The 72,089-nt window shown below is 43.0% G+C and overlaps 3 protein-coding genes and 1 pseudogene across 4 annotated transcripts; 2 read left to right on the top strand and 2 right to left on the bottom strand.

The window, feature by feature from the left end:
- The first annotated feature begins 1,633 nt into the window (after positions 1 to 1,633).
- Positions 1,634 to 5,466, top strand: LOC136471894 (uncharacterized). Of its 2 annotated transcripts, none has more exons than XM_066469645.1 (5): positions 1,634 to 2,189; positions 2,886 to 3,000; positions 3,080 to 3,769; positions 4,341 to 4,419; positions 4,931 to 5,466. In XM_066469645.1, exons 1-5 carry the CDS (start codon positions 2,107 to 2,109, stop codon positions 4,951 to 4,953), a joined length of 990 nt encoding a protein of 329 aa, XP_066325742.1. In that variant the 5' UTR covers positions 1,634 to 2,106; the 3' UTR covers positions 4,954 to 5,466. The 2 variants fall into 2 exon arrangements, with proteins under 2 accessions (XP_066325742.1, XP_066325741.1); XM_066469644.1 differs by having other exon boundaries at positions 1,639 to 2,189; positions 4,341 to 4,512.
- A 4,960-nt stretch (positions 5,467 to 10,426) lies between these two features.
- Positions 10,427 to 40,983, bottom strand: LOC136468999 (cysteine-rich receptor-like protein kinase 15; annotated as a pseudogene).
- A 5,034-nt stretch (positions 40,984 to 46,017) lies between these two features.
- On the bottom strand, positions 46,018 to 48,346 carry LOC136469000 (cysteine-rich receptor-like protein kinase 34). The gene is made up of 6 exons (XM_066467365.1): positions 48,304 to 48,346; positions 47,726 to 47,862; positions 47,328 to 47,535; positions 46,991 to 47,228; positions 46,484 to 46,637; positions 46,018 to 46,389 (listed from the first exon to the last, which is right to left on the bottom strand). The coding sequence occupies exons 1-6, from the start codon at positions 48,344 to 48,346 to the stop codon at positions 46,018 to 46,020; spliced, it is 1,152 nt and encodes a 383-aa protein (XP_066323462.1).
- Positions 48,347 to 58,938: 10,592 nt separating this feature from the next.
- On the top strand, positions 58,939 to 60,613 carry LOC136471895 (uncharacterized). Its single transcript, XM_066469646.1, has 3 exons — positions 58,939 to 59,030; positions 60,307 to 60,398; positions 60,549 to 60,613. The coding sequence occupies exons 1-3, from the start codon at positions 58,939 to 58,941 to the stop codon at positions 60,611 to 60,613; spliced, it is 249 nt and encodes an 82-aa protein (XP_066325743.1).
- The last annotated feature ends 11,476 nt before the right edge of the window (positions 60,614 to 72,089 follow it).

Genomic DNA, 72,089 nt, shown 5'->3' on the forward strand with positions numbered 1-72,089 from the left:
CTTGTCTGATGCTTTTGTTGGAGATGATTATTCGTTGACACTATATTTAAACTCCGCGTGTGTGTGGTTTGAACAAATGACTTCCGCTACTTATATTCGAACTGGTTTTGTAATAACTATGTTGAAACTCTGATGTATCTGAGACTGTGAACTTTTATGTAATATGTGATGGTGACCGCTAAACTTATTACGATCTTGGCTAGAATGGAAGTTGGTTTGAAATCCGTCGTGATTTCACGGACTACCGGGTTATACGGGCTTAAGTTTGCTAAATCGTCTGCTTTGGCGGATGATTTTCTTACTTAATTTCGTATAATTGGTCGGTTCTGTTACAGCGAGAACGGAGGGCTTCCGCACCAGGGCCCGACGCTTCTTCTTGCGCTGGTGGCGCCGGTCGGTGTTGTCAGGCGGGGGGGGGGGGGGGGGGGCAGGGCGATCGGCGGAGTAGGAGCCAGCGGTAGGAGCAATGGAAGGGACGGACGCAGGAGGTTTATTGGGCTGGTCCGTAGGCCAAGGAAGAGACCTCCGAATGGGACAGACGCCCTGCACATAGCACTTCCGTTTGAGAAAAGGGTGGATGCCATCTTTCAAAGAATTTCTATACTCCTATCCAAATTTGATAATAGATAACATCTTTTTTAGCTATAAAACCTTTGCTGGTGTCGTATCGTTCATATCTTGGCTTGACTGTGACATTCGGTCCAGCTTAGAATAAGGCCCATAGTGGCCCATCTGCATATTATTGAGATATTGTAGAGGGTTTAGTTCTACCTTAATTGTTTAGGGTGAGCTAAACCAACATATACGAGTTCTAGAATTCATCCCACCATTTTGAGTTAATCTTTTTATGCGAAGCAAGAACGAAAGCGTAAGTAAGCTAAGTGAGTTCATCTCCAACCAACTTCTCGTACAGGATTATTAATTAATCTCCTGTTACACACATAATTCACTATTATTATAGGTCTTGTAATTCACGGTAACTGTTTTTTAAGCTGAGTGAGTTCATCTCCAATCAACTTCTCGTACCGGATTATTCACATAATTCATTATAGGTCTTGTAATTTATTTGATATAACATATGTATGATTGGTAGTCCTTTCTTAACTTCACAACAAGGATACACAATAACTGTTTTTTAAGCTGAGTTTTCATATGACTGTACATATATAATGCATGGACATATTTAAGACTCCTTCCATTCTAAACGGTAAGACGTTTTGGTTTTCTACGTACATTGTTTTTGTTATGCATTTGACATATACACTGTATCTAAGTGCATAACAAAAGCTATGAATCTAAAAAAACCAAAACGTTTTATAATTTAGAATAGAACTAGTAATAATTAATATAATCAAAATAAATTACTCAGCTGCGTGGAGAGAATAATAAAAGGAGACATGTCACATGGATTGTGCTGTGAATATACAATTATTTATGCTCCAACAAAATACCCATAAAATTGTGGAAGTAGAAAATTTCCGAGCTAAAAAATACTACTCCCTCCATTTCAAATTATAAGTCCTTTTAATTTTTTTGGTTTATCCATTCTGCTATATCTAGATATATATCAAAATTAATATACGAAAAAATCAAACCGAATCATAATTTGAAACGGAGCGAGTATATACGAAGTCACTTACAGCTTCTGCTGAAAATATGGTTGGGGCTGGTAGCGGTGGGGAAGAAAGAGGCTGACATCCTGATTCCTGAAGCCACCGGAACCAGAACGAGGAACCAGAACGAAACAGCACCAGCAGGGGGCGGCGATATAGCTAGGGAGTAGTTCACTTCCCCCTCCCTCTCTCCTCCCCTCCTACGCCAGCTCCTCCCCGTCGCGTAGCCCCTCCTACCGTCCTACGTCTCCCTCCTGTCCCCGCTTCCGCTTCCTCCCCGCTGAGCGGAAGCGCGCAAGCAATCGCTGCCTTTTCTTGGCGTGCGCAGCTCCTGGTCGGCAGCCCCCCGCGGGATCTCGCTCGCTGGCCTGGCCGCGCGACATTGAGGCGGGGCGCCTGGAGCTCGGAGCCACCGCACTTGGTGTTGGTGCCTTGGAGTCGGTCGGGTGTCTCGTTCCTGATTTGATCTGCAACTGCGGCGGCGGCGGCCGACATGGCGGCATCGGGAGGGCTCGAGCAGTGGCAGAAGGACGGGTTCTTCCAGGCGGCCGAGGAGGTGCAGGAGTCGGCGGACTTGTGAGTGCCTTCGTCATCTTGGCTTCGATTCGTTGCGCCCGGGGCTACAAAAGTTTGAACTTTATATATGCAAAAAATGTACCGCTTGGCGATTGTTTTTGCCGTGAATTGTGACTGTCCTTGTCCTTTTTTTGGAAGGTTGGGTTGCTGTTCCTTGACTGCTTTGTGGATTATTGATGTACTGTGTTTAAGATGGGATTCCGATCTGACCCGTGCTTGTTTGCGGTCCTTGCGGACTCCAGAACTCTAGACTCTTGAATTTTCTACTAATTTTATTAGTAATTACTGGGCTAGGTTGTCGATTGGGGTAAGATGAGATTTGGATGCTTCTTTGCGGCGCTCTGATTGGTGAACTGCTGGCTCTACCTATTTTGTCCGTTCTTTCCGTTCAGTTCAGATTGTGATGTCGTAAAAACTGGTTCTTTGGTGGCATCTCATATCTTATTGGGTTGATTTATGTTTTTGTTTTGTATTGTATGGCTGGGGCAATTAATGCTTTATTCTAATCAAGTAGAATACAACTTTGCTTCAGTTGACAATTCTATTTGTTAATTTCGCCATGTAATGCTGCTTGGGTTGTGACAATTAATAAGAACTCATGTTGAAACTGACATTTACAATTGCAAATAGTCAAATGCATTCAGGAACATATATTCTAATGCAATTTTCCTCGAATTTGACAATTTCTCCATGCAGGATGGAATCTGTCTATAGAACTTGGATACGAGAGCGATGTAATGGTTCTAGCTCGGAAGAGGTAGACGATTTGCAAAGGGAGCTTCAGACAGCTTTAGGGACTGCAAAATGGCAGGCATGCTTTTACATAAACCTTTATATACTAGTAGCTGACTTGTGGTCTTGTTAATTACTGCTAGTGATTGTCTGTGCAGTTGGAACAGTTTGAGAGGGCTGTAAGTTCAAGCAACGATAAGTATTCACTGGAAGAGGGTACAATGGCAAGGCGTCGGCAGTTTGTTGTAGCCATTGAGGATCAAATTTCTCGTGTAGAGAAAGACATAAGCGGTTCTTTAATGGACAATGGCAGACAAGGGCTCAATTGGGTGAAGTTAGATGATGAGGAGCGAGATGATCTGGTCGCTTTCCTTTCAGCACCTGCAGACTTCTATTCAGAAATGAAGAGCACAGACAGCAGTAACCATGTCCCATCTAGACAAAAAAATGTGCGAGTGGGCATGAACGATCAGAGTGATCCAGCTTTAATCATTAAAGACATATATGAAGTGCCACGCAGAGAAATTTCTACTGTTAAGAGTGATGTTTGTGGTCTAGCTGAGGAGTTACATGGCCTTAGAAGAAATTTGAGTGTAGGTAATGATCATTGGAAGATTGACATTGGTAACGAGATGGTTGATGATAGAAAATCGTCCCCAAACGCAACTGGGGTTCAGGCTGCAAGTCAGACTACTGCTTTATCAAGCATCCGGAGAAGCACAGAATCTTTAACAAGAGTGAGATGGTTTTGGAATAGCTTGTGGAAACCCAAGAGTGATGAAAATCGCTCATTAAGATACGATATGTCAAATAATCTTGACCTCAGGGTTCTATCCTTATTAACACAGGTATATCAATTTCCTCTGCTGCCCCACCCTATTCTAAATTTAAGATGTTTATATGTAATATGATCTTATCGAGAGCAACTTATTGGACATATGTGTGTGCAAACAATCCTTGGAGATGTTGACTCAATAGTGTAGCATCCCTAATGGCTGTATAATGAAATCAAACCTTCCTTTCTGTAATATGTAATGGATTTGAACCTACAAACTGTGAATCTGCATTCATGTCATATACCACTTACAGTATATAAACAATGATTGATGTTATGATATTTCTCAAGATCGTCATGGGAGGGAGAACTTCGATTTATTTTGGCAACTGTATGCCAATGCATATGAAATATTGCTACATCCTAAATCCTGAATGTTATTTGCTGGTTTACATTTTTATTGGGCTAAGCATGTGACATTGACTTTTATGCATAGCAAACATATTTTATTTCTTTTACTGCATGATCCATTTTATAAATATGCTCCTTTTGACTGGTCCACAAAGTTAATGACATCCAATTAAGTTTGTTGGTGTTATCACTTTAGCTAATTTCTGAATCCAGTGGTTCTTTATGTTTTACAGAGATTTAATGGGCTAGCCGAAAGAAGCAGAAATTATTTGACAAGTTGGAAGGAAAATTCCAGAATTTCTGGACGGACAGGTGGGCTTCATATACAAGGCCAACAACAGAACATTCAATTTGGTCGTTCTATTCGGATCACCCTCTTACTGGTGTTGAGCATCTTTTTGATTGGTCAGTGCCAAACTTATCTAGCATGAATTTGTTTTTTTTTATCATAAGTAGTTTATAGCATAACTTCTTGTATATCCATGCTTTTGGGGTGGCTTTGTTTTGCTATTTTCCTCTGTTTGGTACTTCCTATAAGACGTTTTGGCTTTTCTAGATACATAGCTTTTGATATGCGTCTAGATATACACTGTGTCTAGACTCTAGATAGATAGTAAGAGCAATGTGTTTAGAAAAACCAAAACGTCTATAATTTAAAACGGAGGGAGTATCAATTAACATAGGCTCAAAAAAGCTACGATCATGTTGCACATATTGATATACAGTGTTATGGAGTATATTGATATTGTCAAGTGCAACAGATATAGGTTGAAATCAGTGTTCTGTTTTGTCAATACTAATAATCGCATTATGTGTTTTGCAGTACCATTTCTCGTCTCAGCATGACAAGGCATGTATTGTTTCACTTGTGAAGGAAAGGAACATTGGGACAACTAATCATGGTCCTGCTCATACTAGAAATCATGATTGGTGTTATTCTAAGTCAGCAAATGCAGCAAACCAACCATGTCATTTACATGTGTGGCTGCATATATGACAGGAAAAGAAGCAGATGGTGAAGGTTTCGATTGTCCAATGCATGATTGCATATCATAAACTCCTCACCGGCGCATAACCATGCTAAGATTTATCAGAGTTATGATCCATTTGTGATAGGTTGTGATGGCTGGTTGCTGCCAAATGGAGGTGGCTCTGCTCATTTCCCCTCTCTATATCCCATGAATGCAATTGTAAAAAGTTGTAGAGCTGATAGGAAAAGGCAAACAGCAAATATTTAAAAGATGAGTGAAATGATTTGTGGAAGTGCCGAGAATCTCAGTGAAATGAACTATGGAAGGATCTGAATACGGTTATTGATAATAATACATTAATATGGCATTTGTCAAACCGTTGGACGCACGTATGGTTCTCTGTTCACAGCTGTTTTATTGATCCAGGTTTCTACACTTGTCCTCGCTTTATGGGAATTTTTTTTTAATTTTAACACTTTTTGAAAATTAATTTTAAATCTAATATTGCCGATTTTTTTTAAAACTAACATTTTTAGCCGCGCCTATTGCCCTGGCGCGGCCAAATGCCTGTGCCGCGCCATGCATAGTGGCGCGGCAGGGGGTTGACGTGGCGGCCACCGGAATCGCTGGCCGATGATGTGGCAGGCTCTGCTGCGCCACCGATTTTGGCGTGGTAGTGCCGCGCCTTGATCCGTGGCACGGCAGAGCCGACTAAAACCCCGCGGCCAGTCCTGCCTGAGCAGCAAGCACGTCTGGCCGCCGCGCCCGCCGCTCGTCCGGCGGTATCTAGACGGTTTAATTGGAATGCATCGCGCTGATAGTGAGAGTTATTCTAAGTATTGCTTGACGTAAAATCAATAGTGGATTTGTTTCTATCTTTTGTTAAATTTTTTTCACGACCGAATAGAGAATTTGATAAGCCAATGATATTTTTTCCATCTTTCATAATACGGTTAACCACCACGTTAACTAATCGATTACGAAAAATTGGATTGGATTGAAACGAATATTTTTAAGAGAACTTATTTATTTGGCTTTTTGGTCCCATATTGTAGGATCGGCAGCGACGTAACCATGGACCCCGGCTTCCTCGACCCCTCGCGCAAGACGTCGGCCACCGGCGTCGAGATACCCCGGGACTGCCGGTTTCCGAACTAGTTGCTACTTAATCTCGTATGCAGTGATACCGCGACGCGTTGAAACGAATATGAAGCAAATAAATGAAGTCCGTGCGCAAGTTGACAAGCTGCCACATAACATTTTTATTGGTTTGACATAAGTTCGACATAACATAACCAACTTAGCCTGCAAGTTTTGGACGCCAATAATAATTCGACCTAACAAACTAAGACCCAGGAGTGTAAGGATCCATCGGTCGCCTCTGTCTCTTTGGATTTGTTGGCAACACATTGGGAGTGTATCCAACGTCGGTGTGGTCGCGTCGCCGGTGCGTACGACTCGTACCCTGCAAGTATATGATATGCATGATTACTTAGAATTATTTATGATTGTTAGTTAATGTAGCCTACGTATTTAAAGAAACTATCTTTGTTAGTACTTGTGAGGCTCCTTAGGTACCAAGCGGGGCACCACCTAGCTGAGACATGCCGATCGTTGTCGTCGTCCTTGGTTGCAGGGTCCTTCCCAACGCTATGATATGGTGGTGTACGCACCGCGGAAGTGGCACCTGTCACCGGCTGAGAAGAGCCGACTGGTGTCCTCAAAGAGGCTGAAGACGTGCCACCCGACCGCGCCGGGAGCGGTGGTTCCTCATAAGGAGTGTCCATACAGCTCAGCTTTTGAGCTAGCTTCCTGCAGGTCTTCTTCACCTTCTGCATAAATAGACGTTAAAGTTAGTGCATTTCCCAAACGCATATACACTAAAGAAACAATTTTGGAATGGACTAGTTTATGTTTACCTCCACAAAAGCCTAGAGAACGTCTGGCCCCTGTCCTCTAGACTCGTGAAGCCGGAACGCTGCTTCGTTGAACAGCCTCGACAATTGTGTCGCCTGAGTACAGAAACGTGGTTGAACAGTTTTAGTATACATACTTAATACTAAATGGATAACAAATTGTAACATTCAAGTATCTTACCACTTATCTTTGTAGCGGGGCTCTCTGTAGCTGTGTGTCCTCTCTAGTGGCAACGTCGTACACATCTTCGATCACAACTTCCTCCGAGACCTCGTCAATCGCCTCCTTAGTGTACGGGGGCTTGATATGTGTCCTCGTAGACCTGTGAAGCCAACGCAGGTACTCGTCGAAGGTGTGCTGATCGTGTGGAGGACCCGCATGGACCGGCTGCCGTTCCCTGGTCTCCCACAAGTGGATGTGCGCGTTGTGTGTTACACGTCAATCCTTAGTCTTGTACCTCTTTCTGTGGTCATACCTACAACAAAACGATGTTAGTTGTACCACACACATCTCTAAATTGTAGCTCTGTTATTAATCGATAACTCACCCGTGCAATCCTTGGTTAGTGGAGTAAAGCGGTGGTGGGCAGTCTTTTCATTCTTCCAAACTGTCTGCAGACCCTGATGAGCAAGTGAATCTCGACCATGTGGAAGAAAATAAGAGGGACGTTGCAGCGATACTCCTCTGACTCGTCCCTAGTGACAGGACTGAGATAGTACTGGAGCTCCGGAGCATCCCAAGGACACCAATGCACCTGAACATTTCGTAATTGAGTTAGGTTGTGATATAGTATAGATCGAACAAGACACATGTATGATAGTAAAGAGAGCGTAACCTGGTGCTGTGTCAGGACGTCGAGACCGTCTGTGTACTCCCTGTACTTGCGCCTCGCATTCCCTCTAACTAACTCTGATTCTGTCCAGATAAACAGAGAGAGTGTATCCTGGCCGTTCCATTGCTACATTGAACACGATAATGAATTAGCCATTAATAAACTCATCATATGTAACAATATCGAAGAATATAATGAACCAAAGTACTTACCGGTAAACCAGTATTAAGGGGCCTCCCAATGGGCCATCGTTCCCAACACCAAATCTGGAGTAGGTACGAGCAACCCCTAAGGTTCGCGTACCCTGAGGTGCGACGGCAGGCAACACATAGCTGTCGATACGTCCATGCCAGAACTGCGCTGCCCCAGCTGTACGTCGCTATGTTCTCCCACGACTGGCGTAGTATGTCAAGGAAGATCCAGCTGATGGTGTTGCCCAAGGCATCTGGGAAGAGGAAAGCACCAAGAAAGTGTCAGAGCCACACTCGAGCGAACCTGTCTATCTGAGCCTCCTCAGCCTGTGGATCCAAGTAATCAAAGTGCTCCGTGATCTAGGACGACGAAACACCGGAAGTTTTCTTGAAATTTACCAAACAAAATGAAACCCGATGGCTGCAGGAAAGCAATGCAAGTGTTAAATAGGCTTAAATTTCTCACTTATTTTTCTTGGAAGCCTCGTCATCCGGTGGAAAAAAGCCAGTAAACTGAGCCACTAGCTCCCTCCAGTGATCGTTGTCAACTATCCCAGTCACTGGAAGTCCCCTAATGAAAGGTCCTTGTTTGGTTTTGGTAATTGAGTGACAACCTAGGTGGACTAATTGTGTTTATGTGAGATACACAGGTGATTAGTCCACAGGTACATGTGTATGAACAACATATGCCATGGAGGTGAAAATGGCTTGGAGATGTTGCAAAGCTCACACATGTGATGATGAAGGAGCTTAAATGCACATGAGACATGACATTGAGTCATGTGATCAAGGTGGAGAAGATCAAGACAAGACTTGGCTTGATGGACCGGTTGCAAGCGTGAAGGGCAAGTCGAAGGCTATGGAGTGATGGACCGCGTGGCGGTGAAGCTTGAGCAAGACTTGGCGCCGATGGACGAGGGCAACATTGAAGAGCAAGTAGAGTCAAGATCGATGAACCAATATGATCATGTGATGATATGAAGTGGATCATATCATTGTTGATCGTGTTGGTGCATGTGTTGCATCGACATTGAAGGAGATGGAATGGAATGCGCAAGGCAAAGGTATAACCTAGGGCATTTCATTTCACCGGTCATAGGTGTGTAGAGAAGTTTATGACCGGGTTTAGGATAGATGGCCGTACTATCAAGAGGGGCAAACTTGTTTGCATATCGGTCATCTAGTGCCACTCGAGTGATTTAACTTTGCATTGTCGCTAGGATCGAGTGGCGTGGCAAGTTGAGTGGCTAACATCCTTTGGGAAATGATTGTGAAAAGCTAACACACATATACATGGTGGTGTACACTTGGTGGTGTTGGCACATTTACAAAGGAGGTGGTGTACACTTGATAGCGATCATTCAATTGTGTGAGTGAGTGATTCTAGTGCAATTACATCATGAGGTTGCATCGAGTGGCACTAGGCGATCGAGTTGCAAGCCGATGGTGCTTGTTACTCTTGGAGGTTGCCACCTCCTAGATGGCTTGGTGGTGGTCTCTGTCGAAGCGCGCAAGAAGCTTGTGCGACGCTCTAGAGAAGTGCTTATGAGGGGCATTGTGCTCGCCCCGCGGGAGCCACGAAGAGCAACTCTAGTAAAGCGTGTCATTGAGCTACCCTCACTTAAGGGGTAGGTTCTTGCGGCGCCCGACGTGCGGGCTTAGCGGGTGATGCTAATTAGCCGCCGAACCACCAAGTGAGCGGTCGACACAACAGGGACTAGCGTGTTGGCAAACACGTGAACCTCGGGAGAAAAATCATCGTGTCAACCTTGTTCTTCCTATTGGTTTGTATCCCCATTACACAAGCTTGCAATTACTTTTATACATATTAAGCTTGTGTAGTTGCTCTTGTAATTAGATAGCTTGTGTAGCTTGCTAATTACCTTCTTGCTTGTGTAGCATAGAAGTAGCTCTCTTGCGTGGCTAATTTGGTTTTAGTAACCTTGTTAGTCACATTGCTTAGTTTGTGTAGCTAAGTATTTGCGCTCTCTAATTAGGCATTGGTTGCCTTGTTATTGAGCATTGCTAGTGAGCATCGTTAGCTTTGTGCTTTTGCTTACTAGCATGTGTAGGAGCTCTCTTGTTGCTTAAAGTACTAGTAGCATAGGTTTGTGTAACCTTGCTCCTAGAATTGTTTAGGAGAGCTCTAACTAGCCCAGCACCTTTGTTGCATAATTGTTATCTTTGCAAGGTGCTAGTGAACATATATAGTGGAGTATAGTCTTGACTAGACCGATAGTTTTAATTCCGCATTTGTATCGGTTAGCCGACGCGATTAATTTTAGAAAAGACTATTCACCCCCTCTAGTCGCCATCTCGACCCTTCACCCAACCGAAGACCAAAAATAGCCTTCACATCCTGCATGGTCAAAGTCATCTCGCCACAAGGTAGGCGGAACGTGTGGGTCTCAGGCCTCCACCTGTTATAAGAATAGAACGACTATTAGTTGCCTCAAATTTGTTACAAGAAAGTTTACGTACAAAGAATGCACTTGCACCTGTCTACAGCTGCAGTAAGTAGTGTTGGGTTAAGGGACGAAAGACCATGGTTGACAACACATATGTACGGCGCGTAACGCTCGTCCCACTGATGCGCCCTAGTGTGCGTGCGGGGCCTCAAAGTAGGCAAGGCCACCTCTGCGTCGTTTTCACTCAAGATGTGTGCTCGGTGCTGGTCATCGTACTCCACCTCAAGAATGGGGTACAACGGATGCTGCGTGGATGGAGCCATCCTATTACAAATTGATAAACAAAGCGTTAGAGTATTCAAATTAACATTATGTAGCATTGCAAAATTTGAACTACTTGTTATGCAATACGAACACAATATGAAAGCATATGTATATATTCAAAGTAACATTAACAGACATATCACGCACTAGTAACATAAACAACTTCACTAAAAATATAAGCATTTGACAAAACTTCATGAAGTCATCAAAATTGACGTATCACACATTAGTAAGTACTGACATTTGTAAACTAGTATGTATACCTAAAATCCCTGACTAAATAACTAACTATAAACTAAATAATAAATACCTAGTCAATCCCTAAACCCAAATTCCTAGCTATACTAGAACACACAACCTCAAACCTAAAAACTACCTACGTAAATCACAAACAAATTCACTAACCTAACTATCCTAAATCAGTAACTATCCTAAATTTGACAAACTATCATAAATCAACAACAATCATAAAACCCTAACTATCCTAAATTACTAACTATCATAAATCACTAATTATCCTAAATCACTAATTATCCTAAAATAATAATAATCAAAATAACATGAAATCGAGAGGGAGGTACCTTAAGAGCGGGCGGCCTTGACGCTCCGGCGTTCGTGGCGCAGCCGGCGCGGGTGCTGCGCGGCAGCGGGGCGCGTGCGGCTGGCAGCGGGAGGGCGGGCAGGGGTGAGGGCGGGCGGACGGGCTCGCTCGCGATATTTATTTAGCCCAGCCGCGCCATGCTCCGTGGCGCGGCACTGCCGCGCCAAGATCGGTGGCGCGGCAGAGCCTGCCACGTCATCGGCCAGCGATTCCGGTGGCCGCCACGTCAGCCCCCTGCCGCGCCGCTATGCATGACGCGGCATAGGCATTTGGCCGCGCCAGGGCAATAAGCGTGACCAAAAGTGTTAGTTTTTTTTAAAAAAACCCTGCAATGTTAGATTTAAAATTAGTTTTCAAAGAGTGTTAAAATAAAAAAATCCTTTATGGCATGCTTGCCCTTGCCCTTGCCCATGAAGTAATCTTGGTTCGACACTTCTACTTACTTTAACATCCCATCCATGAGATTAATTATAGGCTGAAGCTGAAGCTCCAGCTTGTGCTCACATATCTACCTCGGCTGAAGCTCTGAGATGGACACATCGTTCTCCGAAACTGTGGCCATTCACTACGGGATACTGTGTATTATTGGGGACCACCTAATTGTCATCCATTGTCGTTAAGAAAAGAAAAAATGGTGCCCTCATTTCATTCTTTCATCAATTTGCGTCCTCATTCACCTGGCACTGAGCCTTATCTAACATTACTTTATTACATGGCAATGCAAGTAAACTTTTCTCCCATCCCTTCTATTTCATACTAAAAACTCCAGTTGAAAAGGGGATACCATAATTCACTAGGTTATGGTTTGAAAGACTAGGACCAAGACGAAGCATAGGGAAGATAGAAATGTTAGTTTGGTGTGCTGAAAGTACGAGCACGCAAGCAATCCCCAAAGGTCCGTGGACGCCGAGCGCTCAGTCCGAGCAGCAGAAACGGCGGCCAGTGCAGGCAACGGGGGCCGTCCCGCACGGATCCATCCATTTCCATTCCATCGCATCACGGCACCACCAGACGGAGGGGAGAGGTGGGCAACAGGGCAGGTACCTGGCGTCGACGGGAGCAGGCAGGGGTCCCTTGTCGCCACCGGTGCGGCGGGAGCACGTACAGAAGGGGAGGCCACGGTCAGGGGAGGGGAGAGAGTGCTCGCCGTCGCCGCTGCTGCTGGGGCCCACCCCACCCCACCTCGCGGGAACGGGAGCGAAGGAGGGAGCACGGGGCGGCGTCGGCGGAGGGGATCGTCATCCGGTGCGCCGGTGCCGCTGTCTCTCTCTCCGTCTCTCTCTCTCTCCGTCTCTCCGGTGGCGGCGGCTGTGGGGGACCGCCCGGTGGCGGCGGTGGTGGAGGGGAGGAGGCGGCCGCGGCGGTGGAGAGGAGTGTGCGGTGTGTGTGTGAAAGTAGAAAACGATTTGAGGGAGAAACAGCTTGTTGAATGCTTCTGTTTACCGAGTGCCTAGATGTACGGCACTCGGTAAACTCAAGCACCGCAGCCCTGGTACATGTTTACCGAGTGCCCAGATCTACGGCACTCGGTAAACATAAGCATGGCAGCCCACTGTGGCAGGCAGGTGGGCCGTGGCTAACCTTTACCGAGTGTTTGAGGTCACACTCGGTAAAAGTATCCATTATTTCATGCAAAACAAAAAATAAAAAATGCCAATTTAATCCTAAAATTCACCAAACTTTCACATGAACTATTTCATGTCATCTATTTACTATCTAAAAAATTCCAAGTTCAAATCATAATGTTGAATTTCACTCTTAATAGAAATCCTACTCGTCATTGTGAATGTTTAGCGTCTCTTTGGGAGATGTACCGGTTCGACAGCGACGAATGTAAAAATACTTCCAAAACGTTATGAAATTTTTTCTATAACATAGATGTATGCTTCAATGTTAATTCTTCCAATCTTGTGATTTATCGAGTTCAATTTTAATTATTACAATTAAATTCACACGATATGTTCCTAATTTTCATAAAGAATGAAAATTTTGTGAAATATAGTAAATAAATCGAAATAAACACCATATTTTGGAATGGAGTACTAAATATCATATGTGGATAGAGGAAAAAGAATGAAGAGAAAAACAAAAAATTTGGTTGAATTTTACCGAGTGTTGGGCCAATACACTCGGTAAAAGATAGTGTTTACCGAGTGTATTGGCCCAACACTCGGTAAAATTTTCATGTTTGCCGAGTGTATGATCATAACACTCGGTAAACATGTCATGCCTTGACGCCGTTTGGGCACGGTTGCTATCGTAGGTGACGTGGCACGTCAATACCGAGTGACCGTTTTTACCGAGTGCACCCCTTCGGTAAACTTGTAGTTTTACCGAGTGTCTGAATATACCGAGTGTGCTGACTCGGTAAAGAGGTTGACTACCGGGTGTTTATGTTTTCCGAGTGTTGGCACTCGGTAAGTACTTTTTTCCGAGTGCCCCGACTTTTGACACTCGGTAATTGTCGGGGCACTCGGTAACTACACAGTCTCCGGTAGTGATTGACGGCTGTTGATCAGAGCTCCATGCGCCGGTTCCGGGGCGATCTGAGACAGTGCTGAATTCAGAGCTGAAGATTAAGGCCGGCCTGGACGGGGCTCGCCTGTCTTCAGGTGTGGTTGTCGGATTGCTTAGCATAAGCACCACTGTGGAGGCATCCGGCCGCTTCACCGGGTTCTCCTGGACGCAAAGGAGCCCGACCTCTATGCAGGTGAGGACCTCGAACTCTGGGTACCCTGACTCGGCCAGCAATGGGTCCACCACATCCGCTGTGGAACCAGTCCTCCACTTGTCCCAGACCTGCACATGCACTAATATATGGTCGGTTAATCCCCTTCCCATGAGGATGGGGGGATTTCATCATTTCAAAGTCCAAACAGACCAAAGCCCATATTCTATTGAGAAATCTTTCTTCATGACAATTTTCCAAAGAACATGATGCACTTACGTGGCTCAACATAGGCTCTGTTCGCTTGATCTTATAAGCCAGAATCAGCCATACTTTTTCAGCCATAGAATAGTATTTTCCTCTCACAACAAATCAGCTCCATAAATCAGCCACAACAGCAATAAGTCCTGCGCCGAACAGAGCTATAACACCGAAGCTGAACATGTCTGACTTGGAGGAGAGATGCCCCCAGTAAGCATACTCTGGGGCCATGTACCCGCTGTATACATCAACAACTTGCAATCAAGATTAGCCATTAATGTCAGAGAGTAAACCGGCTCGTGGGCCTGCCGACCCAGGCTCCCTACAGTGCCTATATGTACACTCTGATATTCATTGAGTAATACATGAGTGTTCTACAATTCATACGTTCTCAATTAACAATTAGGACTTTAGGAGCAATCAAGGGTAGTGTATTGACTGACTAGTGACTATACTTACAGGGTTCCAACAGGTCGTCTTGTTATATCTCTGGATTGGTCTCCGCCGAAAGCCCTGGCGATTCCAAAATCCGAAATTTTGGGGTTCATGTCCGCGTCAAGCAATAAGTTGCTCGGCTTTAGATCTCTGTGGATGACCTTCAAACGGGACTCCTCGTGGAGATAGAGAAGTCCCCGTGCAATACCGTTGATGATGGCAAACCTCCTGCTCCAATCTAGCTGCTGCCGTTTCACTGGGTCTTTACTTACAAAACAAGAACATATTAAACACAGTATATATAGAGTATCAATTCAGGTTAGTTCAGTTATTTTGATTTTAACAGTATTTCGATGGACACCGTAAAGGAAGGTGTCTAGACTTCTGTTGGGCATGTACTCGTAGATCAGCAGCTTCTCTTCTTGCAGGGAAACACCCAGCAGCCGCACCAGGTTCCTGTGCTCCAGCTTGGTAGCCAGCACAATCTCGTTCTTCAGCTTGTGGAATCCCTGTGAGGAATTCTGTGAAAGCCTCTTCACAGCTACCTCTTCCCCGTCTTGTAATGTACCCTGCACGAGGCAAAGCACCTGCTATTACCATTTTCGATAATCACTGGTATATATTATATTGTGCTTTTTAATTATTTAATTGTTGTAGACACTTTACACCGCCAATTCAAGATAATATATACTCCCTCCGTTCCAATTTATAAGTCATTTTGCCTTTCTTAGATGCACAACTTATTACGTATATAGACATATTGTATATTTAGGTTTATAGTGAAAGCTATGTATATAGAAAAGCCAAAATAACTTATAGTTTACGATAGAGGGTGGTAATTCTCATGACTGTATGTGTATATATGGAAGAAAATGTACCTTGAACACTTCTCCAAAGCCTCCCTCTCCGAGTTTGTTTTGTTCCGAGAAATTGTTTGTAAGTTTCAAAAAGAAGAAGAAATTGTTTAACTACTACAAAAAGCATTTTTAGGGCGGCTAGTAAGCCTTTGTAGGGGCGGTTTAGCCCGCCGCCTCTACCGAACCGTCTCTACAAATCATGCATTTGTAGGGGCGGTTCCCAGGCCGTCCCTACAAATCTATTTGTAGAGGCGGCGGGCGGTTCCTAGGCCGCCCCTACAAATCTATTTGTAGGGACGGCTTGTATTACCAGCCGCCCCTATAAATACCTGTTTGTAGGGGCGGTTCAATCTAGAACCGCACCTACAGTACGTTTTTCCGAAAAAAAATTCAAACTTACAATTCAAAATCGCGTTGCCGAACGTCCTGCGACCAACGTTCCGAACCGCGTTCGCGTTGCCGAACGCCCCACGACCAACGTCCCGAACCGCGTTCGCGTTGCCGAACGCCCCGTGACCAGCGTTCGCGTTGCCGAACGCCCTGCGACCAACGTTCCGAACCGCGTTCGCGTTGCCGGACGCCCCGCGACCGCGACTACAAGCACAAGAGTATTATATAAACTACAATTACAAGTCCAATTCACAAGAATATATACAATCCATCATTAAATATACAAATTCCATACACATTGTTATCAACGTCATAGAGCTAACCTTTCAGTCTCACGAAGGTGTTGGTACTGAGGATTTCTACCTAAGTCAGACTCCTCGGTCATGGTAGGCGCCTCTGACGTGTACAATCTGGTCCAATATGAAGTTGCAAAGGTCGCCGATGAGCTCTAAGAGTTGGTCATCCTTGTATGGGTCTCTTTTCATCCATTTCTCTTCTTTCCACTACAAGAGAACAAGTTTCGGTTTAGTATTTCATACCATGTACGAAATTTTTATACTACATGTGAAGATGTTCAAACTTACCCTTAAGGGGTGTCTCCTGTAGGCACTGGTGTTACTCATTATAGAACATATATAGTATCCATAATGTACATTCCTAGGCTTCTGCTTGGGGCACTGTTTGTTTTGCATATGAAAATGTTAAGTAATGCTTTTGACAGCCATGTAATAGAGTACTGAAGAAGTAAGTTACACTTACCGCACATAGTGTTTTTATATCCCACTTTTCCTTCCTTGCTGGATCATGCCTTCCATGATGATTAGTGACATAGAGCCTAAATGCCCTTTTCGAATTATTTTAGCAAATACAACTTGTTAGTATCCAAAAGTGAACGTTACAAGTATGTATACAAACATATAAGCTAATGAGGATTGTCGATATGTATACGTCTTGAGAATCGATATGAAGTCTTTGTATGTCACCGGGTCCCTATCTATTGAATCAAAGACCCATGCCATGCTCCTCCCGACATCGACGGCTATACAAATCTAGTGGTTGTTGCATGGATTTAATCATAGAACTAGATAAGCTTTTTTTGCATCGAATAAAATATATCGAACAAAGCTTTAAGTATAGAGTTAAACTTACTCGAAGTTGTATGGTAGCCATATAGTAGAGTGCTGTTGGAGATTTTTGAAAGCTAGGGCAATGTATGCCGCAACCTTAAGGGACTCTTCCCTTAGTTTCGCCGTACGGATGCGCTCTTTCTCCCAAAGAGTCTTTGTAGCAGCTAGCTCTTTGGCATCCAGTGTCCACCGTTTAGGGTAATTAAAATTTATTTGGGCTATAGCTTGAGGGTCTAGATACCCAACTTTCATACTTGGCATTTGTTTGACAATGTGCACTTACATTCTACAAATCACGGCTTGGGTTAGTTACAACAAAATTCAAAGATTACATTCATATCATATCGGGAGGACAAGGACTTATAGGCACCACGTGCGAATTAGATTCATCTCCATTTCTCCCAGGTGAAAGCATGTGTGCATGCCATCGAAGTCAAAGACAATTTTCTCGGCTGGGCTTCCAAATGTGCCGGTGGGGAAGCATGCTTGTATGAGATCTATGCTCGTTGGGAGAACACGCAAGTACCAATCATGAAACCTTCTCATTCCAAGTGGTAGGCGCTGGATGTCCCGGTTTGGTAGGAAGGGCTTGCCTCTTTCATATGTTTTTGGGCAATCCTTTGACCATTCGATGATATCAACATTTGGATACTGCTTTGCAATTTGGTGGAGTTTGCTAGTGACGTCCTCCTCAGAACCCCGTGATGGGACTTTTTAACTTGGTTCTCTGGCTTGAACTGGTCATGGAAAAACCACTTGGACACCGACGAGACGTCTTTGATCAAAACATAAACTGGCCTTATGGTGATTGGATGCTTCTTTCGAAGTTCTCATTCAGGCACATCCTCATCTTCTTATGCATCAGCTTCTTCAGGAGGCACTCGTTGTTCATGTATCGGCTGTGCTTATTGAGAAGACTATGGTATCTCATGATGCACTTGCTCGGTACGAGCTGGAGAAGGTTGTGGCATCTCATCAGGCACATGCTCGCTAGGAGGCGGGGAAGAATGTGACATCTTAGGAATGTGGTGGTCACAAGACGGTGAAAATATCTCCCCGGCCTCAACAACTCGCTCCAAATTTGGGAGAGGGGGAGGCGGCGAAGAAGCAGTCAATATAATGTCCTATTTGTGCCAGAGGATGAACTGCCCCATAACATCTCCGAGTAACACCAGCTCCTCAGGAGTTGCGTAGTCTATCCTCCACTGCATGAACTCGGGCTTCACTGTATGCACCTCGACCCTAGTGTAGTCCGATGGTATCTTATTATTGTGGTGTAAGCCACCAGGAGGATGTGCCACACCCGTTCCCACCTCCATCACAGTGTCCTACCGGCCACTGAGAAACACCAAGGTGTAACTAGTTGGTTCCCATATGCGATCGATGGGGGTTATGGCTGTAGTGGAACCTTGGCTGCTAGGAACTTTCAGAGGGCTGCCAACTAATGCTAGTTCTCCCAGCGACGTCACTAATATCCATGGCTCCGTAGACAGTCCTTGCTCCTCCAGCACCTTCACAACTAGAGCTTTCACTTGGAGCTCAAGACTAGTCTCCCGGTCTCTGCCATGTTTCTTGTACATGTGCCTATCCTCTTCGAATCCTTGCTTCTAGGTGATCCTTTTCTCTAGCCCCCTAGTGTGGCCTGTGTGCTCCTTGTTTCCCAAGCCAAGGCCAAGCTCGTCCCTCTCTCTAGAAGGATTGAATGAGCCCTTCTCCTTGTCTTCAGCACATTTCAGTATCCTTGATACGACCTCTTGGGTCTTCGGCTTATCAAACTTAAGATTACCACCGGATGATTCTGTACTCCTTGCATATATCCAATTCCTTGAGCGTACCTTTAAATTCATCACATCGATATTCTCAGCAGCTGCGGCCTCTTTGTCCATCTTCCTAAACTGCTCTTCCTTGGCATAGTAGCCACCGGGCCCTAGATGATGGTGATGTTTGTTCCTCTTCGCTAGCTCGGTGTTATGGGCATTGAGCTCCAATGCCTTCGGTGAAGTCTTCTGAGCCACGAGCTCCTCCCATTGACTAGGAGTTATTTTGTCGAACTCGTTGAAGAGAGTTAACCCCTTTTGGATATACTTCATGTTGAGCTCCGACCTCCAATGTCGGAATGACTCTCCCATCATCCTGAAAGCATTTTTTACTAGTTCGTGCTTACCCTCCGAAAATCTAAAATTAAGCTTCAGCTGTCTATCCCATAGTTCATTCTTTTTGTTCTCTGGTACCTCTTTCCAGTTAGGGATTGCTAGGTTCAATTTATCTCTTACTAGGGCTCCGATCGCATTACGGAATCATCCTCTTAATTCCTTCAGCTCAAGGATCTCCCCTGCTGGTCCAACCTCCATTATCACATAGCATGCCTTATCTGAATATAGATTTCCTTTTCTATCCCCTCGTTTTCTCTTAGGCTTGGTAGTCATGGTTGTGTCTTAAAGTTGTGGAGTAGAGGCATCGTGATCCGTCTCTATGGCTGTTGCCTCTGCTCTCCTTTCCTCTACTTCGTCTTGTCCAGCGAGATGTCGCGAACGTCGATGTTGTCTTTTCCAAGATTTAGGAGGGACCTGTATATACGATAGGTTAAAGTGTTAGCAGAGGTAACACAGCCAAAGCTTTAGCAAAATTTACAAGATAAGGCTTTTTCCCTACCTCCTCGTTTGGGTCAAAATCCTTGTCCAAATCTTCCTCCGTTGGCCTCCTTCTGGCTTCATGTGGGAAAGGATCCTCAGGACTTACATATCCCTCTTCTGAGTCCTCCTCATCATCATCCTCTTCTTCTTTGCCTTCAGTAGCCTCTCCTGCTATTCCTTCTACTCCCCCTTCCTCCTCGTCACACAACTCCTAAGTAAGCATTACTTTTAGATCCTTTTCTACCTTTTTATCGAACTGCTCCTAAGTAAGTTGGTCCTCTAGTGCTTGCTCCTCATAGGTTGGCTGCTCATCATGCTTAGGGCATTGGGCTGCACTATCTGGTGTCCACGACATTATTTCACGCTTTGTTCTAATAGATGCAAGAAAGTGTGCTTTAGGTATGCGAGAAGGTATAAGAAATAAAAAAGGTCTATAAACCAAAGTAGTCCTATAAAACAACAATATATAAAAAAACGAGAAGTAGCAGTAGTAGAGGCCTCAGAAACATGTCAATCATTATCTGATCTTGAACTTGGAGCATCAAGGCATCATAACAGAGAAGAGAGGAGAAGGTAATGTAGGGGCGACTGCTAATGATGTCAAGTTCCTCACAAGTTCTTGATCATTAGCTCATATTCCATATAATGTATGGACTTAGACAATTTCATCATCGGCAAAACAAAGGAGAGGAGAGGAGAGGGGAGATTTGGCAAAAAAAAGCAACAGCTGCTTAACAAACATAGAGAGGAAAAGGTGTAAAAACAAGCAGCTACTGCTTCCCAAACATAGAGGATAGGAAAATTAGCCAAAAAAACAGTTGACTCCTACCACATGGTTGGAAGACCCCTACAGATCAAAATCTGGTAACTTAGATAGCCAGCTAGTAGTAGTAGGAGAGTAGCTAGCAGCAAGTAGAGTAGCTAGCAGCCAGCTAATACCAGTAGTAGTTTCTAAGAGTATAGGGAAGAGGGCAGAGCAGCAGTCAACACTAGAGTAGTATAGAGTAGTAGTAGAATAGCAGTAGGATAGTAGTATAGAAGTAGCAGCCAGCAGTGTAGTTAAGAGCAGCAGCCAATGTGTTCTAGGAAATAAAGCCATTAATAAGAACAATGTGATAGAATACAAGCATCAGTAGTTCAAGAGCCATCTAAGTTTCATGCTGGAATTAATAATACAGCAAGCAAGCAACTTCTTAGTAATACAGCTCGAGCATAGAAATTCTTAATAATACAGCAACAAGCAACTTCTCTCTTAATAATACAGCATCATGCAATGATCATTTACACAAATAAGCACACAAGCTGATGACTGCATTGCCCACTATTTCACTGCCATATCTAAACAAGCTCAAGTAACAATGCACATATCTAAAAGTAGTGGGCATTTCTAAAAACAGTGAGCCTTCTTGCAAGTTACACTAACTAACTCAAGTTGCACTAACTGACAGTTTAAATGAGCAATGGAGACCACAAAGATGACAAAAGACATACATGAGGGAGCAAGCATTACTTGAAAGAAGAAAAAGATTGATACACAAAGCAGATATGAAATTTGGGGTAGAGGACTTGAGGCCAAAAAGAAAAATTAAGATTGGCACATTATATAATTTTTGCTGAAAGCCCACGGTCTTAGAGTTTTATTTGTTACAAACTACATCGTCAGGCTCAGCATTGGTTCACTGAACGAACTGAATCCAATTCGAAACGCCGGTTTCAGTGGCCAACATCGGTAGGGCTCGCGCGCCGCGTGGTGGCCAGCAACGGCCGCGCATCACCGACACCCTGCCTAGCGCGGCCAAGGTGGGCCAACACGCACTACATCACCGCCAGCACCTGCCCACACTCAGCCGCGCATGCCATTTTCTTTTCTCGGCTTCCTTCTTCGCCCACAGCAGCAGCCGCCTCAGCACCGAGCGCCGCCGTCGCCATTGCCGATGCCAGCTTGCCCTCGCCGCTTCTCCACCACCGCAGCTGCTCCACCAGCACCCCCGTGACTCGCCACATCCACCCATGCTCACTGACCATGCTCGGTAAGCCCCAACACCATGCACGAGCTCGCCGGAGCATCACCACCGCGCCCGTCACCGTGGCTACAGCACATCCCTCCACCATTGACCGTGCAATCTTGTGCACTAGGTTCGCCTGAGTCCGTAGAAGCTCGTCCGTGCTTTAGATTGCTTCACTGTGGTCTCCACCGGCATAGCGCCGCCGTCCTGCTCCTTCGAGCCACCATGGTCGCCGCCGTCGTCGCTAGCGCCGATGAGAGGCCCAACCAAGTAGCTCAATCGATGCGCTAGGTCATGGGGGTCATGATGTGTAGATGGCACCGCTGGCGAACTCACCGGTGACGAGCTCTAGCCGCGCAAGCATCGTACAGTGCCACCGCTCTATTTTGTTTCTCTGACAAGTGGGGTCACTGGTTCGCGGGTCCCACCGGTCAGCGGCAGTAGAGAGTAGGATAGTTCATTTGATTCAAGATTTCATGCTGTTTTGTAATATTTATATCTCTAGTTGTGTAGCTTCAAAAATTGTGAAATAAATTTGGTAGTGTTCCTTAGGAAGTATAGTATTTAGGAAAAATATAATCTTGACACTTGCAGTAGATTTTTTGGAAGATTTAAATTGAAACTTGAAATGTGTTTTTGAATGCATGCAAACTTGTTTATTTTATATCTAGAATTCTTGTGCTCCAAAAATTATGAAATTTTTGTGGTAAGCTATCCTTGACATGTATGAGCTTTGGAAAAAATTTGAGGACAGTGCATGTGTAGATTTTTAGTTATAGATTTTTCATTTATAAATAGGTAATCTTTGTATGAATTTTTATTAATTATTTATGAATCCAATATTCATGAAATTTGTTGGAGGTTATCCTAGTACCATATGGATGATAATAAAAATAGGAAATCTGTTGCTTGACACTTTTCACTAGGGTTTTCTATTTTTGCTATTGTAAGCCTTTCTGTCTTGTAATTTTTATATAGAATGTTCTACTTGGTAAAATGGTATGAAACTTTTACAGTAGTCTTTTGGTAGCATTAGAAAGGTACTGTAAATTTTTGAGAATTTATGATGCATATATAGTATATGTTTATTATTTAACCTAAGTAGCTAAATAAAATAATAAAGGCATATAAATAAACACTTTGGGCTTTACCATTATGTTTTCTTGAGTGTATTTGGTATGCTTGCACTGTTGGTAGACTTTTTGTTGTAAAAATTTGAATACTTATATGAAGTAGAAGTATTATTGCTTTATAATTCGATTATAGCGGATTTAGGACAGATTCTATGGTTTGATGTGTTGCATGGTAAAAATGGTGTTTTCTGTAAAAATGGTTAATAACAAAGTTATAGAAAACTTCTTCATGTATCTTGTGTTAAAATTTCAGAGCAATAGGCCAAAGGATTTAGGAGTTATGGCTGTTCAAAGTTGGTGTTTCCGAATTGCTTGCTCTCTGGAATTTCTGGACAGCACTGAGTTGCTTGTCTGTTTTGGTTAAGATAAATTATGAATGAGCTTTTGATGATTAAATAAGAGTTGTAGGTAATTTTATAAGATTTCCATAAAGTCTAAGATCACCAGATTTGGATAAGTAGAACTATATTTATGAGTAAAATAAGTAGCTGTTGTTTTGTAGTGTGGTACATGAACTGCTGAAGTGTTTGATTGAATCATTAAGAAGAGATATGCACCTACTCAGTAAAAACACGATACACTTGTTATTACTTCAGCACCATGATGTTAAGAATACATACAAGAATGCATTCGTCACATATCATTATATTATACTTGTCATGCATACATTCGCAATACCTTAGGCCATATTCATGCATCTAGGATCGGAGGAAAGAATAACATTGCTGGAGTTCGACGAAGTAGAGGAAGGGGACCAGCCGGAGAATCCTCAAGCCACAGCTCCCGAAGGCGAGGAGTAGAACCCTGAAGAGCTTCCAGAGTGCCCTGATCACCGCCCCACGTCCTTTCTAAAAGGCAAGCCCCGGAGCATTTTAAGTCACCCAGTATTTTACAAATGATTACTTAAGTACTTATGATTGATGCATTAGGTTATAAGAGTTGAATGAAATCACTTGATGCATATAAATCCCTTGTCCAGATATATACACCGTTAATCTGGTGTAGGTCGAGGATCGAACATATGCTTAGCCATGCTTAGACCGGTAGAAGTCGGGTGATTTCCTGTCACCTGCGAGATGTAGGTGGATACCGGAGCATGGTTTGCTATATTTGCTATCGTGGAACAGAACCATGGGGTGATGGAAATCAAGGCTGAGCGGAGTCTATGCGTAGGCTGACTCATGTGATTCCGTCTGTGCCGGTTAAGGACCGTACCATTGTTGGAACTTCTGACAAGATTGAACGCATGCCTATCACTAGCTGGCCAGATAACTCATTCTGACCACGAAGCCGAGTAGCTCAACTCAGGCCGGGCCCCGTTCTGTTGTGCGCTCCTTGTAGGGAACCAAACTAAGCCCAAGGGCAGGGTAGTCCTAAACGTCCTGGCATTTGGTGTTCCCGACTGTGCGGCGCGGTACGAACCCACGAAATATGTACCTGAGTTGTACCAAAGGTGACCTAAGGCGACTAATGATTTGGTCTGCCTGGGTTTGTGTTAGGAATAAATTCCCAGCTGGTTGAAATCGATTTGAATCGCCGTCTCTCCCGGATAGTGAGAAACTTGGCTAGCTCCAGCATCATAGTAACTATGTTATGGAACATGATGGTTCAAATGAATATGGAATTACAATACCGGCTATGATTACTATTGTATGCTTTTACAATGATATACTACATGTCTGACACAGGATAGTTGCTAATTTAGAGATGGATAGTTATAATTAACTTGATAATGGAGCTATAATTATATAACTGAGTTAATCGCTTTTAGGCAAAATGTTGTTAAGCTATCTCCACTTATACAACCTTGCATGATCCTTGAAGTCATTTTATTTCTAGTTTATGACGGGTAAGTCTAGCTGAGTACCTTCTCATACTTAGGGTTTTATTTCCCATTGTTGCAGATGGCACTGTGTATCATGGTTATTGCAAGAGTTGCTTCTATCCTGCTGTGGATGAGGAGTAAGCCTTGGGCAGGCTTCTTTATTAATCCCTCTATTTGCTTTTGTGGACTGTGATCCTATTTCGGCACTATATTAAACTATGTTGGAAACTTTACTTTCAAACTTAATTTGCTTCCGCTATTGATTATCAAACTTGGTTTGTAATAACTTGGTTTCATACTCTGGTGATGAAAATGTATCTGTGAACTTTATGTAATATGTGACATGTATGTTGAATCATGTACGATCTTGGTTTGTTGTAAATCGTTTATCGAGACCCATCGTGGTACTCGACGGACTACCGGGTTTATATGGGTTCAAGTATGACAGTGCGACCGCTTGCGGGCTACCATTGTACTTGTACTCTTATAAATTGGACGGTTCTACGACAGCTGGTATCAGAGCAAGATTCAATGTTAATTATCACATGTGTATTTAAAACAAAAGTTTTTGTTTTCCAAAAACCCTTCTCTAGCAACTAATAGCTATATAAGTAGGTATTTGAAATCTAAAGTGTGCCAATGATCACTTTTCTTATGCCCAAATTAAGGACTATTAGGTGGCTATTTAAGTACTAACATGGGGGTTTTTACTTCATCATCCATACGGCGTGCTATTGTATGGATGCCATTCACTTGAATGGTAATGTGTGGATCAAATGCCTCTACGCTAAGGTAAGATGATGAGTGGCATGACCGCAAGATGTGAGCATGCGGTCGGGGAGAGTTAGCTTTGGTACGGCTATGTATGCATGCTTGCATGTGTATGTGGTGCGTATTTAATTGTGGGTTTAAACTGTTATCGGGTAGCTTTGATACGGAAGTATATGTATGGGTATACATATATGGAAGTATTTAGATTTACATTATGCATATTTACTTATGGGTTTGGGGCTGAAATGAAATTTTTATGCAGGTACACTAACAGCAAAATGTGTAGCTCGACTAGTTACCCTATATATGAGAGAATGTATGTATGCCACCGTGTCTATAGTTAGAAACAAAATTTTCCTAAGTTTGTGAGGACGTACAGAATGAGCATGCATCATGATAATTACCATTCACATAATTACATTGTTCCTCCCCTTATAAATTTCTTACTCAGTTATGTGACTCTTATCCATTATGGCCTTGTCTCATAAAGTGTACATGTTGATGGTACAGATGGCAGCACCAGTTGGATGTGAGAATTTCCTGATGGTTTTTGGAACACCTACCCTATTGTGGAGAGTTCTGCACTTTGCGGGGTACCAGGAACCGCCCCTTTATCATTGGATTGAAGAGTACTTGGAAGGACAACCATGGTACGAGGTGCGGCTCACTATACCAGCCCGCACACAACCGCTCTTCTGGCAGGAGTGGAAGGCAGAATCAGAAGGGAAGACTCCTTGGGAGGCTGCCCAAGTTGTGGCCTTTGAGGTTTTGAGGCAAATTTGCCAGCAGCATAGAGATGCACTTACTGGCAGTGCAACGAGTATGTTTCCTTGGGTGGATCTGTCCACCACAAATTGGGAACAGCATAATCAAAATGCATTGATCAGAGATTGGGATGAGCGAGCAAATAGCTCTAGTCCCTCCATGAGTGCAATGTTTGCGGTGATGAAGATGTTTTGTGCATGCCAGGACACCCAGGATTTCTGGTAGGAATCATACACCACCTGCATGGACAAACTCATAAGAGCTAAAGCCACGCAGCATAAGCTCAAGAAGTGTGTGCGCAAGTAAAAGAAAGCCGCAAGTAAAGCTCGATGGGAATCTGACCAAGCCTATGCAGCTTTGGGCACTCTACATGCCCAATTGGAGCAAGTGGATCAGCAAAGGGCAACAGCTCAAGAAGCTAGAGCTAATGATCAAGCAGTACTTGCAGGACTACGGGAGTAGTTGGAGACCGCCCGTGCAGAGGTGTCCATAGCTAGACATCAGCGTGATGCAGTAGAAAACCGTGTCGCTACAATAAGGATAGAGCGAGATAGGCACCACGACATGAGTAACACCTAGGACCATGCCGAAAGGGGTCTACGTTAGCAGCTTGCACATGCCCAACTTCAAGTAATGAACCTTTAGTATGAAGTGCACTATTTGAACAACCAACTAAACCCAGTCCTGGATAGGGAAGAAGATGGTCCAAATATGGAAGAAGATGATGATGAGGATGAGGAAGAGGAAGAGGTGGAGCCTGAGGAAGGAGATGATCCTATCTCTGACCTCGATAGTGATCATGACAAGGATTAGATCACGTAGTACTTAGTAGAAGTACTTAATGTATCATCGCTGGTTATGTAATGGACCTATAGTTTGAGTTTGGTGTTGGTGATTTGAACTATCATGTAATATTGTTATTTGCACGACTATCGCACGTTTGGTTTAACACCTATGCAAATTTCAGTTGATTTATCGGAGCTCATGATTTGAATATTAACGTGCTATGAGTCCAATAAGCAATCAAATTGGTGGTGTCATGTTGCGAGAATGAATTGTTATGCCTCCATTTTTATTGTGAATTTGAGAATTGTCTCCAGTAATTTCAGTTTGGCATGATTATAATTCATCTACAATCTTGTGGCATCAACCAATAATCGCTTATTGTTGCAACTTCGTAGATGACGTGCACCCGTATAGGAGCTAGTAGCAGCCAGGATGGCAATGGTGATGACTTACCACCACCACCACCGCCGTCTGCTCAGGAGTTCTTTGCCCAATTCTTAGGGAGCCAAAGGACAATGGAAGAAGCTCTACGCCTCATCGCGTAGAACACCACTCATGGCCACCCGCAGCAACAAGGGGCCGAGCCAAATCAGCATAGTACATTCAAGGAATTTTTAAATACAAAGCCTCCTATCTTTAAGGTAGCAGAGGAACCACTACAGGCTGACGAGTGGCTCAACACCATTGAGCAGAAGTTTTGTCTGCTAAGGGTCACTGAGCATCTAAAAGCTGAGTATGCTTCTCACCAGCTGCAAGGACCAGCAGGGATCTGGTGGGCACATTTCTTGTCATCTCTACCTACTAATGCGCGAGTCACATGGGAGCAGTTCAAGTTGGCTTTTCGGGGACATCATATTCCCTCGGGCCTAATGCGCATGAAAGCGGCTGAATTTATGAGGCTCACTTAGGGAACGAAGACCCTCACAGAATATATGCACGCATTCAACAATCTGTCTAGGTATGCTCTAGGTTTTGTGGATACCGAGGAGAAGAAGATAGAGAGCTTCAAGCGGGGTCTAGGCACTAAACTGATGAAGACCATGGCCAATTCCAAGTGCACTACTTACAACGAGTTTATCAGCGATGCTCTGACCCAGGAAAACCACAATAACATGCATGCGGCTGCTAAGGGTCGCAAGAGGGCATTCAAGGCAGGTGCCTTTGGATCTTCACAGTCCAGAGTGCCTATCATAGCTAGGCCACAATTCCATCCACCTGCACCCAAGTTTAGGCCTCCACCACCTAAAGCTCAGAACAGCAGACCTCAAAAACCATTCTGTAAGGCATTCACTATTGCCTTACCAAAAGGAAATGGCAGTCAAGGGAGCTCCACAGGACTTAGGAGTAACCAACCCTTTTTCAACTACAACCAAGTGGGGCATTGGTCCAAGGAATGCCCCCACCCCAAGAAGAATGGCAATCCGAATCAGAACAATCAGAGGCAGGAGAACACAAGGGCATGTCCAGGGTACGTGCATTATACCGCTATGGAGGAAGTGCCCGCTGGAGAAGTTGTCATGGCTGGTATGTTTCTTATCAACAAGCATCCCGCTGTTGTTTTATTTGATTTGGGATCTTCTCATTCATTTATGAGTCAAGCATTTGCATCTAGACATGATCAGGAAATAATTGAAGTAAGCAAAGGGGGTTATAATATAAGTTCAGTAGGGGCTACTATTTCTACAAATAAGATAGTCAAAAATGTGCTCATCTCTATACAAGGGAGGGAGTATACAACGGATTTGATAATATTGCCCGAGTTATCGATAAGTGTAATATTATGCATGAATTGGATGAAGGATCATGATGTTCTCATTGATATGAGCACTCGCACTATTATGTTGAGAGAACCCAAGGGAGGGAATGCTTTTCTAGTACCACTCTCCCACAATTTTGAACTCCAACATTTAGCTTGTGCTTTCCAAACCACCACCCTTTGTGATATCCTCGTGGTTTGTGAGTTTCCAGATGTATTTCTAGAGGAATTACCAGGCTTACCACCTGATAGGGATATGGAATTTAAGATTGAGTTAGTGCCAGGTACGGCACCCATCTCAAGAAGGCCCTATAGAATGCCACCAAATGAGTTAGCAGAACTTAAGATTCAGTTATAGGATCTGTTTGACAAGGGTCTTATCCAACCTAGATCATCTCCGTGGGGATGTCCAGCATTATTTGTGAAAAAAAGGATAAGTCACTGAGAATGTCTGTAGATTACAGACCACTCAATGCTGTGACCATCAAGAACAAATACACGTTGCCCCGCATCAACATTTTGTTTGATTAGCTAGCAAAGGCAAAGATATTCTCCAAAATTGACTTGAGATCAGGCTATCATTAGATAAAGATCAGGCTAGAGGACATACCTAAAACTGCTTTCTCTACTAGGTATGGCTTATATGAGTATTTGGTTATGTCTTTCGGACTAACAAATACTCCTGCCTACTTTATGTACCTGATGAATTCGGTATTCATGCCCGAGCTTGACAAGTTCGTGGTCGTGTTTATCGATGATATATTGATTTATTCAGAAAATGAGTCAGATCATGAAGAGCATGTGAGGATTGTTTTATCCAGACTAAGGGAGCATAAGCTATATGCGAAATTTAGCAAATGTGAATTTTGGTTGAGCAAAGTACCTTTCCTAGGTCACATCTTATCAAGAGATGGAATATCTATAGACCCATCAAAAGTACAAGAGGTCATGGATTGGAAAGCCCCGACTTCGGTTCATGAAGTTTGGAGTTTTCTAGGGTTAGCAGGATATTATCGTCGTTTTATTCTAGATTTCTCAAAGATAGCTAAGCCCATGACCAGACTACTTCAGAAAGATGAGAAGTACAAATGGACACCAGAATGTGAAGCAACTTTTCACACCCTCAGAACTCTATTAACTACAGCGCCTGTCTTAGCACAACTCGACATTGAGAAGCCTTTTGATGTATTTTGTGATGCATCAGGTATAGGTTTGGGGTGTGTACTTATGCAAGAAGGAAGAGTTATTGCATATGCTTCTCGACAATTGAGAAAACATGAAGTCAACTACCCTACACATGATTTAGAACTATCAGCAGTTGTTCATGCATTAAAGATATGGAGACATTATTTGTTGGGCAATGTATGTCATATATATACTGACCACAAAAGTCTCAAATATATCTTTACCCATCCAGAGCTGAACATGAGGCAGCGAAGATGGTTAGAATTGATTAAGGACTATAATTTAGAAGTGCACTACCATCCAGGAAAAGCTAATGTAGTAGCAGATGCACTCAGTTGAAAGTCTCATTGCAACACTATGGAAGCATTATTGGAAGATGGATTCAACTTGTTACACCCTGCTGTACTGCACAACATCACAATCAGTTGTACACTTGAGAGCAAAATCATAGAGCTACAGCAAACAAATGTAGGTATAAGTCACATCGAGAGAAAAATGCAAGGGCAAGAAACCAAGCATTTCAGATTGGACGAAAGTGGTGTGTTATGGTTTGAGGATCGACTCGTGGTACCAAAGGACCATGAGCTTAGAAATCAAATTTTAGATGAAGCTAATTCGTCCAAATTGTCTATCCATCTAGGTTGTAGTAAGATGTACCAAGATTTGAAAACCCATTTTTGGTGGACTAAGATGAAGAAAGAGATTGCAACCTATGTTGCTAGGTGCGATAACTGCAGTAGAGTAAAAGCCATTCATATGAAATCGGTTGGATTACTTCAGCCATTGCCTATTCTAGGTTGGAAATGGGAAGAAATCAGTATGGACTTTATCACCGGTCTTCCAACGACACCGTAAGGTCACGAGTCAATATGGGTTATTGTGGATCATCTCACCAAATCAGCACATTTTGTACCGATTCACACAACCTATCACGTGGGGAAGTACGCTGAACTGTATTTTTCTCAGATCGTGAGACTACATGTAGTACCTAGGACCATAATCTTAGATCAAGGACCACAGTTCATAGCTTGTTTCTGGGAGCATTTACACCAGGCTTTGGGAACCAAGCTAATCAGAAGTTCAGCATACCATCCGCAAACTTCCGGACAGACCGAGCGAGTGAACCAAATCTTAGAAGATTTGCTAAGAGCTTGTGTTATATCTTCAAAAGGTTCATAGAAGAAATGGTTACCTTTAGCTGAATTCTCCTACAATAACAGTTATCAAGCAAGTATCAAGATGGCTCCATTTGAAGCTTTGTACGGTAGAAAATGTCGAACTCCATTAAATTGGATTGAGCCCGGTGAGAGGAGATACTTTGGTATTGACTTTGTTAATGAAGCTGAAGAGCAAGTGCGTGTTATCCAACATCATATGAAAGCAACTCAATCGAGACAAAAGAGTTATGCTGATAAAAGAAGAAGACCACTGACTTTTGAAGTGGGTGACTATGTATACTTGAAGGTATCACCCATGAAAGGGGTGAAGAGATTTGGAATGAGAAAGAAGCTTTCGCCTAGATATGTAGGGCCATACAAGATTCTGGAATGAAAGGGGAATGTTGCTTATAAGTTACAACTTTCACTAGAGATGAGTGCAGTATTTGATGTCTTCCATGTTTCTCAGTTGAAGAAATGTCTTCGTGTACCGGAAGAAGCTATCGCACCCACCAACGTACAGCTTCAATCGGATTTGACCTATGAAGAAAAGCCAATCCGAGTATTAGAAGAGATGGACAAAGTAACATGGAGTAAGATTATTAAGTTCTATAAGGTGGTGTGGAACAATCACAGTGAACAAGATGCTACGTGGGAACGAGAGGATTATTTATGAGAGGTTTATCCCGCCTTTTTCCAAGAATGGTAGGTCTTGCAAATCTTGGGACGAGATTTTTATAAGGAGGAGGGGCTGTAACACCCTAGGTGTTAGCCTTGCATAACTTGACTTGCATAGCATGAGCATGAGCATGACCATCAAGCATTCATATATAAGCATTTACACTTGAAACATTCGATTGAAACATATGCAACATTTCTTATTATTTCATGTTTTCATGTGTATATGCATATGATCATGAGTGTAAACATGTAATGGATTAATATGGGTTACAAAAACATATTAGCAACACTTAAGTTAGCAAAGGGAACATGGTTCATGAATGTCACCTTTCATGATCAAGCACTTAAGTAATGTTACATGTGTTGACCTGGATAGCCTTATGAGTGACCAATGCATGAAATGATTGGGTGACTTTGCAATTAGCTTAAACATGTTTAGAGTATCATTGTGAACAACTTTGATATTCATGGTTAGGGGTAAATAGGTCATTAAGCCCTAGTTTGAAGGTATACCATCATTTGAATGTAACATGTTTGACCAAGTTTGAACTATGTGCTAGAGACCTTGCATGGAGGTGGTCACTAAAGCAAAGTTGTAGTGTTTGGCAAGAGGAACAACTTTTATTTTTGGGTCATTGACTAGTTTAGCTCTTAACATGCTTGAATTTGGCTCACAAAAATCAGCAAAACAACATTTTCAACACTCAACAATTTTTCTAAGTCATTTGGAACTGACAGGCTAACAAACCGACTTTGGGGATGATGTAACTCGGTTTTGGTTGTGAATTAGCACATGATTCTTTAATAAGAATTGGAGCTGGTACATTAGGCTTCAACTTTGGTGTAGGAAATTTTTGCTAAAAGCCCATGGTCTTGGAGTTTTCTTCGTTACAAACTACATCGTCAGGCTCAGCATTGGTTCACTGAACGAACTGAATCCAATTCGAAACGCTGGTTTCAGTGGCCGACATCGGTAGGGCTTGCGCGCCGCGTGGTGGCCAGTAATGGCCGCGCATCACCGGCGCCTTGCCCAGCGTGGCCAAGGCGGGCCAACGTGCACTACATCATCGCCAGCACCCGCCCGCACTCAGCCGCGCACGCCATTTGCTTTTCTCGGCTTCCTTCTTCGCCCGCAGCAGCAGCTGCCTCAGCACCGAGCGCTGCCGTCGCCATTGCCGACGCTAGCTCACCCTCGCCGCTTCTCCACCATCGTAGCTGCTCCACCAGCACCCCCATAACTCGCCGCATCCACCCGTGCTCGTTGACCACGCTCGGTAAGCACCAACACCGCGAACGAGCTCGTCGGAGCATCACCGCCGCGCCTGTCACCGTGGCTGGAGCACCTCCCTCCACCATTGGCCATGCAATCTTGTGCGCTAGGTTCGCCTGAGTCCGTAGAATCTCGTTCGCATTTTAGATTGCTTTGCCATGGTCTCCACCGGTGTAGCGCCGCCATCCCGCTCCTCCAAGCCACCATGGTCGCCGCCGCCGTCGCTAGTGCCGACGTGAGGCCCAACCAAGTAGCTCAATCGATGCGCTAGGTCATGGGGGTCATGACGTGTAGATGGCACCGCCGATGAACTCACCGGCAATGAGCTCTGGCCGCGCAAGCATCGTACAGTGCCACCGCTCTGTTTCGTTTCGCTGACAAGTGGGGTCACTGGTTCGCGGGTCCCACCGGTCAGCGGCAGTAGAGAGTAGGATAGTTCATTTGATTCAAGATTTCATGCTGTTTGTAATATTTATATTTCTAGTTGTGTAGCTTCAAAAATTGTGAAATAAATTTGGTAGTGTTCCTTAGGAAGTATACTATTTAGGAAAAATATAATCTTGACACTTGCAGTAGAATTTTTGGAAGATTTAAATTGAAACTTGAAATATGTTTTTGAATGCATGCAAACTTGTTTATTTTATATCTAGAGTTCCTATACTCCAAAAATTATGAAATTTTTGTGGTAAACTATTCTTGACATATTTGAGCTCTGGTAAAAATTTGAGGATCAGTGCATGTATAGATTTGTAGTTATAGATATTTCTTTTATAAATAGGTAATCCTTGTATGAATTTTTATAAATTATTTATGAATCCAATATTCATGAAATTTGTTGGAGGTTATCCTAGTACCATATGGATGATAAGAAAAATAGGAAATCTTTTGCTTGACACTTTTCACTAGGGTTTTCTATTTTTGCTATTGTAAGCCTTTTTGTCTTGTCATTCTTATATAGAATGTTCTACTCGGTAAAATGGAATAAAACTTTTACAGTAGTCTTTTGGTAGCATTAGAAAGGCACTGTAAAGTTTTTAGAATTTCTGATGCATATTTAGTATATGTTTATTATTTAACCTAAGTAGTTAAATAAAATAATAAAGGCATATAAATAAACACTTTGGGCTTTACCATTATGTTTTCTTAAGTGTATTTGGTATGCTTGCACTGTTGGTAGACTTTGTGTTGTAAAAACTTGAATACTTATATGAAGTAGAAGTATTGTTGCTTTATAATTCGATTTGAGCAGATTTAGGACAAATTCTATAGTTTGATGTGTTGCATGGTAAAAATTGTGTTTGCTATAAAAATGGTTAATAACAAAGTTGTAGAAAACTTCTTCATGTATCTTGTGTTAAAATTTCAGAGCAATAGGCCAAAGGGTTTAGGAGTTATGGCTGTTCAAAGTTGGTGTTTCCGAATTGCTTGCTCTGTGGAATTTCTGGACAGCACTGAGTTGCTTGTCTGTTTTGGTTAAGATAAATTGTGAATTAGCTTTTGATGATTAAATAAGAGTTGTAGGCAATTTTATAAGATTTCCATAAAGTCCAAGATCACCACATTTGGATAAGTAGAACTATATTTATGAGTAAAATAAGTAGCTGTTGTTTTGTAGTGTGGTACATGAACTGCTGAAGTGTTTGATTGAATCATTAAGAAGAGATATGCACCTACTCAGTAAAAACACGATACACTTGTTATTACTTCAGCACCATGATGTTAAGAATACATACAAGAATGCATTCGTCACATATCATTATATTATACTTGTCATGCATACATTCGCAATACCTTATGCCATATTCATGCATCTAGGATCGGAGGAAGGAATAACGTTGCTGGAGTTCGACGAAGTAAAGGAAGGAGACCAGCCGGAGAATCCTCAAGCTGCAGCTCCCGAAGACGAGGAGCAGAACTCTGAAGAGCTTCCGGAGTGCCCTGATCACCGCCCCATGTCCTTTCTGAAAGGCAAGCCCCAGAGCATTTTAAGTCTCCCAGTATTTTACAAATGATTACCTAAGTACTTATGATTGATGCATTAGGTTATAAGAGTTGAATGGAACCACTTGATGCATATAAATCCCTTATCCAGATATATACTCCGTTAACCCTGTGTAGGTCCAAGATCGAACATATGCTTAGCCATGCTTAGACCGGTAGAAGTCGGGTGATTTCCTGTCACCTGCGAGATGTAGGTGGATACCGGAGCACGATTGGCTATATTTTCTATCGTGGAACAGAACCATGGGGTGATGGAAATCAAGGCCGGGCGGAGTCTATGCGTAGGCTAACTCATGTGTTTCTGTCTCTGCCGGTTAAGGACCGTACCGTTGTTGGAACTTCTGACAAGATTGAACGCATGTCTATCACTTAGCTGGCTAGATAACTCATTCCGACCGTGAAGCCGAGTAGCTCAACTCAGGCCGGGCCTTGTTCTGTTGTGTGCTTCTTGTAGGGAACCAAACTAAGCCCAAGGGCAGGGTAGTCCTGAACGTCCTAGCATTTGGTGTTCCCAACTGTGCGGCGTGGTACGAACCCACAAAATGCGTACCTGAGTTGTACCAAAGGTGACCTAAGGCGACTAATGATCTGGTCTGCCTGGGTTTGTGTTAGGAATAAATTCCTAGCTGGTTGAAATCGATTTGAATCGCTGTCTCTCCCGGATAGTGAGAAACTTGGCTAGCTCCAGCATCGTAGTAACTGTGTTATGGAACATGATGGTTCAAATGAATATGGAATTACAATACCGGCTATGATTACTACTGTATGCTTTTAAAATGATATACTACATGTCTGGCACAGGATAGTTGCTAATTTAGAGATGGATAGTTATAATTAACTTGATAACGGAGCTATAATTGTATAACTGAGTTAATCGCTTTTGGGCAAAATGTTGTTAAGCTATCTCCACTTATACAGCCTTGCATGATCCTTGAAGTCATTTTATTTCTGGTTTATGTTGGGTAAGTCTAGCTGAGTACCTTCTCGTACTCAGGGTTTTATTTCTCATTATTGCAGATGGCACTGTGTATCATGGTTATTGCAAGAGTTGCTTCTATCCCGCTGTGGATGAGAAGTAAGCCTTGGGCAGGCTTCTTTATTAATCACTCAATTTGCTTTTGTGGACTGTGATCCTATTTTGGCATTGTATTAAACTATGTTGGAAACTTTACTTTCAAACTTAATTTGCTTCCGCTTTTGATTATCAAACTTGGTTTGTAATAACTTGGTTTCGTACTCTGGTGATGAAAATGTATCTGTGAACTTTATATAATATATGACATGTATGTTGAATCATGTACGATCTTGGTTGTTGTAAATCGTTTATCGAGACCCGTCGTGGTACTCGAAGGACTACCGGGTTTATATGGGTTCAAGTATGACAGTGCGACCGCTTGTGGGCTGCCATTGTACTTGTACTCTTATAAATTAGACGGTTCTACGACACTTTGCATCGTTGCCTAATGGAGTGTCCTCTAGGGGCTGAGATTCTTGTACCACCTTTTTTGTACCCTTCTTATTCCTCTTTTTCCCCGTGGAGGCTTCATCCCCACCGTAAAGGTCATTGTTCTTGTATTGGCTAGCCCCACACTAGAGACATTTATCCAGTGACTTAAACATTTTGCCACGAAAAAGTATACAGTGGTTGGTGCATCTATGGATTTTTTCAACCCCTATTGTCAATGGACTTATGGCCTTCTTCGCTTGGTATGTGTTGGCAGGAACTGAGTTTGGTTGTGGCAGCACCTATGACAGGAGATGCAATAGATCATTGAAACTACAGTCTGACCGGCCATACTTAGCCTTCAGGATGAGCATCTCAAGCACAAAACGTAGCAATGTCTAATGTGTCGGACAACCCTTTTCAATACCATACATAGTCTCCTTCGATGCTTTTGTCACCCTTTCCAAATTTTCTAGACCTTTTGGGCTATTTAGTAAAATCTCTAGTCCATGGGCTCGAATCATGTCCTCCAAATCATCTTCATCATCGACACGTGCTCCACCATCATTATTGGCACCACCTTCGTCGTTACCATCCTAACCACCAGCATCACCACCTTGTTCATTGCCAAACTCAAAATCCATTCGTGCATCAAGCTCTGCTGAATATTGGGACATGGATTCTATGGTTTCGTCATCGTATTCGTCCTCATCCTCGTCGTTAACAATAACCGTTTCACCATGATGAATCCACACTGTGTAGTCCTCAACAAATCCTCATATATTCAAATATGATATGATGATAGTCACATCTTTTCATGCCATACGGTTCTTGCAATCTTTACATGGGCTAATAATTGTATCCTTATTCTCTTTCAATGTCGTTGCATGCTTCTTTACGGCTTCAATAAATTTATCCACCTCTTCACGGAAACCTGCCTTGAACCTTAACGAACCATACATCCAAGAGTTTCTGTACTCTATCTTTTACAACAATAACAAAACAAACATTAAAGGACTACTTATTCAGATATATATATAAATGAAACAAATTAATAATTATTTGAGAATAATTGTATATACTTCGGATATATATGAATATAAATCTAATATAATTACATGAAGCATACAAACACACCATGGTAGAGGAAAATTAATTAATGGCCCATTTATCCATAAATAATTAAAATACATATTTATTGATTACAATAAACAATTTCAAAGACAACAATTAGCAACAATTATACTTTACCCAATATCTTTCATACAAACCCTAGTCCAATTTCATCAAACATAAATTTATAAAAACAAAATTAATAAAAAAAACCAAACCCTAGATCTAGATCCACATGCACATGAAACATCTATAAAACTAACTAATTGTTCACTAAAATCAAGAAACATGGACCAAATAAGGGTATGATCTTGTTCCCCTCCCTAATTTACCCTAGTACATTTAAAACTTGGGTCTAATTTGCTTCATAAGTAGCTCAAGCACCATAGAAGAGAGAGAAAAACAAAACTCTAATTACTCACTAACCAACCATTAAAACTTTAAAAAAAAGTGTGGAATAACATTTTCTTACCTTATACAACCTCTCCATCAAAGGATTTAAGACTAAAACCTTCCCCCCTTAGTAGAGTAATATTTGGGAGGTGTCCAAGACCTCCTCACCTTTCTTTCATGGGTTGGAGTGAGTGACCCGAGAAGAAAGAAGGTGCTGCAGCTATTTTATATATGGGTCATTTGTAGGGGCGGCTGGTGATTGAGCCGCCCCTACAAATCGGAGTTATATATACGGGGGCATTTATAGGGGCGGCTCAATCACCAGCCGCTCCTACAAATAGCAACTCCAGAGACGGCGGGTGATTGAGCCGCCCCTACAAATCAGACCCCATTTGTAGGGGCGGCTCGTATCACCAGCCTCCCCTGCTGTTTCATTTGTAGGGGCGGCTGGTGTCTGGGCACCGAGCACGCCGCTAGGGGCGGCTCCATCAACAGCCGCCTCTACAAAAAAATTCGAACCATTGCTAAAAATCATTTTTTACGTAGTGTTTGTTGCAGCTCTTACCACCACTAGATTGAGTTGCTCGGGCTCAACGTATCCGATATCGTCCTGGTTGCTATTACTGTTGTCTGTTACAAAAGGCAGCATATATGCATATCCATGAGGAAGAGGTGGACTTAAAATATGGTGTAACCGTGTAAAGCTGACATTATTGTTGAGTGGAATCTAGTCAGCTCCTTTTAAAATCAAGCATATCTCAATCAACTATGGGACTATGGACTCTGGTTTGGGAATATCCTTGGAGACCTCGACTTCGAATCAGATCGCATGGTAAACGCACAGCGATACATAGATTCGTAGTACTAGTTTGGGCTGTACATAGGCGTAAGAGTGAAATGCAGCCATATATGAAGTTATCTGCATGTGTCGTCAAGGTCTCTAAAGTCTCAAAATGCATTTCTAGATCCTAAAGTTAGTTCGGGTCTCATCCAAGTCTAAACTTTATATTATTTTTTTGACCAGTTCAATGACCATGAATGACAAATTTCATAACTATGAATTTGTAGATCTCATCGAGCACTATAATTTTTATATATAAAGTATATTTATCCGTCACCATACATGAGATATATGATTTTTCTAAGACAACATGCTCTAGTACAAGATTAATATGCTGCTAAAATTATATATATATATATATTTTAAAACATACCAGATTAATTTTCATATACAAGATTAATATGCTGCTAAAATTTTCATATACAAAGAATGGACTTGAACAGGCAACGTGAAGATCAAGTGATCAACACCTCAAGCAAGGACATGGAGCTTTTAAACTTAGTTTCGAATTAAAACTTAACTTTGGATGTCCTTTGTTAAGAAACTTCGGATTTCACCTAAACATGTATACTGATAAATTACACTATAAAAGCTATTTTCTGAACCATGAATTTAGATAAGTTTTTTTCTAGATTTTTAGTTCCTTTGAAGGCTAAATAGGTTAACTTAAGAATCAAATACAATATTACGAGGAGAATTTTAAGTAAAAACCTACAAGTGGTATGATGTGAGATACAAAGTAAAATGAGTCGTGGTTATGTTCTAGCGTCTACTTAAAAATTTTGTATAATTTTAAAGATACATAAGTACTTTTAATTTGTGACGTACTCCCACTGATTGCCTTCAGGGGTGAAGCCAACTCTAAATTCACGGCGGTGCACAACAAAGGAGACATATATTAATCTGGTAGCAATACATAGTGAAAATTTATCTAGTAAGTGGTAATTTTTTTCTTACCCAGATGCATGGGCACAAGGCAAGATCAACGTGGCTTCGCCCCTGATCGCCTTGTTATTCCAATAACATCTAACTTCTTAATTGCAAGCTATCCACATGGCCACGTCATCTCTAAATTTCATTCCAAATTCTTCATGATTTTCGTAGCATTCCATGGGATATCTTCTCATTAAAATTAATTTTAGTCGATTGATTTAGGAATTGTGTAGAGATCATATCCTATCCGATGAAAATTGTAGAAGTGAAGACATTCAGAAGCTCACCCTGCCTTTCTCCGGCGAAGATGGACGGAGGTGCCGCTAGAGGCGGCGGCGCATCGAGGGCCAGATCGTAGTAAGGGTATATCTCCATGCGCAGGTAGCAGTTGTAGCCGAGCACCACCCCGCCCTGGTTACCGTAGCAGAAGCGTGACAGCTGCCTTATCGAGTCCTGCAAGCACCGGTCGCACTCCGCTGCCGTCCTGTCCCTCATGCACTGCAATGGCTCGTACATGGTGCCGTTACGGGCAGCGCTGTCATACACGGCCTCTCCTGTCGCGAACATCAGCCCGGAGCCGTTGACGACGCGCGCTGTGAGTCTACTCATGAGCGCGTTGTAGGTTTCCTCGAAGGCGTCCTTGTCGGAGACCTCCCCGGTGTTGTGGTCCACCCACCGGAACGCATCCTCGTCGCTGGTCGACGTGTTGGTGTCGGCGTAGCTGATGAAGGACATCATCGGCGCCGGATATGTCACCGTGGAGCCGTCGTCGTACCAGATGGCGTTGCGGCGGCTGCTGTTGCAGCCGCTCCTCTGGAGTCTGGATGCCCAGCGCGGCGCTCCGGAGGTACCTGGAGCAGTCGGGCGGCGCGGTGTCGCCGCGGTAGATGCCTCGGACGAAGGCGCGGTCGGTGCCGTTGCCGCTGGCGAGGGAAGCGAAGCCTGTGGGCGCCGCGGCCGACGGGAGCACGTCCAGTAGCGCGACGACGTTGGACCAGAACGTGCTGTTGAAAGAGGAGGACGACGACGGCGAGGGAGCTGGAGCTGGAGCTGCTGGAGAAGGCACCATCGACGATTTGCACTGCACCAACGTCCAATTGCTGTCCATGGATGTTACGACGGTGCAGAGGCTCGCCACTATGGCAAAGAGGATCATCAGGCACTGGCTATGGCGGTGGACGACGGATCTAGACGACGGCATTGGTTGTACTCTGAGCTAGGACGACCAAGTAGCTAGCTATCTGCCTGTGTAGCAATGCAAGTTAACAACAGGGACGAGAGGTGGTTATGGCGAGACGAATGTGTACTATGAGCCTCGCTCTCATCGCATCTCCACTAGGAGTCTTGGATGCATGATTGCTGTGGGGGCGCCGGGCGGTAGTGGAAACTGTACCGGCATTTGGCAAAGACTTGACCGACGTGATAGCACAGCAAGCTACTGCACAGAAACGTAAATGCAATTAAAAGAAGTATGCATATGCATAGAACTAGGCACGGGACACGCGACACTCACAATACCATAGTTTTCATGAACATTAATTATAATACCACCTAAGCATTTTATTGATGTGGCAAAATAATTATTGAAGAAAGAGAAAATTAAAGAAAACCGTTTCTAAACAAGAAACCACGTCTTCACTCGAATCAATAACGAAGAAACTGCACGATCCTGCATTGGGAAGAAGAGACCTAGTTTCCACTCTTCTTCCCTGGACCCGGTGCGCTCGCCTCCCAACTCCCAGCGCAGCAGCTCCTCCTTGGCGGCTATGAGCTCCTGTCGTGCTGACGCTACCACCCCATCACGCTGCAGGACCGTGCCGCCACTACCGTCTTCAGCCACTAATCTTTTCTTCAGGCTCTAACTTCGTAGGGACGGCTGACTGGGCACTCCTTAGAAACCTAACCAAGCTCCACCTTCTGTTACCCATTCAGATTTTTTTTCCAAAATTTGAATGTAAAGCAAGCATAAGCACATGTCGTACTCAGCAATATAGCATGTGGGGTGTATGAGAGCTCAAAAGGCTAGACATGGTTGAACTACGGTAAGTATTTTTAGTAGACCAAGTTTTAAAGTTAAAACCTGAGTTGCTAAGTTATGCTTAAGCTCCAATTCCCACATGATCATAAGCAAAGGCAATATTATAATAATGATTAATCATGAGCAACAACATCATAGAGTAATAATAATAACCAACTATTCTGTAAGTTTCTTAAGCCACTCGTAACTGTGAGCACGGCTGATATGTTAGTTTTAATAACACTCTGTAGAGGTCGTATAATATTTCCCATGAGTCGTGATTTCCATATGTGAGGTGATCAGCCTCTTTATCCACTTCCAAGGTGAGTATGCATGGTTTCACTACGAGCTTTTCCAAAGTTCCCTCTAACAAGTTAATTAGTAGTGTATGTTTAAAGTACATACTTGATCGACGACTATAGTAGAATGCATTAAGTATTTGTGTTTGTGGATACATGTATGTAAATATAATTATATATGATGTATATTTGTTATGCTGTTATAATTTGGCTATGATGTCTATTTATATTTGAACGTGATCAAGTTTAATAATAATACGACGGAAAGCATTTGATTTTTTTAAATATTTGTACATGTGGTTTATGGTATTTAGCCTCCTCTAGAAATCAATTAATAGAGGCGGCTTCGTTGCATAAATCACTGTAACACCCTAAAATTTGCATTTTTAAAATAGTTAAATTTGATTTATTTATGCAATTATGTGTGCATTAAAATATAGGAAAATAATATTTTTTATGAAATTAAAATCAATCATAAGGATAGATACATGTTGATGCACTCATGCTGCAGTATTTTATTTAATATGTTGAGTGGTTTTGATTTAAACTCAAAAAGATTCAAAAATCATTTGAAAATAAATTTGAAAATTTGATTTGGAAAAAGAAAAGAAAATTCTTTTCCCTCCGCCTCCCTTCCTCATTTTCGGCGAACTGACCCATTTTCCCCGTCGGCCCGCTCGCCTCCCTTCCTTCCCCTTTTTCCCTTTCTCTTCTTGGGCCGGCCCACTCGGGCAGGCAACCGCCGCGCCCTCCCCTCCTTCTCTCCCCGCTGACTGCCTAGGCCCGCTTGTCGGCGCCGTCGCCCACCTCCCGCGTCTCGCGCGGTCATGGCGCAACCGCCGCCCGCGCCCACCTCGCATCGTGGGAGCGCCTCCCCCCGCGCCCAGCCTCTATAAAGGGGAGCTCAGACCCCGTTGCCGCCTCCCTACTGCCTCCCCCGCTCCACTCTCGCACTCGCCCGAGCGCGCGGAAGTCGCAACCGCCGCACAGAGAAGCGCCGGGATCCGCCGAGCTCGGAAACCGCCGTCCCCGAGCCGCCTTCGTCTTCGTTTTCATCCGCGGTGAGACCCCCTTGTTCCCCTCCTTCTCCCCGTGCCTTTAATTTCGTGTTTCATGGCCTCTAGGGCCCATTTCGCGTGCACCTGGGACCTTCGCGTCGCCGGTCATGGCGACCACCCCGCTGACCACATCCTCCGGCCGCGTTCTCGGCCTGGGCGAGGTCGCCTTCATCTCCTCTCTCCTCCGGCTCCCTCGGTTTGTCGAACCATGGCCCAAAGGCCTTGTTTCCCGCTCGCCGACGACCTCCTCGCCGCCGGCTATGGAGCCCCGCCGTGCCGGCACTGTTTCCGGCCGCCGGTTTTCTCTCTACCCCTTTCTCCTAAACCGAGCCATCCATCTTTGATCCAATGGCCTAGGATGGCCGATACCCCTTTGCGGGCCATTTTGCTAAAGAGACCCCCAAGTTTTGCCAATTCGAACCCACAGTCCTTGGCCAGTTTAAATATCCCAGATTTAATTTTATTTAAATTCGAAAATAGTTCATTCTATTTACAGAAATGCCACTGCATTGTTTTGCTTATAAAATCGTCGTTTTAGCTCCAAATTGACCCATTCAAATTGCGTTAGGTTCGTAGTTAAGCTCTCTACATGTTAATACCACTGTCAAACATGTTGCAACATTTAAATTTTGAGGTTAGATTTAATTAAATAAATTGTTATAGGAAACCCCGTTTAATTCATAACTTTCGTGTTCTAACTCCGTTTTTCGTGAACTTCACGTCTATGTGATCGTAGAGAGACATAGATTCTTTTTAAGAACCTTTTTATCTTGTTTTTATGCCCTGGTGTACTGTTCTGATCCCATAATTGTTTGCTTTGCATGAATGCCTTTGGAATGCTTGTATGTTGTTTTGTTGGTCGAGTTCAGATGGTGAGGAGAACGTTGGAGACCAAGAGTTCTTTGACGACCAGCAGGAGCAGCCCGAGTTCGTTGAGCAAGGCAAGTATAGCATGGGATCTATCTTGATGTCCTATTCACTATTTATTAATTTCTTATTTGTATGTGTCTAATTATGATACCCGTAAGGACATCCTAGTGATTGAGTATCCTGTTTTCTTGTCTCCTACAGGTTATATGCATATGAGTAGTTTGCTAGCGCTCAATCTAACTGTACATGATCTACATAATGACTAATGGTTCTATGGAACGAAAAGGTAAAATTTGCTTTTAAACAACTAAATTATAGGGCGAAGGAGCAAATGACTTTTGATCATGATACTTTTGGCCCTCCATAAGGACTTATCTGTCGGTAAAAGCTGGGACTGACAGTGCAACCGTGAGGGTCACATGGCTCTGACTTTAGCTCAGTAATATGACCTTTTCTAGCTTGTTAGAGGTTACCTTTATGGCGCAAAAGGGGCTTGCCACGTTGGATATAGGACTGCCTCTGTTCCTATGTGTATAGCCGCGATGAAAATGTGCCATAGGAAAGGGTGGTTCCTACATCTGCCTGCCGAGGAAACCTAGCGGCCCTAACTTGTTAGAGAAACCTATGAAATGGCTTCATAGTGTACCCCGCCCGCTCATCTTGGCAGTGTTATGGGAGTAATTAACCCGGGCATATGGGAAACACGACTCACGGTGAATGTGCACAACTTTTGCAGAGTGTTATAAACTGTTATAACAGCCATGCTCACGGTCACGAGCGGCTCGGAAAACTCACAGAATAAATGGTTATTTATTGTTGTTCATTTATGATGTTCTACGATGATAATATGATTCAATTGATTCTGATATCTGATCATGTGGGTTTAATTGGGGCTTAAGCATGACTTGATAATAGTTGATGATAAAATCTTGACTTACTAAAAGTGCTAACCGCAGTAAATCAGAGTAATCCTTTTTGAGCTTTCATAACCCCATGTTATCTTGCTAAGTACGGGAAGTACTTACGCTTGTTTACTTTCAATATTTGGATAAAAATCCCGGATGGGTAACAGATGTCAACGGACATGAGAAGTTTTCAGAGGACTTTTAGGCTTGTGGTCAACCAGTTGACCGTCCCTGTGTTGGAGCTACCACGAGAGAGCTACCTTTTTATTTTCCGTTGTGTTGTGTAAGACTATGTGATGGTATTAATCGTGATGTAAGATACACCGTGATGATATTTTTTGTAATTTGTCAACTTATGTGTGTGACTGATCCCTGAACACATATGAGTTTTATGCATTCAATTTTATCCTTAAAATTGGGTGTGACAATCACCCCTGTAAATGTTTGTATAGGCGGTTATCTTAAGTTTCCCGCTAGTGTAAATGGATTTACGCAGGCGGTTCTCAAGCCGACCCCAGTGCAATGTGACCGTTGTTGTTGGCTACCCAACGTTTACTGTAGGCACGATAACTAGTACACCATAGGTGCGTCCTTTCCGGTCCTCTAGTACTAGGGAAAGGCCCTCTTAATGCTGTAATGCCCACACTGGATTCAAACTGTCTCACAACGTTCTAAACCTAGCTCACGTACCGTATTAATGGGCGAACAACCCGACCCTTGCAACCACCTGTAGCTCTAGGTGGTGAAGAGCCGACATCAAGGTACCAAACCTTCCTATCGATGTGGGCTCTTAGGGAAGATCAGCCTGTCTCACACTAGCAGTTTGTAAAACCGGCTGTAAAGATACAAAAACTACTTTCCTGTACCAATGATGATATCACTTTGATGTACATGTATTTGGCACATGACAGTCTCGCGGGTATCAATTTTACTCTGTTTTTTCTCTCCAGTCTTTAGCATGTGGTATGCTTGACCTGACCTTGAAGTGAACTTGGTACTACTTGCTTTAACATGCATGAGATTAATTATAGGCTGAACTGAGCTCAGCTTGTGGCTTGTGCTCTGGACCCTGTGCTGCACACAAATCTACCTCGGCTGAAGCTCTGAGATGGACACCTCGTTCTCCGAAACCGTGGCCGTTGAGCGCTGCTGATCGCCAATCAGCACACTGTCCGAACTCCAAGAACCGGCTGTTGGGCCACCTGAGGCAGCAGCAGTGAAGCCGGAGCTGAAGGCGAAGGCTGGCCTGGACGGGGCTCGCCTGTCATCGGAAGTGGAGGTCGGACTGCTGAGCATAAGCACCACAGCAGAGGCGTCCGGCCGATCGGACGGGTTCTCCTGGACACATAGGAGCCCGACCTCAATGCAGTTGACGACCTCAGTTTCCGGGTACCCCGACTCGGCCAGCAATGGGTCAACCACATCTGATGTCGAACCAGTTCTCCACTTGTCCCAGACCTGCACAGACCTTTGATTTCATATACGAGCATGCATGTGAAGAAATAAATGGGGCCCACATGAAAAATCATTCTTAGCAACATCGTGTACTTACATGGCTCAGCACAGACACGGAGTCTATTTCAGAGTCATATGCGCTGTTATTCCTTCGGCCGGTCACCATCTCCAGGACTATAACACCGAAGCTGAACATGTCTGACTTGGAGGAGACATGACCCCAGTAGGCATACTCTGGGGACATGTACCCGCTGCATGCATCAACAACATGCTATCAAGATCTGCCTCTGTCCCCAAAGAGTCTCATTCTCACTTTTCGGCAAGTCAATAGTCTAAAGTTTAACTAAATATATATTAAAAAACTATTTATGAAGTATAAATAAGTATTATTAGATGAATTATGAAATTTATTTTCATAGCTAATCTATTAGAAGATATAAATGTTGATATTTTTTTTTCTATAAATAGTCAAACATAAGAACTTTCGATTTATTGCAAACCTAGAATGACACTCTTTGAGAGATGGAGGTAGTAAGAATTAATCGAGCTTATTATTGCTAATTAGTATATCAATTGGCACATTGCCCAGCTTGTTGGTACTTACAGGGTTCCGACAGGTCGTCTTGTTATGTCCCTAGATTGGTCTCTGTGGAAAGCCCTGGCGATGCCAAATTCTGAAATTTTAGGGTTCATATCCGCATCAAGCAACACATTGCTCGGCTTCAGATCTCTGTGGATGACCTTCATGCGCGACTCCTCGTGAAGATAGAGAAGTCCCCGTGCAATACCGCAGATGATGACAAACCTTTTGCTCCATTCTAGTTGCTGCCGTCTTCCTGGATCTGCATGTTCACAACAAGAGACTCAATTAGATTAGAGGATGAATAAAATCCATGTGAGTTCTCTAATTTGAATTTGGACTGTTGTTTGATTTGTGTCACCGAGAAGGAAGGTATCTAAGCTTCTGTTGGGCATGTACTCGTAGATGATCAGCTTCTCATCTTGCAGGCAGACCCCCAGGAGCTCCACCAGGTTCCTGTGCTTGAGCTTGGCAGCCAACACGAGCTCGTTCTTAAGCTCGTGGAACCCCTGTGAAGAATTCTGCGAAAGCCTCTTGACAGCTATCTCTTTCCCGTCTTGTAGTGTACCCTGCACAAAGCAAAGCAACAGTTCTACCATTTTTGACAAATCACTCGCATATTTGATTGTGCCTTTTAGTTAAAATGACAACCCAACACTCTAGTACTGCACAGTACACACTGCTAATTCACGATAATAGCACGTCATGACTGAATATGCTGTAACATCTCTTTATGTGTCTATATAAAGAAAAATGTACCTTGAACACTTCTCCAAAACCTCCTTCTCCAAGTTTGTTTTCATCTGAGAAATTGTTTGTTGCAGCTCTCACCACAACTAGATTAAGCTGCTCGGACTCAAAATATTCGATGTCCTCTTCTTTGCTACTACTGTTGTCTATCACAAAACAAACAAAACATATCCATAAGGAAAAGATGGACTTAATATAGTTCAAATTCTGGTGAAAGGCTACTATTGAATCAAGCAACACATTGCTCGGCTGGTCAGGTGGTGGCTTGTTTCAGCTTGTTTCAGCTTATTCTCTCTCACAGAATACTATTGAATCATCCAAAACCATCCGAAATTTATTGTGCAAGGCACCAGCCGAACGCCACCAACTAAGTGGAATCTATAGTTAGAGCATGCCAATCAAAATGAGAAAAGAAATATCATATAGGGGATGCAGGGGGCAGAAACACGGTCCAGCAGACTGAGAAAATGCCCCCTTTCTTCAAAATATTTCCCCAATTGAGAAAAACAACTCCCAATCCAGTAAAGAAAGGACAACACCTAGCCATCCACTTTCTTTCAATAACGCTCTACACTAGGTGTACTCACCTATGTCGTAATGGTTGTCCACATACCACCAAGCCGCTGTCATGCCAAAGCTGCATTCATTCAAGATGGAGAGAGAGTGTGTGGAGGGGGCGGGGAGGGGGATGGCGGTAGTAGGGCACCAAGAGGAGAAAGGGAGAGAAAGAGAGAGAAAATTATTCACCCACTAACACATGGGTCCCACATATTAGTGGATGTAAAGGAATGAGGCTTTCTTAGTCTCCCGCGAATCCTATTTTCTCAATTCCTTTTAAGTATAGGAGATTATGTTTTCTCAATTCGATGGAGATGCTCCTTTCTTAATTAGAAGTAAGTTCTTAAGAATAAAGACTCAAGTGCAAATATAAGTTTTGAAAATGGTCCATAGTTAATCCAAGGCCATTATGTACGGTTGACCATATTATCACCCGTGTCGACTCTTCGGCGGTGATCAATCTTGGCACTGTTGAGCCTTATCCTAACTCCTGCTCGGCCTTGCAGGTGTTGTATCTTCACGCAATAAGCCCAACGGGAGCATGGATGGCAGTGGCTGAGATCTCTCCTCTGCCCTAGCGAGGTATACATGAGGGCACAACCACTCACATCTAGGGTTGTCATCCTGATCTAGTAGAAGTTTTGGCCCCATATCATGGAGGAGTGGTGTGGAGGTGAATGGTGTGGTGCTCGCACTGTGGAGGCTAACAACACAAGCCTGTGTGCAGGGAGAAGGGTTCGTGTGCAGAAGGGTTGAGGCCAGGCAGGATATGTGTCCTCACAGTGGTCGCGACAACTATGGTCTGCTACGGTGGTGGTTGTAGGGAGAATGGCTTGAAGGCGACTTGTGCAGAGGGAAGCTCACTACTTAAGGTCGAGCTCGATGACATGTAGAAATATGACAATGGTTACATGCTGTAGCACATGGGGTCACACTGGTAGAGAACAGAACTTTACTCCTGGTGGGGAACCCCCTCTAGTCCCGATTCCCCACCCGGGAGCAAGCATCTGGGACTAAAGGGGAGTTCTTTAGTCCCGGGTCAGGAACCGGGACTAAAGGAGGACCTTTAGTCCTGGTGGGTAACACCAACCGGGACTAAAGGTGCCTCCTGACATGCCACGATGACCGGCACCTTTAGTCCCGGTTGGTAATACGAACCGAGACTAAAGGTTTTTTTTCTTTTTTTCTTTTCATTTTTTTTGTTTTCTTTTCAAAATAGGTTTTCGAAGTCGTATTGTACGCTGCTAATTATACATTTATACGTGCGTATAGTATGTTTCGGTTCAAGCACAATGAACGTATTAAATCACACAATACAAGCATAGAAATATATATATATATATATATATATATATATATATATATATTTATATTTACATGCATGCATGCATATGTGTATTTTACATTATATTATTTCATGTGCATATATTACAAAAAGATTGCATTACAGTTGTTGTGATATAACAAGTTTTCTCTCATCCTCTAGCTTGGCTTCCATGGCAGTGTTGGGTCGAAGTAGAACTCGCCCTTGGAATCGATGACCTGCTCATTAAAAAATCCAGCTATAGACTCTTGAATTGCTTTGATTTGGTCTTGCCGTATGACCTTTTCCTCTAACCATCGAGTCTACAGGTTTGAATTAAAGGAAAATAAATTAATATATGTACATATATATATATAAAGACATAGTAACACAATCAATAATAATAATTAAATGAATATATAGTGTATTTTTAACGTACTTTGAGTCTCTCTGTAGGAGTTCTTTGGGAGACCACCTTGATAAACTTGCAAACATAGTAACCACAGTAGTTGTTCCCCTGTTTCTGCCTCAGACACCACTTTACGAGAAAAAGATTTGTCATCCAATCTGGTGATCCGGTGAAAGCTATATGTTTAATTAATAAAGATGATGCGATTTAGGGGACTTACTTTCAAAGATATTACATTTAGTGGCGCTTTGCATTTTCCCATGTGTAGCTTCTCAATAAAGGTTTTCCAAACACTGCCCAATAAAAAATTTGCCACGTCATCAGATATAGTTAATCATCATGTTTGTGTGTATATATAGTTGCTAGAGATACCGAAATTACCTTTGAATAATATCTATAATATCTTGGTAGTCTTGTTGTGGTTTTTTCATCGAGTCATAGATTATCAAGTGACTTTTCACCAGATTGATGTCCATTAATATCCAGTGATTGATGCATGTGTTTATAGGATATAACGCATAACACTCATTAATTAACTAGAATCAACATATGAGCCATTAAGGATGATCGACATTATTAACACTCACTTGAAGTTGTAGGGAAAGAGTATATTCTTCTTGTGGCGTTGGTTCACTAAGAAATTCATGAGGTTACTCTCTGACTTAGACTTCCAATTAGTCTTTGGAGTAACTGGGTCTTTAAATACTATATGGGGATCAATAAAACCAATTTTATTGCAGCCTTCCTTTCTGAACTCTGTCATTGTAAATCTGCATATATATAGTACTTGTTAGGATAATTTATATGCATATACACACATATGATGAGTTTAATAATAGATCGAAAGAATTAATACTTACAGGCAATAGCAGCTAATGATAACTTTGTCCAGAGAGGTCAGGTGGCATAGTTGATGAAATTATGCAAAGTCAACATACATAACATCATCGCCACGGAATCAATGTTCGTCTCTAATCTGACACCAATGCATAAGTCTCCACTGGTAGACGCCTGCATGTACCACTTGTTTAGCAGGTACATTTGCGTCCCCAGATTAGATAAGGCTTGAGGGTTGTATAGACTCTGGCCTAGTATAAATTTTTTCTTCCAAATATCAACCTCCGCCGCACTCTCAATGTTTCCATCACCAAACATCTGGTAAAGGTCGAGACCAGTCTCATCAATAAATTCACCAAGGTGATCCAAATCGACATCCGGAGGTATGTTTACCTGATGCATTAATCCTAAATTCGAACCATATTTATTACCAACAACTAGCGGGGGGACTGATTGGTGCGCTTGTTGTCCGAGTTGGGCAACTCCTTTCCCTGCCCGCTTCTTTTTCTGTGCTGACTTGGTGAGAGTGCGGTCATAGTTCGTTAACGTTGATTTGGACGGCTTACGAGATTCCCGCTGTTGTTGCTGGTAAGAAGCCACCCTTTTTCTTAGAATATCTGAAGCTACGAAAAAGTATGGTTTCTTCGGGTTTCTCCTTGCTTCTTGATTCTTTTTAAGTTTGTCATAGAATCTAGACATATCTTTTTTATATGCATCAGTTCCTTCTTCCTTCTCTTCAGATATTATTTTGGGAATAGCCCTTGGTTTCACGGTGGCTTTCTTTGCCGGCGGGGACTGGTTCTTCGTTTGCGGGGCTGGCCTCTTGCTAGGCTTCTTGGTAGGCGGGGTCGGGGGAGGCGTTGGAGACCTCCTTGGAGGTGGTGGCTGCGGCGTTGGAGACCTCCTTGGAGGTGGCGGCTGCGGCGTTGGAGACCTCCTTGGAGATGGTGTGGATGCAGCCTCGCCTTCCAACACAATGTCATCGTACAGAGCACTATGATGATCTGGCGATTGAACAATTGGATTTAGGTTGGGGGGGGATCTGCTACAAAAAAAGGAATGACATATTATTATGAGAAAATTGTTAATTATTTAAGCCAATACAAATTAATGATGTAGTGTTTTCATCTGCACGTACCTATGGTGAGGTAGTTTAGGAGGAGGTGGAGCCGACATCCTGGGAATGATGATGTAGCGCTTGCGCCATAGAATGAATGTCTTCTCTGCTTCTCCTAGAGTCTTCTCGCCATCACCTCTAGGAATGTCAAGAGGCAAATCACTAAAACCTTTTTAGCTTTATCTACCGAGATGGTAGCATATCCTTCTTGGATTATATTCCCATGAATCCTTGGTGTCTTGGTTTGATTGATAGGACTAACAAGACCGATAGCCACCTTGATTGTGGAATTCCCCTTCGGAATGTGTAGCTCACACGATGTACAAGGTTCAGTGACGTCATCCAAAGGGAAGCGCAGTCCTGTGTCCCCTTGATTTGGTATCTCTGTGGAAGCTAAGCTGCTTTTCAACCGAACAGATTGGCTAATGTTGATTCCTGGCTCTGATGCCTGCTTGCTTGCACTCACTGCTATTTGCACTTGCCTTCTGATTTCCTCCTACATTCTCGCTTCAAGGTTTTTTTCCCGCTCCTATGCTTCATGCACCGCTTCCTCCAACCTCTGGAGCTGTTGTGCCTCTTCTTCCTTCTTTCTCTGGTGGCTTCTGTAGGAAGGTCTGTCCTGAGAGAATCCATGCTCCCACGAGACACTTCCTTTGCCTCTAGTTCGGCCACCATGTTTAATAGTCCCGATGGCGTATGTCAGCTCATCCTTCTCTCTGTTGGGCCTGAACGCACCACTAGCAGTAGCTCTCTGAGTATAAAACAATCTTTCTACTGCTTCTTGCAGTCTTGCACCATAAACGCACTTCCCTATCTCCTGGTCCAGTGTTCCCCCATGAGCGAAAAACCAATTCTTTGCACGTTCTCCCCACTCGAGTGATTCTGGTGTGATACCCTTGGCAAGAAGGTCTGCTTCTATTTTGTTCTACTTCTTAATGATAGTCGGGTAGCCACCTGATCCCAAGTTATGGTGGTATATCTTCTGTTGGGCATTACGTTGGTTCTTTATCACCCAACTCACACCCTCTTCTGAAGTCTTGTACTGTACAAACTCATCCCAATAGGGCCTCTGCTTTGAGATCGGGCCTGGGACAGTAAAATCTGGTGCTATGTTCTTCTTGACATACGTCGTGTATAGGTGTTTCTTCCAAGTTTGAAACTGGGTGGCCATCTTCTTCATTGCCCAATCCCTAACTCGCTCCTTCAATTCATCACCATCTATTATATCATCATAACCATCTGTTTGGAGCGTGAAATATACCAAGACATCTTTCCAAATTAACGTCTTATCACGATCGGAGACAAAACTGATATGAGGAGCATTGGTCTTCTTCTTCCATTCGCGGGTACTGATCAGGAGCCAGTCCCGTACAGGGTAACCACAGTGGTGCATGAATTTCATTTTATTTGGCCCCCTCGGTTCGCCTGTATCCACATTGAACTCTGAGATGATGAAGCGGCCCTCCAATGGCTTTTTGGGACCTCGAACATTTTTACTCTTCGTTGTAGTTGTTGATGTTGATCCAGAGGGCTACAAAACATAAACATTATTTTTAATGTCATGAGCACACATAAGACATATGATAATATATATAGCTAATAATAAAAAAATATACTTGGCCAATATGTTGTTGCTCATTTTGTTCAAGAGCTAAGTACTGACTCCCGTCATCTACATCCTCTTGCACGTTATTTTTAGCACCATCATCGCCGGCAACTTGAGTGCTAGTGTTGATCAAATTCATCATCAACTCCTCCTCATCCATGTTTCTCGGGTAAGCCATCTAGCTTCAAAAAACAAAACCAATATATAGTACGTCAAATCTTTGCTTACATGCGTAAAATCTTTCGCCATATAAACCCTAAACCCTAAACAAGTAGGTTTTGACGGGTGAAGGTTGGTTTGTATGATAAGAAGAATCAGGAAGCGAGTAGGTTTTGGCGGTGGTCTCGCCTGAAATAAAAGGGGGGCGTCGCTACGCATTAGGTTTTATTAAACAGAAAATAGCGAGCCTCGCCTGAAAGAAAGGGGGCATCGTTGCGCGTCAAGTTTCTGAACACACCTCTTCAAAACACACCTCGCATGCCATATCCCTCACCATCTCCAAACATCAGGAGCATCCTCTTCAAAACCCACCAAAAATGATCGAATGAGGGCGGCGTAACCCTAAACCCTAGGGTGAACGAGGGCGGCGGCGCTCCACCGTATAAACCCTAAACCCTAGGGCGAACGAGGGTGGCGGTGCTCCACCGTATAAACCCTAGGGCGAACGAGGGCGGTGGTGCTCCGCCGTATAAACCCTAGGGCGAACGAGGGTGGCCGTGCTCCGCCGTATACATAGAAACGCATGGCGCTTATACATAGAAACGCATGGCGCTTATAGATGGCGCGTATACACTGGAATTTTTTTCGATCTGTTCCTTTGGCGCTTTCTTTCTTATAATAGTTAGCGCGACAGAGAATAATTCCCGTCTGAACGCCGTGTGCGACGTGCCATGAAAATTAGTTAAGTATACGTTTGGGTTTGTGATCGATACACACATTTGTTGACATACGTACGTATGCAAGTGACAACCAACAAAGTTTCGCTACTATATCAAAGCATGCACGTAGGAAAAGAAAACGTGAACAACATGTACGTACGGTTACCATGATCGTGAACTTGCCTAAAACATGTGTTTCATGCATGGAGATGGAATAGGATCGGAGCAAGCACAGCGTACCTTGGGGCGGCCGGTGGTGTGGCCGCGCATCTAGATGGGGCGAGGGTACCGGCGGTGTGGCCGTGCATCTGGCCGGGGTGGCCGGGCAGCAGCTGGCGCCGCGAGGTCATCGGCACATGGGGTGGCGTGGGGACCGCGGACGCACGCGAGGCGGTGGCGACGATCGACGTCGGGCGGGGTGGCGGCGGCATCCTCGGTGTGGTGGGCCGAGTGGCGTGGGCGCAGGGGGAGAGGAATCGGCGAAGAACGCAAGGAAGAAGATGGCACTGGTATATATATGCTATGCCCTTTTACTCCTAGTGTCATCCCCCCATCGGGAGTAAAGGTTCTTTACTCCCAGTGCGGGTTATCAACCAGGAGTAAAGGTATACCTTTACTCCCGGTTGGTAATAAGCACCGGGAGTAAAGGTTTTTTTGGCGGGCCACGAAACTGCAGGCCACCTTTACTCCCGGGTGGGCTTCCAACCTAGGAGTAAAGGTGGGCTGCAGATTCGTTTCCCGCGTGTTTTAAGCAAATTTTTTAATAGAAATGCAATAGTCTTGTTAAATACATAGTAAATTAAATAAAAGGCATAAAATTATTTTGTTAAAAATATGGATTTTCTTTTTCTTTATTGCACATAGGAAAAATCTATAACCTAACTTTCTTTATTTTTTGTTACAATTATAAAACATAATGTAACTAATATTTATTATTTTGTTAATGCAAAAATGTAGTATTTAATTAAAATTATTAAAACTATTGGTTTTGGACAGGAAATTTGTTTTCACATCATTTTAACGTTAATGTTTTAATTTTTCATCACTCAATATCCTAATTTACCTTTTTGAGAGAGAAATCCCACCAAATCAAACATTGATTTAATTTGAAACATGACATAATAAACATCTGAATTCACAATTATTACATAATATCTCAAACACACACTATATTAAATCACTATATCATCAAGTGGGCACAACAGTGAACTTCTTCTTTACGTATATCCCTTGGTTATGATCGCGTCATAACCATGGAGTGTCCTCATCATTTACCAAGATGCTAGGGTCTTTGTTCACTTTGAAGGGCGGAATTCGGTCATCTTTTTCATAATCTTCTGACATGTTCAACTTGTCCTCAATTCCCATGATGACTCTTTTCCCTGAAAGAACTATGTGGCACTCTGGCTCTTTGGTTGAGTCATTATCATTTTTCCCTCTTTTTAGTTTGGTAGACATATCATTGACATAGAACACCTGATTCACATCCTTGGCAAGGACGAATGGTTCGTCTTTGTACCTAATATTACTAAGGTCTACTGTTGTCATTCCATACTCATTGTCTACTATTACCCCGCCTCCGGTCACCTTGACCCATTGGCACTTGAACAATGGGATCTTCAAAGTAGCTGCATATTCTAGTTCCCATATTTCATCTATGCGTCCATAATATGTCTGCTTATTCCCATTCGGGTCTGTGGCATCTATGCGGACACCACTTTTTTGGTTGGTACTCCTCTTATCTTGGGCTACTGTGTAGAATATGTTCCCATTTATCTCGTACCCTTTATATGTGACGATATGCCATGATGGTTGCATAGTCAATAAATACAGTTGCTCATGGATGCTCTCATCACCTTGACATTTTTTTCGCAACCAACCGCCAAAAGTTTCCATGTGCTTACGCGTAATCCAAGCTTCAGTCTTCCCTAGAAACTCAGATCGTAAGAGATCCTTGTGTGTCTCAATATACGAATCTACCAAAGAGGAGTTCTGTAGAACTATGTAGTGCGCTTTATTGAAATAATCATCATCCATACCAATATATGTTTGCCTCCCTAGTGTCCCCTTTCCGCTTAGTCTCCCCTCATGTCTCGATTCAGGAACACCAATCGAGTCAAGGTCGGGAATAAAGTCAACACAGAACTCAATGACCTCTTCTGTTCCATAGCCCTTGGCGATGCTTCCTTCTAGGTGAGCACGGTTGTGAACATATTTCTTCAGGACTCCCATAAATCTCTCTAAGGGGAACATGTTGTGTAGGAACATAGGACCGAGAATGAAAATCTCCTTGACTAGGTGAACTAGGAGGTGTGTCATGATATCAAAGAAGAAAGGAGGGAACACCAACTCAAAGATGACGAGACATTGAACCACATCATTCTATAGTTTAGCTAGATCAGTTGGATCAATTGCCTTCTGAGAAATTGCATTGAGGAATGCACATAGCTTCACGGTGGCTAGACGTACATTTGGAGGTAGAATTCCTCTTAATGCAACTGGAAGTAATTGCGTCATGAGAACGTGATAGTCATGGGACTTTAAGTTACAAAATTTCTTCTCTGGCACATTTATAATACCCTTTATATTCGAGGAGAATCTAGATGGTACCTTGATGTTGTTTAAGCATTCAAACATGATTTCCTTCTCCTCTTTGTTTAGAGTGTAGCTGGCAGGACATAAGTAATGGCGTCCATCATCTGTCTTCTCTAGATGCAGGTTGTCTCTTTCTCTCAAACAACGCAGGTCCTGTCGTGCTTCAAATGTGTCCTTAGGCTTTCCATACACACCCATGAAGCCTAGCAGATTCACACAAAGATTCTTCGTCAGGTGCATCACGTCGATCGAGCTATGGACCTCTAGGACTTGCCAATAGGGTAGGTCCCAAAATATGGACTTCTTCTTCCACATGGGTGCGTGACCATTAGCGTCGTTCGAAACAGGTTGGCTGCCATGTCCTTTTCCAAAGACGACTTTCACATCATTGACCATATCAAGTACATCCTCACCGGTTCGGTTGCGAGGCTTGGTCAGGTGGTCTGCCTTTCCTTTAAAATGCTTGCCTTTCTTTCTTACGGGGTGATTTGCAGGAAGAAATCGACGATGGCCAAGGTACATGACCTTTTGGCATTTTTTCAAGAATACACCTCTAATATCACCGAAGCAGTGTGTGCATGCATTATATCCCTTGTTTGACTGTCCTAAAAGATTACTTAGAGCAGGCCAATCATTGATTGTTATGAACAACAATGCTCGCAGATCAAAGTGTTCCTGTTTGTACTCATCCCACACACGTACACCTTCTTTATTCCACAAAATGAGAAGTTCGTCAATAAGTGGTCTCAGGTACACATCGATGTCATTGCCAGGTTGCTTCGGGCCTTGGATGAGCACAGGCATCATAATGAACTTCCGCTTCATGCATAACCAAGGAGGAATGTTGTAGATACTTAGAGTAATAGGCCAAGTGCTATGACTACTGTTCTGATCTCCAAAAGGATTGATACCATCTGTACTTAAAGCAAACCTTAAGTTTCTTGCGTCATTTGCAAACTCCGGGAATTCTCTGTCGATTGCTCTCCACTGGGACCCATCAGCAGGGTGTCTCAACATATTGTCTACCTTACAGTCTTCTTTGTGCCATCGCAACAATTTTGCATGTTCTTTGTTTCTGAACAGACATTTCAAGCGTGGTATTATAGGAGCATACCACATAACCTTGGCAGGCATTTTCTTCCGCGGACGTTCGCCCTCAACATCACCAGGGTCATCTCGCCTGATCTTATACCGCGATGCATGGCATACCGGGCATGCATCCAATTTCTCGTACTCTTTGCCATGGTACAGGATGCAGTCATTAGGACATGCATGTATCTTCTCAATTTCTAGCCCCATAGGACAGACAACTTGTTTTGCTTCGTAGGTAGTGGCGGGCAATTCATTGTCCTTCGGAAGCATCTTCTTTTGGATTTTTAGTAACTCTCCAAATCCCTTATTAGATACACCATTCTTTGCCTTCCATTGCAGCAATTCTAGTGTGGTTCCCAACTTTTTCTGCCCTGCATCACAAGTTGGGTACAACAATTTCTTGTGATCTTCTAGCATCCGCTCGAACTTGATCTTCTCCTTTTCACTTTCACATTCTCTTTGTGCGTCATGAATGACCTGACAAAGATCATCAGCCGGATGAGCTATTTGGTGGGAGACCATTATGGGGAGTGGGCTTCGATGGAATACCATCCCGCAACGGGGCTTCGCTAGGATGCCATTATCAAGTGCGATACAACCGCTAGAATGCCATCCGAGGGAATTTGGAGCCTTTTATTCCCCTTCTACCCCTCCCTTCTCTCTTTTCCTTTCACGGTCGCGATTGAGACGGACGGAACGGGAGCCACGAACAGATCGAGCTCTCGCCTCTTCTCCTCCATCACCGAGGTACCCCACGGCCGCCCGCTCGATCCGCCTTCCCATGCCCGGCCAATCCCCCGCAACCGCGAGCTCCCCCACGCCTTTAGATGCCTGACAAGTGGAAGGAGGGCGCCAGCAACACCAACAAGAGCGGCGGCCGCAAGATCAACGAAAACAAGCTCCTCTCCAAGAAGAACAGGTCAGCTCTCCCCTCATCCTCCCTTCCCCTGCCCCTGTCGAGCCTTCTCCCCTACTACTAGTAGTTCTTTGTGGTCAGGGTTGGGCTGACATCACGCGCGAATAGCTGATGCCTGTTGCTTGGGCTCCCAATTTCGTTTTCTGGGATACCTTCAACAGATCAGGGTAGGAGCTTTGGTTTTCTTTAATAAAGAGGCAAATCACCAGAGTTAATGGCTCTACTAGTCATGAAGATAGTATACAGTAAGTCAGTAACCAATCAATCAAACAAATTGTTTGCTGGTCCAACTCAATCGACAGGCTGGTAGACTTGATTTCTTGAATTTTGAGCCACCTAAATCATTTAATTTTAGAATATTGTGTTAGCCCTCATTTTTTTCCCTTAAAGCCTTCAACTGAATCAGACTGATAGTATGTCGGTTGTACTAGAGTACAGGCTCTTGTTCTTCACAGTTTGGTACCACGATGGTGGTAGCATGGTAGCCTAATGCCCCCTCAAAGTTCCCCCCCCAAAAAAAAGTTCCAAAAAAGCCCCCTCAAAGTTTATCTCTCTTCAATGCAGGGCCGTAGTAAGGATGGCCTCCTTAGTTCTTAACTGATAGTGAATTATTTGTTGCAAGTGTCACAGATCTGGAAGACAACAAGGCACATGTTCCACAAGGATTTCTTTCTATAAATGATAAACTTTGGTCTTATCGGAGAAAGTGTCATGCCAACTGTTGTCTCGGTTAACATAGGAATATGAAGAAACCACCTTCCAAATTAATGAATGTTTCATTACTAGTTGTGGGAATACACAGGGGAGATAGAAAAGGTGAGAAGGAATATGAGTTCTGATGTTGTAAGGTACGGAAACAGGTGCTAGCTAGGGTTTCATATGGATATGGGGTGGTAGGGGATAAGGATTTCCAGTTTTTATTTAGGAATCTTTAATCAAAATTCATATTTATTTGATCCTTATGTTCAAGCAAGGTGCTCTTGAATTTCCATGGAAATATCATGTGTCACCAGTGTGTGGCTGATATCCTGTTTGTTTGGTCAGGAGTCAAGATCTGTTCCTTCTAAATATGTTGCTTAAAATTTTAACTGAGTTTTCTGTATCTACGGATTCTTTAGCCTCATTGGATATTTTCCAGAACAAGCTATATGTTTTTGTTGTCTCTATTGAAATCACAGTATGTTCTTTTTTGTAACTTAATATTCAAATCACATCTGTTGTCCATTGAAGGTAATATTGTGATTGTGGTCTAATTCTACACACTTCTGCTTAATCACAGGTGGACTCCATATGGAAACACCAAATGTATAATCTGCAAGCAACAGGTGCACCAGGACGCAAAATATTGCCACACCTGTGCTTACTCGAAAGGTAAGAAACACACTAGAAAGGGAACAGGGTAAATGAATTTTAAGTGCATTGACACATTCGAAGTAATACTATCATATAGTTCATGACTTAACAAAATGCTTCTGAAATTAGTTAATTCCTTATTCTGATCATAATATTGATTTTTTCCAGGAGTGTGCGCAATGTGTGGGAAGCAAGTGTTGGACACGAAGCTCTACAAGCAAAGCAACGTGTGAGCTGTACTATATTGCTAATAACTTGTATGAAAACTTGTACGCTCAATACAATCGAGCTGTCGACAATAGTTGTGTTAACAAAGTATGTACTTGACTAACAATTCTGGAACATTAAATGTCTCCAAAATCAAAGCTCCAGTGACTTTATGCGAGCGAGTTTGTGTGTTGCATCACAAAGAATCTGTTGTGGCTATTGCAACTAAAAGTGACACATTTTGTGTTTTGACATCGCAACTGTATCTAGCATAAATTTCATTTTAGAATCAGAATTCCTATGGCCTCCATGACAGCAGTTTCTGAAGGGTACCTCGGCGACGGAGGAGAAGAGCCCGAGAGCTCGATCCGTTCGTGGCTCCCGTTCCATCCGTCCCAATCGCGACCGTGAAAGGAAAAGAGAGAAGGGAGGGGTAGAAGGGGAATAAAAGGCTCTAAATTCCCTCGGATGGCATTCTAGCGGTTGTGTCGCACTTGATAATGGCATCCTGGCGAAGCCCCGTTGCGGGATGGCATTCCGTCGAAGCCCACTTCCCATAATGGTCTCTCACCGAATAGCCCCAGCCGGATCATCTTCTGTGGCTACCTCTTCTTCAGCTTCTCCCATTGCAGTATCATTGAAACACGCACCATCGGGAATAATATCATTGTCGTCCCATTGTTCTTCTTCACCTTCTTCCATTACAACACTGGTTTCTCCGTGCTTCGTCCAACAAATATAGTTTGACATGAAACCCGACTTGAACAAGTGTGAATGAAGAGTCTTTGAGCAAGGATATTCCACCGTATTCTTACATATGGCACATGGACAGCACATAAAACCGTCGTGTTTGTTTGCCTCGGCCGCACGTAACAAAGAATACACGCCGTCAATGAACTCTTGGGAGCGGCGATCAGCATTGTACATCCAATGCCGGCTCATCTGCATTACATGACATAAATACCATATTAAAACCTAGATCATAATTAATTATTTATACAACATGCGTGCCACCACAAAAGGTACAAATTTATGAAAGCATCGCTACAATGTAGACAATCCCAACTACCACTAAAAGAACTAAAGCTAAAATACATTTCAGGAGCACAAGGATTTCGCGACCAATCTCAACTAAAACAGACAGATCCCCCGATTGTGCAACATCTTTGGGCTTCTTCTGCTGGATCACTACCTCATTAGCCGCCGTATCTGTCTGTTGTGCAGGATATTTTTGCACGAGTTCAACATACTCTTCCTTCCAGTAGAAGCATGAACATCGTCCACTGCCATCCCACTGAAATTAAAACAAAAAATTAGAACTTTAATCACAACCTCATGAAAATAGATATAAACTAACCATAATCATTAAATACGATAAAATAACTCATATTGCGATCCGGACACTTGTAGAAGATACGATCCTTGTTGGGACCCTCTTTCTTCACTCGGTACTCCATCACAATCTTTGTCTCATCACGACACTTGCTGCATGGAATGAGAGGGAGGCCCGGCCTAAGTCGCTTTGGAAACCCATGAGAGGCCGAGGACCCAGAAGCAGTTGCCATCTACTCTCTATACTCATTTTTTAATACACTATAAATTTCTTATTTTATAAACAAATAAAATTAAGAAACTATAAAATTATCTATATCTCTAAACAATGAAGTTGTTGCCATCTACTCTCTATACTCATTTTTTAATACACTATAAATTTCTTATTTTATAAACAAATAAAATTAAGAAACTATAAAATTATCTATATCTCTATACTCATTTTTTAATACACTATAGCTCAAAAACATGTTTTAATAAATAACCATCCGTACTAGTTGAACTTGCTTACGTGATCATCTCGGTGAGCATTTCTCCACCAGACGGCACCATACTTGATCAAGGAAGAGCTCCGATTCTACGAGGAAGGAAACACGGTCTTCCACGACCGTTGTCGCTCTCTCTCGTAGAATCAAAGCTCCTCCTTGATGTCCATTACCGCTCGACAGAGAACATGCTCGCCGAGCTGAACACGGTCTGCAAGTTCAACTAGTATGGATTTTCTATAATTTTTTAACTATTTTTTAAGTTTTTTATTTCATAAAAAGTTAAAATAAAAAGTACGGTGATTGACAGACTACTACGACGATATCGGGACATGTGAATAAATAACCATCCGTACTAGTTGAACTTGCTTACGTGATCATCTCGACGGGCATTTCTCCACCGGACGGCACCATACTTGTCACGGAAGAGCTCCGATTCTACGAGGAAGGGAACACGGTCTTCCACGACCGTTGCCACTCTCTCTCATAGAATCAAAGCTCCTCCTTGAGGTCCATTACCACTCGGTAGAGAACATGGTCGCCGAGATGAACACGGTCCGCAAGTTCAACTAGCTACTTTAACCTTCTTTCATGTAAATATGCAAGCTTGAAGTGATTTTGAGCTCAAATTGCTTACAAATGAAAAAAACCACAATAAAGAACAATATATATATAGTGAACAAAATGAGATAAGACAATGGTAAAAAATGAGAGTATGAGATTGGTAACCTTTACAACTGAAGAATCAACGGAGAAATCGAAGAAATCGACGGAGGAATTGAAGAATGGATGGAGGAACAATGGAGGGAGGGAGGAAGCAAGAACACTACTGCAGTGAGCTTCAAAATGTGCTGAGCTCAGGCTCGGGGAGGAAGGAGATGGCCAGGATATAAAGGGGGACCTTTAGTCCTGGTTGGTGGCTCCAACCGGGACTAAAGGTAACTTTCCAACCCCGGGCACAGCCACGGCCCGGGAGTAGACCTTTACTCCCGGTTGGAGCCACCAACCAGGAGTAAAAGTATACCTTTAGTCCCGGTTGGTGGCTCCAACTGGGACTAAAGGTCCCTACCACCTCTATCTGGCGCAGTAGCCGTTGGGCAGGGACCTTTAGTCCCGATTGGAGCCACCAACCGGGACTAAAGGTATCTCTAGTCCTGGGCGTAAAAAATTCCAGGACTAGAGCCCATTTTGGCCGAGGATCAAAGGTTTGTTCTCTACTAGTGATTGCATCTAAGCCATTGCTTAAGTCGGTTTGATCCAAGGGCTCATGTTGGACCCTCAGGGCTATATATACTAGCCCCTGCCCCCCTCCCTTAGCAGATCCTAAAACCCTAATTCATATCTCTCCTTTAGATCAGCATACACCAGTGGGATTAGGTCTAGAGCTCTCCAATGTAGTAGATTAGTATCTTGGGAATGAGGGTTGAGTTGGGCTCATGCTCAAGTTTCGGATCTAGTCTTGGAGGCTTGATGAAGCCTTGTATCCTCACTTCTACATCTTGTAAGACTTATTATTAATTTATCATATTCCTATTTACATGGCCATGCTTACTTTGAATATATATCTTGCTTAGTTAAGATTATCATTGCTTTTGTGTGCGGGTTCATAGAGCGCTTAGCTTACTATACTTTATCGATTGGGTTAAGTAGTCGAGTCTCGTGTAAGCATGGTGCTTATACGATGCTCTGCCTATGAGTACACCCTATTCTTTGGTTGGGTGGTAGCAGTGGGAGGTGATAGCCCCGTCTATCCTTTGTAGTCCACTCCGAATTGAGCAGGTTCTTAAATTATAGGACTGTAGTCACATCAGTAGAGTTATCTATTGTAGGTGCTCTACCGTTTAAGAGGTGTCCCAAAGTGCACAAGAGTAGAGTTAGTTTTAGCTATAGTCGGGTATATATATACTTTGATCCTATAATAAGAATATCATAGGAATCTACCTAACTCGTTGTTCTCCCGAGTTGACTAGTTATTTATCTTAGTAATCTATCCCCTGAGTGTCATTATACTTAATTCTTATCATTACCTTTACCCCTTTCTTTAGCTATGCCGGTATGTTGATTAGTATACATTCCTTTGTTATCCAATAAATCTTTACTCCATTGTTTCCCTGTGGTAAAATATAAATAACGATACCTGGAATACTCCCGGTAAAATGCTACAGTGGCATTCTATGCGCTTGTATAATCCTTCATATTCTATTTACGTTAATAAATACCAACAACCTACATGTCAGAATTAATCATGCTTATCCGTCGTGAAACGGGCACTAGAAGGTTCCAGAGGACTCCAAAGGACACCACACCAAAGCGGGACCCAAGGGGCTGCCATGTGGGGTTGGCTGACCCCACCTGTAGTCCGCCCAGCCCCTGGGCCCACCTATCAGCCTCCACTTCGTTATGTCGGTTCTCCACCACCTCCTAGGTTACATCTACGCCGTTCTTTAAGTCGGTTTGATCCAAGGGCTCATGATGGATGCTCCATCCTATATATATCAACCCCTGCCCCCCCCCCCTCCCTCAGCAGATCCCTGAATCCCTAATTCATATCTTTAGGATCAGAGCCAGCAATCAAGAGAAGATTAGTCCTCCATAGGATCTAGTCTTATAACTAGAATAATGAGATAGAGAGTGAGGAAAGAGTTTGGAGGAGGTGTCGGCCTGTCGGTGCTCGCTCTATGGCTTGTACCTTGGCGGATCTAAGTTCTACTTGAGCTTGCTTCTCAGGATTCTCTGGTAATCAACTTATAATTCAAGTAAGCATCGTGTTTATATTGCTCATCAGGTTCATAACTCTTTGAGTGCTTTAATCTATAGGATGCTCTAGGTTAAAGTAGTAATTGTAGGTGTAAGCGTGGTGCTTAGACTGGGTTACTTGTGGATGTACCCTATATTCCAGATTGGTAGTAGCTCGCGAGGGTGACTCTTATAGCCTCATTGAATCCTCTATAGTCCACCTCCTGTTTGTAGGCCTAGCAGGATATAGTTACTATAGGAAACATACTCTGCTTGTGCTTCTCTTAGTAATATCCCTAGTTGAACAATAGAAGACATAGCTTACTAAAGTTAGAACTAGAAGACCTTTGTGATCTCCTCTATACACCTATTTATCCTAACCTTGTTGCTACCCCTAGTTAAGTTAGACCGTAGTTAGTCTCACACGTTTTCTTGTGGATATGATACTTGGAATACCTCTGGTGAAAGCTACAGCGGTATCTATACGCTTGTGGATTTATCTGTGTGCATTAAAATATACCAACAGTCGACAGAGGAAGAATTGGCTAGTCCACATGGCAGCACCAAACATGTTAGGTGACCATGCAGAATTCTTATATGCAGCCCAATGGTTAGTTTCTCAATGGAGGCTATAAATACCACCCCAATCGACCATTTGAGATGAGAGGGAGCTGAGGAAAGGTTCAAGGGAGTTGCTACTCCATTCTAGTGCTCTCCATTTGCATAGGACTTAAAGGATCACTTGGTGATTAGTGTAGGTGCTTAGGTTAGTTAGACCGTGCTCATGCGTTTGCTCTAGGTTAGGCTTAGTAGTTAGTGAGGTTTGCATACCTCGAAAGTAGGTGCTTGCATGCACTGTGTTTGTACTCACGGGGCTTGTAGTCTTGCGAGACCACACCAACCGTGTTTATGGTGTGGCTGCCACTGTGTGCCAGAAGGAACGAGGCCCGCGGTGGCTTGGTCGGAAGCTTGATAGTGGAGATGGCAGGGAGCATCTAGGAGAGGCTTACTGAAAGGCACACCAGAGACCCACTTGCTCATGGGAAAGGCTCGGGGCTATCCATGGAGTTACCCGACTGGGAGCTTGGCCCTTGCGAGGGCTTCCTTATGAGGGGCTCTAACAAGGACAAGGGAAAGCTTGCATAGTTTTTGATACCTCAGTAAAAATACCGGAGTCATTGATGAGAGTTTGCATCTCTACCTTACTTAAGTTTCTGCATTTACATTGCTACCTCGGTTGTGTGCTTTACCTTTCCTAACTTAGTTGATAGGCTAGTTGATAAGATTGAAACCTAGGTTGCACAACTATTTTGTGGTAGAGATAGCAACACACCTAGCAAAACCTTAGTTGCACATCTAGATAGTTTATCTTTGCATAGGTTTTGCTTATGTTGAAGTTAGAGGCCATAGTTTAGAATTAGAGTTTTAACTTGCCTAATTCACCCCCCTCTAGGCGTCATGGTCTTTTCACCATGGATGTGAGGCAAGCAACTATGATGTTGACTTTGCCAGCAGAGAAACTTGAAAATGTGGAGTTGCCACTTGTTGGGATAACCACACTAACACAACTTGTTAGTGACAGACTGATAGTGGAAGCACTTAATTTCACCACAGTGCGAAATCAGCCCAAGATCATCACCTATTCATGGAAGGAAACATATGCATCAGACATATAAATGGAGGAAATAGCAGCAACCACAAACTGGTTCTAGCTAGTTGTTACCACATCAACCGTAGTTGCTTCTAATTGCAACGGATCAAATAGCACCAACAGCAAGTGCAACTAGTTACAGCAGGTCACTCCCAACTGCAGTTGCAACTAGTTGCAGCCAAACTTGCATAACCAACAAGACACCAGATTTAACATGGAAAACCAGCCAATCAGGGTAAAAACCATGGGACCAAGCCAGCCAAAACTTCTTCCACCATATGCTTGTAGGATCATGCAAAGTTCATCCTAGGATAGCACTAGAGGCAACCAGTAAGATACAAGAGATCTTGGATAGCAACAATAAGATTTGGGACTAGTACTTAAGGAGTGGAAAGACCTCACCAAATGATGGTGGAACTTAGATTAGAGGCACTGAAGATGTGGATCTGAAGCTTCACAACCTTGGGGATGAATCTTCTAGATCTATTGCAGGATCTCCCCTCTAATCTCCTTCTTCTCCCTCTCTTTTCTTTCTTTGGGTTTCTTCCCTCTCTCATGCATAAGGAGAGCAAGGGGCTGAACTAGAGTTGTGTTATGTCGGTGGTGTACGTATAGAGACTTGTCCCTTCCTTCTCTTGTAAGGCAAGAAGCAAAACACTAGATGCACACAAGTTTGGTTCACCTCCTTGTGCTACATCTATGACATGTGGCCTGCTCACTAGGATGATTTACTCTCAACACCCACTCATGAGGAGGTTTTCCCAACATATCTCCCCCTCCAACTCATGAGGGAGCCACCATCATGCCCGCTACCTCATTGCACACTTGTAGCTTCACTTTTGGTAGCACTTTGGTCATCATATCCGCACCATTTTGGTCAGTTTGAATTTTCACAAGTTGCAACAACTTGGAACTCATCACTTCTTGAATCCAATGGTACCGCACCTCAGTGTGCTTGGTTTGAGAATGAAGGCTTGAATTCTTAGAAAGATGAATACACTTTAGTTGTTAGAAAATAGATTGTACTTCTCTTGCTTATGTCCCAACTCTTGCAAGTTTTTCATCTAGAACACTTGCAGGCTTCAACCGCTGCAATGTACTCGGCCTCTCTTGTTGATAATGAAATGCACTTCTACAACCTTGATTGCCATGACATAGCTCCCCCTGCAAATGTCACCAGGTATCCTGATGGGACTTTCTAGAGTCCTTATCTCTAGCATAATCTACATCTGTATAGCCCTACAATACAAGATCACCATTTCCAAAACATAAGTGCATTTTGGAAGTTCCTCTGAGATACCTGAGAATCCACTTTGCTATAGCCCAATGTGGTTCTCCTCGATTGCTAATGAACCAGCTAACAACTCAAACTGAATAGGCTATGTTAGGGCTAGTGCAACCATGTCATACATCAAACTACCCATAATAGATTGGTAAGTTACTTTCTTCATTGCTTCTTTCTCCTTTTTTCTTATAGGACACTGATCTACACTCAATTTGTGATGCCCTACAAGTGGATAATTAACTGGTTTTGCATTTTGCATATTAAACCTTTCAAGTACCTTCCCAATATATGCTTCCTATGATAGCCAAGCTTCTTGTTTGCTCTATCATAGGAGATCCTCATGCCAAGTATTTGTTTTGTCGATGTCAAATCCTTAATGGCAAATAACTTGCCCAATGCCTTCTTTATGAGAGAAATTCTTTTTGTGCCATTTTGTACAATCAACATATCATCAACATTAAGCAAGAGGATAATAAAATCACCTAAACATACTTCTTCATAAAGACAGAATGATCAGACTGTGCTTTCAGGTAACCAAGATTTGTCATAAAAGACTCAAATTTTTGTACCACTGTCGAGGAGCTTGCTTCAAGCCGTAGGATCTCTTGTTCAATTTGCACACCAAGTGCTCTTTGCCTACAATCGCAAACCCTTCTGGTTGCTCCATATATATCTCTTCCTCTATGTCACCATGGAAGAAAGTTGTCTTCACATCAAGTTGTTCAACTTCCAAGTCCATTGTAGTAGCCATACCAAGCACAAGTTGGATTAAAGACACCTTGACTACAGGAGAGAATATCTCATCAAAGTCAATGCCTTGCTTTTTAGCAAAGCCTTTGACAACTAATCCTGCCTTGTACCTTAGATGTGATGTTCTCTTTAGACTTTAATCTATACACCCACTTGTTCTTCAGTGCTTGCTTGCCCTTTGGCAACTTCACTAGTTCAAAGATGTTCTCATGAACAGTGGTGGAGGGAGGGGGCATGGGGGGCCTAGCACCCCTTGACCTGATACTAGTCCTCTAGTATATAGTTAATATACATGTATTTTTAGTGGAAGTTAATATACATGTATGTATATTGCTAGCTGTTTGGCTCCTCCCATTCATTTTGAACATTTTTTGAGATGATTCATAACATTAAGTGTATAGTGTGTGTTTGAGGCCCAATAAGAAGCCCATGTAATTGTTGTTGCTCCCTTCAACGGTTCTGAATACGAAGCATCGAGCCTTCCTGGCTTCCTTTGTTTCTCGCATGTTTGAGTGTTCATCTTCTCTTCTGTTTCGCCAGTTCGTGGACTTTGACACTATGCCACGTTGGTACTGTCAGAGTGAGAGGCCATACGTGAGATGTCGTGCCATGCCACTTCAGCCACGATGATGCCAGCATCGCTGTCCCAAATTGACACCGTCGAGAGCCGGCTACCGACCTGCCGTCCAAATTGCATCATGTAGGTGTAGGTCAGGCAATCAGGCCACCAAAAGCAGCAGGTAATCCATAATACATAATCATGTAGTGGTATTCTTTTATCTAGGAAATAACAGTCAATAGTTTTTTTTATCAAATTGCCTATGATCTTACTGGTAGTCGTCGAGCTAAATTTAAGATAATAGATATGTAATTTTTCTTTCGGTTAAGATTTGTGAAACATATATTACTACTATATATGTGACTACAACTTGGTATGGTTTACTAGTTTAGTCTTATACATGGCCCCCCTATACTCAATTCCTAGCTCTGCCCCTGCTCATGAAGGGAATTCATCTCATCCTTCATGGCTTCCAATTAATGATTCTTGTGCTCATTAGACATAGCCTCCTCCTAGCATGAGGGTTCACATACATCTGTCAACAACAAATATATTCATTTAGTGGGTACCTTCTAGAGGGCCTATGAACTCTACTAGTTCTTCTCAACTGCTCCTACTGTGGTTCTTCTAGAGTATCATCAACATTAGAATCCTCATCAACATCATGATTCTCGGATGGCTGGTCACCACCATAGTCTGAACTCACACCTTTAGTGCTATCATCTCCCCCATGATTGTCATGCATAACTAGAGAAGGATCTAGATCCATATCAACAACTTGAGGTGTAGTGGTTGGCTTCTTTGGCACAATATCTTCAATTGTCTCATCTTGAATGAACACTACATCTCGGCTTCTCACAATTTTCTTCTTAACTATATCCCATAGCCTATAGCCAAACTACTCATCAGGGTGGCCTAGCAATACACACTGCTTGGTCTTGATGTCAAGCTTTAACCTCTAATCATCTTTAGGAACATGCACAAATGCCCTGCACCCAAAGACTTTCAAATGCTTGTATGATACCTCCTTTCCTAACCATACCTTCTGGGGAATGTCACCCCATGGAGACAAGTTGATCGCATATATTGCAGTCATCAATTGTTCTGCCCAAAACTCATTTGGTAACTTTGCATGAGAGAGCATAGTTGTGACCCTCTCTATGAGTGTCCTATTCATTATCTCTGCAAGGCCATTCTGTTGAGCTGTCTTTGGCACTATCTTCTATTGCTGAATTCCATATAACTTGCAGTACCTCTCAAATGGTCCTCTATATTCACTACCATTGTCTAATCTGATGCACTTCAACTTCCTGACAGTTTCCCTTTCAACCTTTGGCATGGAACTATTTAAAAGCATCATGTACCTAAAATTTGCTCTTCAAGACATGCAAAAAGCTTCCTAGATTGGTCATCAATAAATATGATAAAATATAATGCACCACTAAGGGAATTCTCTATCATAGAACATCCTTAGCACGATGTGGAGTAGTGGGTGTACAAAAAGTAATCATGTGTTGGTTACCAACTAAACAATCTACACAGGGTCTCAAGGTCATACCTTTGAACTCAGGGAGGAAGTTCTTATGAACAAGGGAGTGCAGCCCCTTCTCACCCATATGTCCAAGTCTCTTGTGACCCAACTCAATGCTGGAATCCCTCTTAGCAATGTTTACATCACTCTTGCACAGCTTGGTCTTTGTCACATAAAGACATGCTTTCTTGGCACCACGAGCTAGAATCAAGGAACCATTGGTCAGCTCCCATTTTTCTTCACCAAAGTAACTGCCAAGGCCAATATCATCAAGCTTTCCCACTAACACCAAGTTCAGTCTTATAGCAGGAACATGCCTCACATTCTTAAGTGTCGACTTGTTGCCTATACTTGTCTCAATACATACAGTGCCCTTGCCAACAATGGTTGATGAATATCTATTTCGCATCCTCACATAGCCAAAGTCACCAATAGTTTAGGATGTGAAGTACTCTCTATGCGATGTGAGATGGAAAGCGACTCCTGAGTCCACTACCCAACTCATATCATTACCACTAATGGCATTGAAACAACTATCATCTTTGAGAATGAGATAATCCTCACCAACTACTTACAACTGAGGTCTCACCCTTTTGCTCGGTATTCTTGCCTTGCTTTGCTTGTGCAAGCTCTCTTTTATAAATCTACATTGATTTCTTTTGTGTCCTTCTTTCTTGTAGTGAAATGAAAAAATCTTGTTGCTTGAACTTGACTGTGATCTCTCGCTAGATTTACTTCTGTCTCGCTGAGATTTCACTTGGCTTCAACCACAATTTCCTTCTTTTCAGACATATATGCATCAGAAGAAGATGGTTGATGGCTGCCCTTTTCTTTTCTTTTCTTTTCTTTTGGTTTTCTCATTCAACAGGTTGTTCTTCACCACATCAGGAGTCAGCTTCCGATATGGAGATGAATTGCTAAGTGATACAACAAGTGTGTTCTAGCTATCCGACAATGGGCTCAACAATAACAATTCCTACACTTTATCATCAAGATTTATCTTCATGGCTGTCAGCTGACTTATGTGGCCTTGGAAGACATTCAAGTGTTCAATAACATTGCTAGCTGCTTTATCACCAAGGATTTGTTAACTGTTGTCTTCCGCTCATACATAGACTCCAATTTTTTTTGCCACAACTCAAATGCATTTGTACCATTAGCATCATGGTGAAA

This window comes from Miscanthus floridulus, chromosome 8, assembly GCF_019320115.1.
Source record: "Miscanthus floridulus cultivar M001 chromosome 8, ASM1932011v1, whole genome shotgun sequence".
Classification (NCBI taxonomy): Eukaryota; Viridiplantae; Streptophyta; class Magnoliopsida; order Poales; family Poaceae; genus Miscanthus; species Miscanthus floridulus.

Bases quoted from the DNA above. Each gene is read 5' to 3' on its own strand.
- LOC136471894 (XM_066469644.1), top strand. From the start codon at position 2,107: ATGGCGGCATCGGGAGGGCTCGAGCAGTGGCAGAAGGACGGGTTCTTC. The intron at 2,190-2,885 runs GTGAGTGCCTTC...TTCTCCATGCAG, and splicing joins GTGCAGGAGTCGGCGGACTT to GATGGAATCTGTCTATAGAA. The intron at 3,001-3,079 runs GCATGCTTTTAC...TTGTCTGTGCAG, and splicing joins TAGGGACTGCAAAATGGCAG to TTGGAACAGTTTGAGAGGGC.
- LOC136469000 (XM_066467365.1), bottom strand. From the start codon at position 48,346: ATGACAGCGGCTTGGTGGTATGTGGACAACCATTACGACATAG. The intron at 47,229-47,327 runs GTGACACAAATC...GTGAACATGCAG, and splicing joins CTTAGATACCTTCCTTCTCG to ATCCAGGAAGACGGCAGCAA. The intron at 46,390-46,483 runs GTAAGTACACGA...AGGTCTGTGCAG, and splicing joins CCGTGTCTGTGCTGAGCCAT to GTCTGGGACAAGTGGAGAAC.
- LOC136471895 (XM_066469646.1), top strand. From the start codon at position 58,939: ATGCCTGACAAGTGGAAGGAGGGCGCCAGCAACACCAACAAGAGCGGC. The intron at 59,031-60,306 runs GTCAGCTCTCCC...GCTTAATCACAG, and splicing joins CTCCTCTCCAAGAAGAACAG to GTGGACTCCATATGGAAACA. The intron at 60,399-60,548 runs GTAAGAAACACA...GATTTTTTCCAG, and splicing joins CACCTGTGCTTACTCGAAAG to GAGTGTGCGCAATGTGTGGG.